At 37.1% G+C, this 72,089-nt stretch overlaps 3 protein-coding genes and 2 long non-coding RNA genes across 8 annotated transcripts; 4 read left to right on the top strand and 1 right to left on the bottom strand.

The window, feature by feature from the left end:
• The first annotated feature begins 14,007 nt into the window (after window positions 1–14,007).
• LOC129758165 (uncharacterized) lies at window positions 14,008–15,118 on the top strand. The gene is made up of 2 exons (XR_008739912.1): window positions 14,008–14,145; window positions 14,561–15,118. It is a non-coding gene; the product is annotated as an uncharacterized LOC129758165 (long non-coding RNA).
• Window positions 15,119–40,896: 25,778 nt separating this feature from the next.
• LOC129750530 (uncharacterized) lies at window positions 40,897–44,267 on the top strand. The gene is made up of 2 exons (XR_008738399.1): window positions 40,897–41,123; window positions 43,813–44,267. It is a non-coding gene; the product is annotated as an uncharacterized LOC129750530 (long non-coding RNA).
• Window positions 44,268–51,553: 7,286 nt separating this feature from the next.
• On the bottom strand, window positions 51,554–54,298 carry LOC129754379 (uncharacterized). Of its 2 annotated transcripts, none has more exons than XM_055750398.1 (2): window positions 54,096–54,298; window positions 51,554–54,034 (listed from the first exon to the last, which is right to left on the bottom strand). In XM_055750398.1, exons 1-2 carry the CDS (start codon window positions 54,281–54,283, stop codon window positions 53,266–53,268), a joined length of 957 nt encoding a protein of 318 aa, XP_055606373.1. In that variant the 5' UTR covers window positions 54,284–54,298; the 3' UTR covers window positions 51,554–53,265. The 2 variants fall into 2 exon arrangements, with proteins under 2 accessions (XP_055606373.1, XP_055606375.1); XM_055750400.1 differs by having other exon boundaries at window positions 54,092–54,194.
• A 2,019-nt stretch (window positions 54,299–56,317) lies between these two features.
• On the top strand, window positions 56,318–71,257 carry LOC129751015 (trafficking protein particle complex subunit 8). Of its 3 annotated transcripts, none has more exons than XM_055746250.1 (8): window positions 56,318–56,448; window positions 66,687–66,882; window positions 66,942–67,395; window positions 67,463–69,964; window positions 70,130–70,347; window positions 70,407–70,821; window positions 70,891–71,031; window positions 71,090–71,257. In XM_055746250.1, exons 2-8 carry the CDS (start codon window positions 66,717–66,719, stop codon window positions 71,154–71,156), a joined length of 3,963 nt encoding a protein of 1,320 aa, XP_055602225.1. In that variant the 5' UTR covers window positions 56,318–56,448; window positions 66,687–66,716; the 3' UTR covers window positions 71,157–71,257. The 3 variants fall into 3 exon arrangements, with proteins under 3 accessions (XP_055602225.1, XP_055602226.1, XP_055602227.1); XM_055746251.1 differs by lacking the exon at window positions 56,318–56,448 and adding an exon at window positions 56,928–57,629; XM_055746252.1 differs by lacking the exon at window positions 56,318–56,448 and adding an exon at window positions 57,440–57,519.
• Window positions 57,623–66,659, top strand: LOC129751016 (triokinase/FMN cyclase-like). The gene is given in 2 exon segments (XM_055746253.1): window positions 57,623–58,298; window positions 65,305–66,659. Coding segments are annotated over 2 exon segments (1,749 nt in total). The 5' UTR covers window positions 57,623–57,682; the 3' UTR covers window positions 66,438–66,659.
• Window positions 71,258–72,089: the final 832 nt, after the last annotated feature.

Below are 72,089 nucleotides of genomic sequence, written 5' to 3'. Positions count from 1 at the left end.
TAACATTATTGGTCAAAACACTAATCTTACTTAATCATATTCTTCATCTGGAACGAATTCGTTTTCTTCAAGAATAATCAGTTTGTCATAATCAGTAACTCAGATACACTTTAACTAACAATATGTAAACACTAAAATTCAAAACACTGAAAAATAAGATTCAGTAACTAAGACTAAGGAACAGAACTTAAAAACCACTTTCCAGAAACAGAATTTAAGTGAATACTTGAAATTCAAGTTCGGAACTCTGAAGGTCATGCTGATTTCATGAAACCACTGAACATCACCAGATCAAAAAATAAATGAAAAAATAGTCTGCCATGCGGCGATTCTGTTTGCTGGGAACAAACGAATAAATGCACCCAAAAGCGGAAACTTGCGAATGAATAGAGGTTTCTAACTCAAATTTTCTGCCATTCCTGTTGTTTACATTGACGAAGACAAGAAATGAACGCATTTGCCAATGGAGCAGACCAGACATTATAAGCAGATATTTTCAAATGTGGTGAGCTTTTTGAATTTTTTTTGCAAAATGAAATTTGAAAAAAAAATATATTTATTAAATTCCTTAAATTTATTTTTATTTATCTTATAATTTAATCATAGAAGGAATATAAAGGTCATAGATAATTCTGTGGAGATTTTTGACTATTTATGTCAAGATGGGGGGCTCTTTAATTAATTACTGGCCATAACCTAGCTTTCATTTAAAACTTTTTTTGATAACTACTCGAGCTGGAATGTGAACCATTATACTCTCCCGAGAATAAACATATTTATTTTTCTTAAAGCAAAGCTGTACTGAACTGTGCTTAAGAATAATATTCAGGATACTTCTAATTGATTGAGAAACAATTCTTTTTTATTTTCACCTACACCTAGAAGATACTTGAAAGCTCCAAAAAGACGAACCTCAAAAAACTGAAAATGAAAGTTTTAGTATATTAAGTTTTAATGTCTAACAACCTAATGAAGATAAGTTTTTCAAGAAGAGGTCTTTCAAGTTTCAAACTACAAATAAACATATCTCACAGTAACAAAATATTGTATAAACTTTGAACTATTCAAAACCGCGCAGAAAAAAACCATTTTAAATCAAGAAATTTGTTAAAGCTAAGGTATAAAAAATAATTACAGAATTGGTATTTTTTGTTTAAATTCAAAAAGTTGTACCAAATGTTCACACAGAAACGAAACCAATTCGAAAAAAACTCTAATGCTCAGCTACAGTAAAGACAGTTGAGTTGCTCCTTGAATCAATCTCCCTTACATAATTCAACCCTTTTTTTATCTGAGAGGAAGTTCTGTTTGAACACCTCCCTGCGGTTTTCGGAAAAATCGAAAAGGGGGAGTTAATAAAAGAAGAATATTTATTCCGGCCTCAACACAGGTTTTCTCATTAACCTGGTATTTTGCTGTGCAAGTTTTTTTTTGTATTAATAACAAAATTAACTTTTTTCTGAACTTTCAAGTTGAAAGGTTTTGCAAAGGGTTAATTATCAAAACCTCAGCGCTCTCAATAACGTTATAGTAAGGTTGTCAGATTGCCTAAATTTTTTTTCGTGCTAACCCGGATATTTAATACAAAATTGGGGAAAAGTCCGTTTCGACCCGGTAGCGCGAATTGCATTAAAAAAGCCCGGAATTTGCCTTGTTTTATTCACTTCATTTGCCAAACCATACAAAAAAAAACTAATTGTGTGGTTATTTTTTAATTCAGCGGCTAAAACGAAATCTGTCGAACAAGTTTTATAGAAATATTCATAAAAGGATTTTTGGAAGCTTAAAATTCGCTTTAAAATCTACTTTTTCGATGAAAAAAAAAATTTAAGTTTTTTATTGTTTTTTTTTTTTTTAATTTTTGTTGAGTAATACTTGGGTTTTGACCCAATTTGTTCGGATATTGCCCAGATTTTTTGTCGATAGTTTCGAAATCAAATGCCCGGATTTTGCCAGGTTTTTAGATGAAATTGCCCGGATAAGTCCGGCCCGGATATGTGTTGAAAAAATCTAACAAACTTACGTTATATCGATCAGCTTGCAAAACGTGTCAAAACTTTCTAAAACCTCAAACAACAAAATCAGACTAGACAAAGATTTCCTAGAACTATGAAATCCTGCAATAAATAAGAAAACCCAAAATTATAATTTACGATGGTGATTTTTTTTAAATCAACTTTTAGATATTGAAATGGTTTGAATTTCAACCATTTATTTTATAACAAAACGATAAGATAGATAGATCAGTGTTTAAAATATTTCAATTCCAGTTTGAAATTTTTCAGTTTTTTTAGACTTCCATTATTATAAGCAACGTTGTTAACCTCTTCTTAGTCAAATTTAAATGAAGTCCTAAAATTTGAAGTGTAATAATTAATTATTTGAAAATTTGTGAATTAAATATACATATGTACATTCAATTTCTTGTGATATTTGTATCCTAATTTTAAATAAAAAGTGCTTAGCTTTATTTATAAGAGTTATTTGTAATTTATGATTTCAAAAAACTATATTTAATCACATTAGAAACATTAAACCGCAAAAGCATAAGGAAAGCAAACAAACACGTTCTGCTGGACACGCTGCTTGTGGTTCTAGAAATTCAGGAATGATTTTACGTTTATAATTTTCATATTTTTGTGAAATCTTACACCGTGAATTGTTGCACCTCACTAGAATGTAGATTAAATATCCTTTCCAATGAAATTTTTTTTTTATTTGTCCAAACAAAGTAAAAGCACTGAAAATCCGGGTGCAATCTGACTGTGGACCTCAAAAACAGATGAGATTTCAATTTGTAAAAAAATTGCGCAAAGAAGACAACTTTGAAAAATTCCAGTAAATTCAATTTTTGTTGCATCAAATATCTAAAGACAACAAAATATTAGAATTAGAATAAATTTTGTAGTCATATTTTTTTTTTTAAACTCTACCATCACTCAAACAGTTTTTACTAGCAATCGAATGAAAAGTGGTTTTACAGACCACTTTTTTTAACTTTTTGTGATCGTTTCATTAAAAAAAATTTTAAAAAAATATTTCTTGGCTTCATGATGTAGACATTAACTTCAGCTTTCATAAGCAAATATTTTTTGGACGTGTAATATATGAACTACAGCAGTTTTCCTGAGGCATGTTTTTTCGGATTTTGTTTTCTTTCATGCTGAATAACGAGAAAACTAGTAGCTTTAGCTATATATAATGTTCTAAACATATTTTACTGACGTTACAAGGTTTGTATTGATCTTAGTCTTATATGAAATTTACTATACTTCAAACGGCTTAGATAGATTTTACTTTTGGAGTGTCAAATTGACACTCTAAGTCGGAGAAGGGAGTTTTTTTTGTCCAGCCTTCCAGGGTTCGTCCATTCGTTTGTTTGGTCACTCTGAAACGAACGTCACAATAGTTTTTGCATAACCAACTGAACTGTTACTATTGTGAATGTTGCTGAATGTTGCCAACTTGTTTGTTTTAGCCCACTAATTTATCATACTTTGCGCGGGAAAAGTTGTAATGTAAAATGACGATGAAATAAAAAGTTCTCTTCAGTACCAGTTTTCATAAAGGAAAGTAGTTTCTTATTTCCCTACCCAAAAGTCAGAATATGGTCTGACGAAACAAAGTAAAAAAAACAATATTCAAGAACTTTTGAAATCATTTGGGGTCTCCGAAGAAATTTTTGTTTTTTGAAGCTTCTGCAAAAAGTTACAAGCCTTCAAACTTGCAATAGTGTCAAAATGACACTCTAATGCGGATGAGGATTAAAGGGCGTTTTCCATTAATGTGCAGCAGTACCTTCACAAATTTAATGTGTTGGTCTACTTATTTCTGAAATGTGTGAAATTTCACACACTGATGTGTCAAATGTTTTGTCAGTGTATGACAGTTTTTTCAAATCAGCCGTTGCTCGCTTCAGATTTTCGAATCACATTTCCAAACGGCACAATCGTTGTTGTTTTTAACGAAAATTGTTATGAAATGCGAATCAAGGTTAGGTTCAGCAACATTGCTCTTGATGTAATAGCTATTAGTTTTAAAAAAGAATATTTTAAAGGTTTCCTAGGAAGTAGGCGTTGACTTGGTTGCAATGCACGCGTTTTTTTTTCGTCCGCAGAAAATTTGTGCGATTTCGTCTGTAGAGTTTTTTATAAAATTTATTTTTTTCATTGAAATTCAAGTCACACTGATTAAAGTCCACCATCCGACGGAACTTGAATAAGAATACAAGGTGCCGGAAAACGTTCGAGGTGAAATTTTCAGGGGTGTTAAAAGTATTATGGTTTTGGAATCTCATCCTCAAGGCAAAATATCTGACAAATCCTCGAATATTTGTGTTTTACCTGTGAAAATTGTGAAAGTGAAAATAGTGTTGGGGAAATTGGGAAATGTTGAAAATACTTCTATCCGGGTTTCTTGTGTCCCCATTACTGTCTCATCCATTCTCCCAATCTGCTTGCTGAACGGAACGGAACAAAAATCAAATGTTAGCCCCAGCGCTCAACCACACCGGAAATAAAGCAAAGTGATATGTTTTTTCATTAATTATCATATTCAAATTTTTTCAAACTATATAACTAAATATTTCAATGACATCAGGAAATACGTTTGAATCCGTGTGCTGAACAAAACATTTGAAGAAAAATTGAAAAAATAGAACAGAATCTGCTGTTGCGCTATGTTAGTATTCTCATTCATTTTTTGCAATCAGACGTGGAGAAGTCAAGGCTTGCTGAACAATAATTTTAATGATGAAAAAAAGGGAAGGATATGAAATTTTCGAAATTAAATGCTTGCTTAACAATTTATTCAATTTTTTTGGTAAGGCAATTGAATCCGATAATTTGTTTCATCTTAGTTAGTTTAATTAATGTCAAAACTGGTTTCTAAGGAGTAAAAAGTAAGTTTATTCAACAAAAGGTATGTATACGAGAATAATGTTTTTTTCAAATTCATAAAATGTTTTGAAAAGATCACTTTTTTTTTCAAAGGATTTTATGGAGATTTTAATAACTTTTTTTTCTGTTTTATCAATGTTTCTTTTCAAGAGCGAGCAAAGGCGCTATATCCAAGGTCAATGACCAGAGATAAGGTACAAAGAAATTCAAAATTTTACATCATAACTTTAATAAGTTTAAGCTTTTGAAACAAACAGATAAAAAATCAAATTCCGCCAAAAATGTTGAATTTCTGTGTGAAATAACCTTATTTCCATCCATTTGAGGAGGAATAACCAAGGACCGGAATCCAGGAGCTAACTTCTTTTAGCAAATAAGCTCCCAACGTAAAAAAAAAAATCTAATTATGGAAACGTATGGTACTGTTGTCCACGTTTCTTCCTCCCTGTGATCCAGTTGTCTCTGCGTCTTATACTGCACAGTGGGCCCGGCCGAGTAAAGATGGGTAGTAAATGTACTTTTACTACTCACCGGGATGCTGACAAGATCTGGCTGTGTATGTATCATAAGCATAAGCAAGCATAAGCATAAGCATAAGCAGAATATTTTAAAGGTTTCCTTGCTACCAAATTTCAATTTTTAAAACCAAATCAATCTTTCATGACTTTTGCATTTAATGATGAATGGTATTAATGAACATTCACGTAATATTTGAAAAATTCTTTTTTTATGTTTCTTAAATCCCAGGAAAACTTTTCAACAGTGGTTCGACAATTTTTCTTATTTTTTCATTTTGCTGACAGCACTTTTGTTTCACTGAACTCAGACAATCGGTTCGGAATCTACGCGATCAAGGTGCATGATTTCGAAGACAGCGGACATGTGGACCACTCACATCAATGCAATGGAAGGTATGCTAACCGAGTCAACTCAGTCAATGCCAGGCTAGGCTCCCCTGCGAAGAAATGTTCGAACACAGATAAATAAAACCACTAATCTTGCACCCAAATAACTTGATGCCGTGACGCGGAAGGGGCGCGAAAAATTTCGTTGGACTACCAACCTTGAAATGTGTCCCACCCATTTTCAAGGGCATCATCATGGGTGTCAGCCACAAAGCTTCGCACGCTTTCGTCGAGCACGTGTTGAATGGTAATGAATTCGTTTTTTTTTTTGGAAATCAAAAAGATAATTGAACTCATTCAGCGTTGCTTTTAATTCACACGATTGGTGATCGACCACTGATACGAATCTAATAATGATATTTTAGAAAACTGGTGATTCGAGGTCATTTTTTTCAATTTCTGATAGATTTTTTTTTGTTTATTACTAAGGAGTGTAGCACGAATTTTGAAAAACAGCTATCAATTGCTTCTCAATTTATCAGGAGGACCTGGTTGAATTTGAAAGAGACAAATATGATGGAAAAAAACAAAGCTGCAATGAGCTAGCTTATAGCCTCTATAAAAAGCAGATGGTACGCTTTATTTATGCACTACCTGACGTCGTAGATCCAGAGGCGAATGCTTGAATGATGAGAATTTCGTGGGATTTTTTGTGTGTTTCGATCGATCAAGTTCCGGGTTCATCCTACGTTGACGATACGGCCCAACGAGAATATTTAAACTTGACGTGGAAAGAACTAACATTGACCAACTCTTGGTAAATATGGTTTCAAAAAAGAAAAAAAATCCTTAAAGATAAACACAATTTGTTTGACCCGTTCAAAATTGCTCGACTGGTTTTTGTGAGCGGGTCAAGTCGTAGAATACGTCACAGAACAATTTTCAAACCATTTGTTACCACTTTACGTGACTACAGAAAAGAGATCAGCTAGACTCTTCTCCAATTGTAAACAGCTCCCGCATGATCTGCATTTGTCAATTAGTTTCAAAGAAGAAGTCTCATAATATTTGCACTGGTGTGCGCTGATGTTACGTCATTTGAAACGGCTCTCGGCCAATGCCCATTTAACCTGAAGCCGCCACAAAACGCCAACGTCCAACAAAGTCAATAGTGGCATGGTGCGGCAAAAATAGAAGAATCTCACGCATAAATCTCACTTTGATGAAATATTTGCATTTATGACATTGCCGCTTGCTATCAACGGATAAGTTTGGGCGAGCTTTGCCTCCCCGTAGCTTAGAGGTGATTCCAATCCAAAACACACTTGGGACCGAACACGTAAATTGTTCATATTGATGGATGTGCTTCTTAATGAGCCAATTCGAACTGGCTGCGTGACAAACGTTTATCTACTATGCACATTTTCAGATCGTCATCGCCGGTCTTCGGTAGAACGCAATCAGAGGTTTAGGTCATGCCTTATCGATGGTTAGACACAATTTCGTTTAATGAGAAAATTAGTCCAGAATTGTTGGAAGTTTCTTTTGAAAAAGAAATCAAGAACACGATACACAATAAAGTTTTTGGGACAGCAACAGTACCTTTTTATTTTGTTTTGAATCATTTTTAATATTGAATGTTTAACTTAGGGGAGATGGGGGCATAATGGCCACCTTAAGGAAAACGCTTATTTAACCATAGAGAACAGCTGTAATATGTGAATTACATCATTGTTTCGTGTTCAGACACTCAAGTCTATAGCCTAATTGCATGAAACTTGAAAAAGTAGATAAAAACGTTTAAAAATGCATTTTAAAAATTCAGTCACTGTAGAGGCATAATGAGAAACCCCCCGAGGCAGTATGAGCACCATTAATGAAGGCATAATGAGCGTTTTCTGCCGGGAATTCTAGCAGCAGATTCGACTCGATGAAGTCAACTGATTAATAGAGCTACAGCTTGACTTGTATCGTCTAACGATTTGGCCTATTGTCGGAGAGGTAATCAGTAGGCTCGAGTTCGATTCCTGGTAGAGGTGATTTTTTTTTTCATTTATCATTCATGATCATGATTGCACTAAACGGTGAGGCGTAGATTCATCAAACAAAGCAATAACAAAATAATCTAGGTCTGTTTGTAGAATTCAAAGAATGAACACATGCTCATACATTATGTTTCTGGTGTTTTGTTTGACGGATGATGCTTTGATGCTATTAGTCGTATAATGTAACAATAAAAAAAATCAATCATGAATGGTATGTGCAAAAAAAAAATCCCCTCGAACAGGAATCGAACTCGAGTCTACTGATTACCTCTCCGACACCTTACCAATAGGCCAAATCGACAGACGAAACAAGCCAATCTGTAGCTCTTTTATTCAGTTGACTTCATCGAATTGAATTCGCTGCTAGATTCCCCGGCAGAAAATTCTCATTATGCCTTCATTGAAAGTGCTCTGTTCGCCTCTAGTGAACAAATTAAGGTAAAAAAGTGTTTTAAAATTGATTAAAATGAAAAATCAAAAATTTTATGATGTTGAAAATTGAGAAACAATGTGTAGATCATGTTGCAGTGCGTACATTTCAGATCAAAATGATTTAAAGGTCATAAAAGCTTATTTGGTGGTGCTCAAAAATTATATTTTTTTCGTCACTTGAGAACCTAGCTGGTTATTATTCAATATTTCTGTAAAGATGAGAAGGATATTTCTTTTTTGGTGAAAAATTAACACTATGGATAGTACGCAACAAATCTTTATGAAAATTTGTTTAAGAAAATACGTACTTTATGTAGAAAAAAAGAGTGCTCATTATGCCCTGGGTGCTCGTTATGCCCTCATCTCCCCTACGTTATATTTACTCAAACTACAATAGTTTACAGCATTTACAGAATCCGAAAATGAAATTCAAAAAAATCTCAGAAGAACCGTTTTGAGTTATGCTCCAAATGTGAAATTTCGGAAAAATAAAAAAAGTTCTTGTACTTAGATTAAAATATCTCGGACGGCAAAACAGTAACTTGAAATCCCTTTTTTGCATTTTGAAGGTGAATAAATTTTCTATCGATCATCTCAACACTGTTTTTGGGTATGATCAACAGTATTGTTGATATTAGTGACTTTATGATAGAAAAAATTATTAAAAAACGCATTTTTTTTCTAAAGAAAATTATGTTTCAGCGAAAGTTTTAGACTCGATGGTAACATTTAAAAAATCTGATTTTCTTCTGCCCTTGAATGTTAATTCAAAACAAAGATTTCAAGTGGTTGTTTATCAAAATCGGTTGAAAATTGAAGAAGTTATGGCTACTTTTTTGTAGTTTTTAATAATTTAACGAACCGCAGTACACTTATCATAGTATAGGAGGAATGAAACATGATAAATCTCACTCGCTCCAAGTCAAAATTATTTATTAGCTTACCAGAAGGTCACATGCCAAATTTCAGGAAGATCTGAGCGTAGGGAAGGGTTGCTTGAGTCTCAAACGTGAATAAAATTTTAAGGTATTTTGCCCGGGAGGAACGAAAAATACTGGTTTTTCAATAACTTTTTTCGTCACAAGTCGATTGTTTTTTATGGTTAATTTTCTAAAAGCCTAAGTTGAGACAAATATTTCACAAAAAAAAATAAAGAAAAAAAAAATTACTCCATCTACTCCAAACCTAAGACAACTGTAGTCTGGATTGAAATAATCTGTTGAATCTTTTGAATATAGTATTGCCAATTGCATGAATTTTAACATTATTGCGAGAATCTTGTTTGACAGATAAAAATTCCGCACTCACTTATACCATCACATTGTTTATATAACTAATCATGTGCCAACAGTTTGAAAAAGAGTATAAAACAAAAAGACCAACAATCAGCTGCTTCAAATTATTTCTACTAAAAAATCAACATTCATACGCACCAACAAAGTGCGCTGATTGCACCTATTTAAACCGCCGTCCAAATAATTTGCGCGCAGTAAAATCTGCTCACTGACTCATACATAGACAATGACATATGTATATCGATATGCTTTACATCTTAAGATGAAATTGAATTTAAAATAACTGCGACTTGCGTTTCTAATGTAAAAAGTAGACGATTTCTTAATTTTAGCTATTTTTTTTTATTAATTCTAAAAACGGCCGAATAATGTATGATTTGTTTGTTCCACTAACTATTCTAGTACCAGAATGTACAGAATACATTCTGTTTTCTATTCGTTTCTTTTCATACACCGATCAATTTCCTTACTAAACTCCTGAGGTAGCAAAGGTTTTTCTGGTTACAAAACCTCTAAGGGACCATTCAAATATTATGTAACGCTTTTAGCGGGGGGGGAGGTGGTGTAGCAGGTTGTTACGCTGTGTGGATTTTGCTTAGAAATATTTGGATGAATGTGTTACGTAGGGGGGAGGGGGTTGAAAATGCTCGAAAATTGTGTTACGTAATATTTGAACGGCCCTTAACTCACTATTTATAGTGTCGAAGAACATCCTGCCCTAGAAGATTGTCAAAAAAATTCTACACTGAAAGAACTCTTCACATGAACGCTACGTGAAAATGTACATGGATTTTTGCCACCATGAAAATCACGTGGAACCTACGTGAATTACAGGTAGCAAACAACTTTCATATGAGTTGTATGTGAAAAAAACGTAGATAGAATGTGAAAAGGGATTCGTTCTGCTACGTGCGATTCACGTAGATTTCATTAAAATATGAACGTTATGAGTTCTTTTCGGATCTTATAAATAAAAAATATCTTGATGTTGCAGGACATTTATTATTTCCAATAGTAAATACACTTTTCATGTTCACTTAAAATTCGCACTTCAATTATTATTTTTAACAATACTTGCACTTCACTTATTATTGAACTTCACTTACCTATATAAAAAAAGTAAAAGTTGTCTGGCTGTCCTCCGAATTCCTAATTCTGTAAAAAATAGCAGGATATTTAAATGACGAATACAAAAACAAATGTTCACTACTTACGTTAATTCAGCATCTCCATCACGTACAATTTCTCTGTTTGCTAGCACCAACCGTTGGATCCGCGCCATATTGGATACTGAATTCTTTCACATAGATTATACGTGAATAAGTTATTCAGAGCTACGTGAACATCATATAGAATGCACCAAATCCCTTTGTGAATTTCACGTACGGACCAAGTGATTTTGTAATAGTGTTTAAGTGATTCATGTAAATCAAGCAAAAATTCACGGAATAAGCGCCTACGTGAAAATCCAGGTGCCGCCGCCCGTGGCGTAGAGGACAGCCTTCAAATCTTCTAAGCCAGGGGGTGTGAGATCGAATCCCGGTCACGGCATACATAGTACACTTTCGGTGGGTTGGTGGTTTTAGCATTTGTAAGATGCTAGCCATCATATCCTCGAAAGATGTACGCTTAGAGTTAAGAAAAAAGGAATCTCTTCAAGGAAACATCATGTTTCATTGAGATCCTGTATATGTTTGTGTTCGTTTTTATAAAAAAAAAAAAAAAAAAAAAAAAAAAAAAAAAAAAAAAAAAAAAAAAAAAAAAAAAAAATTAACGTTTTCTTTTCGGCTGAGTGTACAAAAGCTTCCCGTGTTTAGTTATACACGTAAAATAATTTTCACTTAAAAAGTAAGTGACTTATGTAGTAAATTCTCGCCATACGTAATTTCATTTGAATTTTAAGTGATGGGTCAAGTGAATTCACTTAAGTGACCGGTCAAGTGAATTACACTATGACGTTCGAGTGAAATTTATCTGATTTTCTAGTAAGTTTCAAGTTAATTATCTCTCGCGTTTTTAAATAAAAGAACATTTATAGAAAACCACTTCGATTTCAAATACTTACATTACGCTTTTGCCATAAATTTATTGATTGGAAAATGCCATCGTAATCCCAAGGCAGATCGGTTACTGCGGATAGTGCGACTTCTAAATCATCCCTGCTGCAAACCAGAAAATCTGTCCAGTCCAACCCACAAGCTGAAACATGATAACACCTTTAAATAACTTTTTCTTTCATCACGTTGAACACAAACTACCGCCAAAATCGCGTAGTAAAGAATTGGGAAAATCCAAATCCAGCATAAGCTTTAAACGCTGCTCTTTAGAATTTACCATTTTGAACTCTGAAAATAAACACAATTACAACCCGACATTCACTTGAAATTCAAGTGATGGGGAAGTGAATATTTTTTCTCACTTCAAATTCAAGTGACGACTGAAGTGAATGTTGATGAATGCACTTGAAATTTAAGTGACTGCCAAGTGAAATGTATATGTCGCACTTGAATGGAAGAAAATCACTGGATCCTTGTTTTTAAGTGAAAAATCATGTGTATTTTAAGAGTGAATTGGAGTTGGACATCAGAAAAACAATAGGGAAAAATGGGGATACTTGATCCCCTTTTCTTACTTTTATCATATCTTTTTGGAAAAATTTAGCAATTCGCCGTCTTTTGCCTTTTCTGACAGCGTGTAATTTCAGGTTTCTATGCTCTTAAACTTGGAACTTGAAACTTGAACCCGTAGATGAACTAGAAGCATTTTCGTGGGAGTAAGAGGAGAATTGATCCTTTATTCCGGGGGCCCTAATCCTTGGAAATTGTAAAACAAAATTTCAAAATAGAATGTCAATTGACTATTCTGGTCATGGTTTTACTCATTTCACAATTTATAATGTTAGAAGATGTTAGAAAATTCCAAAACTATGTCTAAACTCTAGCGGCATTGCATACTTAAAGGCGCGATTTTCTAAATTTAAAAAAAAAATCAATGTTCTTAGCCCTTTTCGCCAGTCAATTATTGGATAAATATTAGCAATCTCGCAATCAGCAAATAAAACTATCTATTTAGAAGTTAAAAAACCTTTTTGAACTCTAGGGATCAGTTGAACCCATAATGAACATTTAAAAAAACTTTATCTGAAAACTGTTGAGAGTTTACCAATGTTTTAATCAGGCTGGAACAAATATCAATTTCTTTTGTAATTTTTTCATTTCATGTCATGGGTTTGATAAGGAAAATGATAAAAAAGATCTTCAATCCGCATTTTGTGAAATTCTTCAATAACTCAAAAAAATATTTTGTTTAAATTTGTTGAGCTTATAGCATAATTGTTTTGCTCCGTTTGGCACATTTTTCTAGAACATCATTTATCCTTGTAAGGCATTTCAATTTCCCCAGGGATCAACTATCCTCATTCTCATCCTCATTCAGTATTAGTTTAAAAGGGATTTAAAAACACGTAAACCCTAAATGTATGAATTTCTTGCAAGTTCGCTTGATGTGGAAGAGGTTGCTCTAGATGAAATGAAGAAGGACCAATGTCAAGGACATAAGAACATCTGAATTGTTGATTCCATTTACAATCATGGTTTTTTTTTCAAGTTTTCTCGCATAAATTTAAAAGTTATGTGACCTATATTTGCATCTTTAAAATATACAAAAAGCTAATCTACTATACAGACAAGCTTTCTAATGAGTGGGAAGAAAATGCTTGAAGTGTGTAATCGTATGCAAAAAAAAACTAGAACCTAATGTAAACAACCTTCGAACGCAAGCTTAAACTTCCGCGCGACACTTTTTGCGGAACCAGCCTACGGAAGAAACGTGGTCGATCCGGAAGACCTTCTACCTACGAGATGAGCCCTCGATTGATTGTTTTACAACATGCGTAAATCGGAGAAGCTCAGTCGCATCAGACTAATCCGAAGATAGATCACCAGATAATGGCCAATTTGAAACTATCATGTTTTTGAATATATTTTTGGCGTGGTATGGGATGGTTGCCGATTCGTTTCTACCAAAAGGGCATCGTCATCATCGCATGGGCTCTTGCTGATGATTTTGGTAATTTTTCACGACGTCAATTGGCAGCGCGAGGCGCATTGATTTGCATACCATCATCACACATGCGGCCGGCAGCAGCAGCTGTCCGAATCATGTTGCATATTTTATGCTGACATTTTTTTTACACTTTTCTCAGGAAAGTGTTGGCGTTGATAATAATGCGATCGATCGATCGATTCAACTTTAGGAAGGCGACGATGATGACGCATTCTCGATATTGATGCTGGAGCATCAGCAACAACGGCAGCATCATTATGAAGTGTTTTGCTCTTGCCTGGGCTCGGAGAGGAGAAATTTTGTTTTCACGGCCAACAACATTTTTTGTCCTACGATGTAGTTTGTGTTTTTTTTTTTCGTTGATGGATTCAAGAGATGCATCTATTCCGGTGACTCGTTCTTATGCTGCTGAAGTAGGTAGTGGTTGAACTTTTTCGGTAAGGTATATAAACCCTATCATAAAGTAGGATCTTCATCAGTCGTGGAAATTTCCTCGTTCCAACTAAGCGTTCTTTCGGAAACCAAATAAACAAACAAAACAATCAACATGAAGTTCTTGGCTATGGTAGGTTGAGGGATGGAATACAGAAAAAAAATTTCAACAAAAATGTGTTTTGTGAATCCAAAAACGAACAACAGAAGTTGAAAATTCAAAAATTGGAAACATGTGCTGTGTTCTTGATAAAAGTGAAGAAGAGTTGAAAAAGGACATTTGTTATGATCATACGAAAAACCAATGATCAAAAACAATAGCTCCAGAGAATGAGAGTGTAAAAAATCAGTTGAAATTTCCATAAATTTAAGTGAACCAAAGAGTGATGAAAAATTCGGTTTTGAGTAACAAAAAACACAATTTGACTTTAAAGTTTCACAAATAATGATTCATAATATCAATGGAATCACATATTTGAAAAAAATATTCGGAATTCAGAGTTCAGATTCAGAATTTAATTTTTTGAAACTTTTGTTCGTTTCTCCAGACTTTGTGCATCATCGTGCTGGCTTTCGCCTTGGTGTCTGCTCTTCCGGCCAACCAGGACGAGGGCTTCCTGGGATCGCTGGATGCCGCCCAGGACACCGTCAACCCTCAGGATCCCTCCAGCATCTTGCTGAAGAAGAAATTGCTGCTCAAGAAGCTGCTGCTGTTCGGTTAGACGGTTTACCCTTGTCGAACCAATTACTTTGGACCCCTCTTTTTCTTCCTTCCCTTCACACACTGTATCTGAATTAGTTCAATTAAACTGCCCCGTAGAGAATTAGTAAATAGTCATAAGTCATCGTGCCTTCCCTTGGAATTTAGATCTATCTGTACAACGCACAAAGAGGCTTATTCTGATCGCAAAAAAACGTAATGGTACCTTCCTTATAATGGATGGGTAGGATTAATGAAAAAAACCTTTTCGGAGGAGCCCAACAATTCGTTGAGCCCAGCCGGTAAACTACCCTCTTGATGAACCAAAAAAAGAACCCCCAATTGACGTGTATACCAGTACTCAATAACAGAATAAATCGTATTTGCTTGGATAAATAGGAAATAATGTGTGTATGTTTTTTTTCCTCTCTCTCTCTCTCTCTCATTATACCTGACCATCCCTATCGGAAGTTTTTTTCCCCTACGAGCAAACCGAATTGGATTCTCTCAACCATCATGAGGCGTTTAAATTGAGCCAATTTTTTTTTCTGAAAAACTTACATAAATAAGTCCTTCGGAAATCGACCTTTTGAGAGATGATTCACAAGAAGCAGACTGTAGTTCGAAATAAAATCTGACTAAATATGGACACATTGAACATAACTTAAGAAATTGAATGAGGACGTTCTACAAAAGCTTCGAGCTATCCGATAATTTTCGTTGGGTAAAATAAAAAGAAAGAAGGATTCAGGCACCCTGATTTGAATATTTCCCACTGAAGCGGATGCGAATAATCGTATTCAATTAAACTGTTACAATTAATTATTCCTTATATTTTGATGATACGATAAGAGCGCATTTTGCAAACATTTTTGTTTACCCATTCCCCTCATAAAGATACAAATACGCACTGCAAAAATATCGGAAATTTTCTCGGAGTGTAAAAAGCAAAAACACTGAAACAAGATACGGCGAAGAAAAACGCATTATTTGAGTGGACTTCGTTTAGCGTGTGAAGAACCGTCAATCAAAAATAACACGAGGAAATTCGGAGACTTGGCAACATTGCTTGACCATTCGTGTTTCCGGTGAAAAAGAAAAAACACGCGACTCGAAGGTGCGCCATCGGTAGGGAAAAGCCGTCGTCGATTATACCCATTCTGGTCCCCGGAAAAGCAGGCATCGACAGGCTCGCTCCACCGATTGGCCGCCATCGGATTCTTCCGAGCAGAACGACTGCCGGAACGGGCGAAAAAACGTGGGCTACAAATTAGCCATCACTGCCTTTCTACTCATCATCATAATCCGTAAACATCCGGAGGCACATCCGGAAGCACGAGGGTGGCTCAGCGGATAGAAATCCGAGCAAACCGGAAAGGCTTGCTAAAGCTATCGGCCAACAAAGAAAATAGCCACAGACGCCCGGAAAATTGCCAGCCAAAAAGGAAACAACCATCAAAAGGGGTCGAGAGCGTGAGTACTTGCACTTTATCACCACACGTCTCATCCGGCGATTGACTTCCGGCGGAGAGAACCTCCGAAGGAAAAGAACGGCAAAAGGGCCAAGGTGGTGGCCAAAACTGGCTAGAAACGACGGTGGAATCGTTCACAGGGCGAGTTGTCAGCTTCATCAGCAGGCAGTTGGCTGTACCAGTGGCAGCACAAGGGTGGCCACCAGCCACATATCATCTCCAGTTTCGTCCCCACTGCACCGGCAGTTGCATCATCGGTAAGCGGTCCTATTGGTGATCGTTCCGCTGCTTTAGCAGTGCAATTTAAGGCGGTTTCGCCAGCTTCACGTTTTCGAACCCATCGTCGATCGAATCAATTGGGACATCGGTCCCCGAGGTGCTCGCAATCCGTTGCGTCCGCAGCAGCATCAGTCGAGGTGATTGGTGTATCGAAGCAGCTCCAGCAGGAATTTTCTCACCACATCAGCATCAACGGTGGTTCTTCGGTTCGACCAACATCTTCGGGGCCCAGGTGCTACCGATCGGTTACCACGTCAACAGGATTTCTCATGCCGCACTGTCAACTGTGGCAACCGTGGCCTGTTCGGCCGCACAACATCAACGGAAGCGTAAACCGCGCTCAATCAAGTGGACAGCTAGCAACAACGACGGTGGTGCCCCGACGCATCAGCTCCAGCAGTAGAATCTGCTTTCCAGTTTGCACCATAGCATCAGCATTTGCGTTGGCCAGCGAACGTCATCAGCATCGCAGGCTGCTATCCATCAGTGGCATTGGCCACTTGGACAAAACGAAGACGACAGCAGATCCGAAACCAACACCGAAGGCGGCGAAGAAAAGTTTGCTCACATCAGGGCAGAGGATGAAGCCGAACCGTGGCCACACAGTGCGCTGCAGCGCCTTCACGGAGGATGCCGTAAGTGGACATTAAAATCTGATCGCAATATGTAATAGGGGAATGTGGGGTAAAATGTTGCAAAATTTATAAAGCAAACTAAAATTTAAAGTTTTTTGAGAATCATTTATTCGTAGCTTTGTCTACGGTCAGCCTTCATAATAAAACAAAATAAAAAATTTTGTTTACTTTACAGGAGACTTGATTCTTCACTAAAAAAGACTTGATCCTTAATTCAGGGTGCCTGACCCTAGGCAAAAATCAAGCTAAATCCAAAGATTAAAGGTCCGTTGACTATTTCTTGCCATATTAGTTCTCATTTCACAGTTTGTAAGTATCAGACAAAAAGATTTTTAAATATTAGCCAACTATACTATAATAATTGCATGCTTTAAGGCGCAATTGTCTTGTTTTTAGATAATTACAGTATTTGGATAAGTAGTAATTGAACAAATATAAGTAACTTCGTGATAACCAATGATCACGATCCATTCAGAAGAAAAACATATCTTTTTGGACTCTAGGGATCAATTAAACCCGCACTTATGTTTCGAAATAAAATGTCTTTAAAAAAAATTGTTAGTTTTGATAATATGGCATTATGAAGACCATATTACATTTTACGATTGAAATAAATACTTTTATAATAATTTTTCAATTTTAATTTTTCATTCTAAAGTGATAAAAAAAATCTACAAATCACATTTTGTTAATTTTTTTCAAAAAACTTGAACATTTGATATTTGTAAGACATTTCGGTTTCTAGATACAGCGAAGGAATCTATTTAGTATCCCCAGAGATCAAGTTTCCTCATTCTCCTTTACATTACAAGGTGAAAATTGATTTTTTTTTTGGTAAATGGTTTTAAAACACATAAAACGTCGAGATCCGATGTGAATCTAAAAATTCAAAAATTGAAAATTCATTTAAAGCATCCTTAAATAAACGTTTCATTAGAATATTCCATTTAATTTTCTCCAAACTGCTTCCAAAATCTTAAAAAAAATATCATAAAACACAAGATTATTTTTTGCAATTATTTAAAAAAAATAAAAAAATAAAACGAAAGTTACAAAATCCAAGAGAACAAAAATAAACATCATAAAAATGTTGGAAAAAAGCAATACACAAAAACAGAGAGAATGATAAAACGAACGAAATGAACAATGAAAAAAATGAAAAATCGAAAACCAGGGGCAAAAATCACTTAAATGACATAAGATAAATGACGCATACGACATATAAAGAAAAACAAAAGTGACAAAGATAACAGAAATGGCCAAATATTTGTGTTTTTATAAACAATTTTAATTTAGATTTCGTTTCGCCATTTTCATTAAAGATAATTTTTTTTACTTTTGATAAAAACGAATGATTATTATTGAGTTAATTTTATATATTTTTATACTTTTGCCATTTTTATCATTTATGTCATCTTTGTCATTTTCGTCATTTTTGTCATTTTTGTCATTTTTGTCATTTTTGTCATTTTTGTCATTTTTGTCATTTTTGTCATTTTTGTCATTTTTGTCATTTTTGTCATTTTTGTCATTTTTGTCATTTTTGTCATTTTTGTCATTTTTGTCATTTTTGTCATTTTTGTCATTTTTGTCATTTTTGTCATTTTTGTCATTTTTGTCATTTTTGTCATTTTTGTCATTTTTGTCATTTTTGTCATTTTTGTCATTTTTGTCATTTTTGTCATTTTTGTCATTTTTGTCATTTTTGTCATTTTTGTCATTTTTGTCATTTTTGTCATTTTTGTCATTTTTGTCATTTTTGTCATTTTTGTCATTTTTGTCATTTTTGTCATTTTTGTCATTTTTGTCATTTTTGTCATTTTTGTCATTTTTGTCACTTTTGTAATTTTTGTCATTTTTGTCATTTTTGTCATTTTTGTCATTTTTGTCACTTTTGTAATTTTTGTCATTTTTGTCATTTTTGTCATTTTTGTCATTTTTGTCATTTTTGTCATTTTTGTCATTTTTGTCATTTTTGTCATTTTTGTCATTTTTGTCATTTTTGTCATTTTTGTTTATTTTGTCATTTTTGTCATTTTTGTCATTTTTGTCATTTTTGTCATTTTTGTCATTTTTGTCATTTTTGTCACTTTTGTCATTTTTGTCATTTTTGTCATTTTTGTCATTTTTGTCATTTTTGTCATTTTTGTCATTTTTGTCATTTCTGTCATTTTTGTCATTTTTGTCATTTTTGTCATTTTTGTCATTTTTGTCATTTTTGTCATTTTTGTCATTTTTGTCATTTTTGTCATTTTTGTCATTTTTGTCATTTTTGTCATTTTTGTCATTTTTGTCCTTTTTGTCCTTTTTGTCATTTTTGTCATTTTTTTTATTTTTGTCATTTTTGTCATTTTTGTCATTTTTGTCATTTTTGTCATTTTTGTCATTTTTGTCATTTTTGTCATTTTTTGTCGTTCTTCTTTTTTTTTCATTTATGTCAGTTTCGTTATTTTTATCATTTTTGTCAATTTTGTCATTTTATTCAATTTTTTCATTTTATTCAATTTTGTCATTTTTGTTATTTTTGTCATTTTTTGTCTTTTTTTTTGTAATTATTGTAATTTTTGTCATATTTGTTATTTTTGTTAGTTTCTTTTTTTTTCTTAAATTTTATCGTTTTTGTTTATTTTGAGTCATTTTTATCATGTATGTAATTTTTGGTCGTTTTTTTTTTATTTAACATGAGCATCATGGGTGCTATCCCAATGCCAAGACAGCTAACAACTCGAATTTGGGCAATATATAAAGCCTCTTTTAAGCACTCCCTTTTTAAGAATGTTCGAAGCAGTCCTTCCTTAAAATTTTACTTTCACAACCCTCTAAAAAGAACCGTTTTCTCAAATCAAGAGAAAGTAACGCAATTCTATCAGTACGAAAGCTTGATGGACTCAGTAAATGTAGTTTTACCATTTTGAATCGATCATACCCATTGCCGTTAAAGCGGTATTGTCCATACCCAGACGTTCTGAGTCCTATTGAAATGATGAAACTGTCCTAAACGAACGACAATCACTAGCAGAAAGCAAGCACGCATTCGTGCCTCGAAAACTGGGCCAAGTGGCACGCACGCACTCGTGTCACTTTTAGTATGGCACAAGAAAAAAGTGAAGAAACCTAATCTAAGATCGAAAGGCAATGGCAATCGTAAAATGTGGCCACCGGTTTAGTTAGTCCCAATAAAGTGAGAAGGGGGAATCCCGCAGAGAGTTCTGTAAAATTGATCCAAATTTTTGATTCATTCGGTTTTGGTTATTTTTAATTAGGTAGGACCTTAGTTAGCTTGAGATAAAAACATTTTATCAATAACAAGATAATGAAATTTTTTTTAAATAACCAATTGAATGATAAAGGTTGCAATTTTTTTTCAAGAATTGTAAATTAAGATTGTAGTTGTTATTTTCTGCAAAATTAAATATGGATGTCATCATTATTAGATATGTACTGTTAAGAAAAATCTCTGAAAATATGTTAAGAGGATGATGCAAAAAAAAATCAAACTGAACCGTCATTCAAGCTGCGAAAATCATTCTTATGGTACATACCCAACACCACAAGATCTGAGCAAAAACCATTGCGATGACCTAGCCCAACGTAAAATCTCTTTGTGCCCCTTGAAGCATTCCTGCGCGGATGACTGAAATTAATACCTTTCTACTCAGCAAAAGGTTGATGATCATTATTGCCCATTCCCCCACTTGTGTAGGGGCAACGATTCCGAAACTGGTATTCCTCCCAGCCTCCACTTCTCCACATGATGTCAGCTATATGTAAAGCAATTTCTCCTAAAGTCCACACGTTGACCCTGAAATTTGCCGTTCCCCTTTTTGGATTGGCCTCCTCCCCGAACTTCGAGGGGGTTTGGCGGAGGTGTTCGATTCCGTTATGCAATCTTTCTGAAATACTTATGTTGTTTATGTTGTAGCTCGAGCAGCCAACCGGTTCAATGGCTGGTCCAACGTCCATATCGGCGGCATCGGCGATGCTTGAAGCGAACAGCATCCGATCGCGGGGAATAGGGTTGTCAGAATGAAAAAATCCTTTAGTAACAAAACAACTATACGGTACCTACTTGAAACTCCTATTCTAAATACAGACCCCGTTCGTTTTTGGCAACATTCGATTTTGGCAACATTCGATTTTGGCAACATCCGATTTTGGCACATGTGCCAAAATCGAACGGTTTTTAGAAACGACATGACCTTTTAGTTTTCTCTATAACAGGACCAATATAAATTAGATAAAAACCAAAAATACGTTTTTATGTTCAGAAATGGTGATAGAATACAACAACAAAAACAAAAGTTGTTTAAAAAATTTATAAAGTACTCAAAAATTACAAAAAGATGAAAAATTCAAAAAGTTAAAAAACAAATTCAAACAAATGACTGAAAATGATACAAAACAACCGAAAAATGATGAAGAATGATGAAAACTGCAAATAAAACAAATGAAAACAAACATTCTAAACAAAATAAGAAAAGGGCAAAATGCATCAAAAACATGATGAAAAAAATTAGAAATGACTTCAAATGGTCGGAAATTGACTAAAAATATCGTTTTTGATAATAATAACAACTATTTTGTAAAAATAACTGAAAAAAAAGTTGAGAAAAAAAACCGTTCGATTTTGGCAACATTCGATTTTGGCAACACAAAATGTACGGGCGTGTTGCCAAAATCGAACGGGGTCTGTACTCTATGAGTTTTGAATCAATATCTTAATCTTATTTTACTCCAAAGATCAGAGTTACAATTCGAATCTGCAATCAAGACATAAAATCCATACCATAATTCAGGACCAGACATTAATTTTGGAATCCATAAACAGAATTTAAAAAAAAATTAAAATCAGATTTTGAATTCATGATAATGATATGATAATCAGAGTTCAGATTTCAAAATTTTACCTTTTAACGTAGTCTTTAATCAATTTTAAAGCCTACCCACGTTTTCAGTTGTTTTTTGACTGGATCTGCCTGAAAAATGTTGTTCTACCCTCTCCCTTTTCAAAATGATGAGGCAAATTCAAATATTGTCATCCAGTCCAAGCAAGGAACATTCGAAGTTGCTGTCGGCAAAATCCCCACACCACGACATTTTATTAGACATTCTTTTTTATTTCAAATCACCCAATTCTTCTTACGACGGCTGAACAACCATTCATCAACCAACGACCAATGATTTCGTGCTCGACATTCATTGATTGGAATGGATGTTAAATCCTGCTTCTCTAGCTACCTACCGCCCACTTATAATAAACTGCCATTTTGAGCAATCGTCAAAAGTGAATGCTAAATTTGGCTATAGTTTAAGCTCGTGTAAGCTCCAGCAACGGGCGACGTTTTTTTTTTTTTTGTGGTTTCACTTTCGATTGATGCCTCCGCTGACCAAACGCGTCGTACCTACCGTTTGTTTTGATTAATTGGTGATGATTATTCGCATCCGATTGTACCTTCAAACGGTTTTATTTTAGACATTCTTAACAAAAAGTGTTTCATCAATTTGATTTTATCTATCGGGAAATTGAAGCGTTCACTTTTCTACGTTCTGCCGCAAACTCAGGGTCAATGTTTAAATACTTTTTTCAACATGCTTAAAACTACAAATTTTATACAAAGGTCTGAAATTGCAACCGAGGCCTATTGGGGTATAGGTATAACCAAAAACTTCTTTAATATTTTGATGATAATGCTTATCGGTTCTTCATTTTTTAACACATTGTGATTTTCGCTCGCCGCTAGTGTGCCGCACAGAGTGTCTCCAGCTACGGGTGGATGCATATTGAGGAAAAGTAGGCAAGGGGTACCAAAAGTTTCTCATTGGTGGGGGGTGGAGACGGAGCGCTTTTTGACAGCGAATTGTTCGCCTACCATGCCTACGATTACGATTGCCTGTCACAAGATGGACGATTCCGTGCATTGGTATAAGAACACACCTGAAGCTTCACACGCCTTGGTGCCGCACTTCGAACCGTAACTCAAATGTAAGGAATTTGATAGTGAAAATGTACTTTTGGGCATTTAGAACAAGGTTGCCAGAATTTTTTCCGCACATATCCGGGCCGGGCAAATCCGAGCTATTGCATTCAAAAACCTGGCTAAATCCATTGCATTTGGGCAAAACAAGAAAATGGAGAATGGAAAATGGAGAATGGAGAAAAAAAATGGAGAGATAAACACCAGAACTTTTTTTCAGCAGCAGATTAAATCGTATTTTAGCTTGAGCTTGAGCTTGCTATCAACTACGGTCCACATGCGGCCCCTCCTGGCCAATGGCATAATGGTTGCGCCCCATGATTGGTTCGAGATAATCAATATTGCTCAATAAACCAAAAGAAAGTATGCAACCGGGGGGGGGGGAGGGAGGGAAAAGGGGAAGGGCTCACGAAGTATTATAGACACAATTTTAGTTTCTAAATAACGTCACATTTCGTTCCATTTTTCTGATAAGTTTTCGAGATTAAAGGGAGGGTCTCAAACTATACGTACGGTTTGCGTACCTCTCTCGTATTATATGGTCTCTAATGATTGATGAGTTCTCGATTTGTGCCAAAAAAAACTTATATGGAAGCCCTCCTTTTTCCTTCCGATCTGCAACTGCTGCAGAGATACCATTTTTTCGTAATCAAAAATGTTTGATGAAATTTGATGCCATTGCTTAAAAAGTTCTGAAGCAATACAACCCCCTCCGTCCCTCCTTTTCCACACTGCAAGGCAGAAAGGTCTGTAACATTCATAGAAACGTATTCGTATTCCTCCCCATTTCAAATTTGATTCTATGTATTTGCTTTATTATTTCTCCAGTTATACCAACAAAATTTTATTGGGACCCCTCCCTACTTCCTAAAGAAGAGTGATATTTCAAATAATTATAGAACCCTTTCTCGTACCCAAATGGTTTTCCATGTCATATTTCGTTCCATTTGTTAGATAAATTCTTGGTTTACGCAAAACAATTGTATGAGAGCTTCCTTCTTCCCTAACTGTATCCCCGATTGAAGTTAAGGGGGGGGTAGGGTCTAACACTTTAAAAAAACCGATTTTTTTATTTTTTTATTTTCTTATTGTAAAACATTTCAAGAATGTTGTGTCAAATTTTCAAGTCAATTGAAGCAAAACTGTAGAAGTTATAGGCCTTTATCTCCTCCTATCTAATACTGCAAGAAAGCAAGAGCGGAAACTTCAAACGCGTTTTTCTCGAAAGCACATTTTTAAAGTCCGTGGACATCATCATTTGAAAACGACTTATCCGATTCTTTTCAAATTTGGATCATATTTTCTACATATAAAATACCAGACCCCAACGTTTTTCTTTTTTGATTTTTTTACTTTGGGGAAATTTTAGAGGTGAAAAATGGCGGATTTTTAAGTGAAAAATCGTAGTTTTTACTTCAAACAGCCACAAACATTTCATAAAAATATTTTTAAGTTAAATAAAAACGTTGGGGTCCAGAAAAACATCTATTAAAAATATTTTGCTCTGATTTTTTGACTTCTGATGATTCTGTGCTGAGATACAGTGTCCACCGCAAATCCTGTTTTCTAAAAGGCATCCTCGAAAATGCTCCGTCACCGGCTCATTTTTCAAAATTTTTCTACGAAAAAATTACTAAATGTTCTTTTAACAATGCTTTGTATAATGCAAAAAATTTGAGTACATTTGTTTGAACGACAGCTCTAGAAAAAAATCGTGAAAATGGTGGTTTTTTATACCCGTTAGACCCTACCCCCCCCTTAAAAAGGATTCTCAAATGACCTACTTTCGTATCCAAATTCCCTCCCATGCACATTTGGTTCCATGTCCTCGATAAGCTCTAAAGTTATGTGTAAAACTGTAAAGCAGCCCTCCTATCTCCTTTAAATATTCATGAAAACATTCCTCACCCTCAAATACCCTACCAAGCTTGGTTTAATTCCACACGCTGGATAAGTTCTCGAGTAATGTAAAAAATTGTATGAGAGCATCCTCTTCTATAAATTTTTCAAATATAAGAACAGAAGGTTCTCAAAATATCTTATTAATATTTTTTGTAATCAAATATAATCCCATATCAAATTTGGTTCGATTTGCTTGATCAATTTTCCAGCTGAAAACTCTAAAGGAACCCCCTCTCCCCTTTCTATTTTCCCACTGCAAGAAGAGAGGGGCACCAAATATTCATAGAATAATTTCTCTTGCCCAAATACCCTTTCAAGCCAAATTTGGTTCCCTTTGCTCCAATAGTTCTCAAGTTATGCTATTAAAAAGGTGTGAAAGCCCCCCTTCCCCTTTTCTATATTCCCACTGGAAAAAAGGGGTCTCAAATAATCATAGACAATTTCTCGTACCCAAATACCCTTCCATGCCAAATTTGGTTCCATTAGCTTCATCAGTTCTCGAGTTATGTAAAAAATTGTAAGCTAGCCCCATTCCCCCTTTCTTTGCTCCCCACAGGAAGAAGGAAGGGGTACCAAACCTTCATAGAAATATTTTTCGTAGCCGAATATCCTCCCATGCCAAATTTGGTACCATTTGCTTTAATGGTTCCTAAGTTATGCAAACATTTGTCTTCAAGTTGAGAGACCCCCTTCCCTCTTTTCAGTTTGAGGGAGGGGTCTCAAACCATAATATAAACCTTCCCAGGCCTCAAAACCATCCACCTGCCAAGGTTTGAGAAAATCGGTTTAATAGCTTCCTAGTCTATAGGGAACAGCCAGACAGACAGACTGACAGACAGCAGCACATGTGATGATTTGTTTTGCGGAGGCCGGCTGTACGCCATTCCTCCACAAATCTCGAGCTGAGTGTTTGGGGGTGGCAAGGTGGCGTGGAAATCACTTTGCTAAGTGATGTGACCACCAAGGTTGCCGAAATCCTAGAAAAATTTGTAATTTCATAGAATTTTGAGCAAATTTTCATTACAGAATCTGTGTCACAGAACACAGAATTTTGAAAAATTCACAGATTTCACTGAATTTCTGAATGTTGAATGGATTTCCAAAATCAAATTTTTTTTTTGACCAATATGAAATTGAGATTTTTTACTTTGAATTTATAAATTATGATAAAATTGGTAATTTTAATTGATTTTAATTAACTTAAATGTAAAAAAGATCCAATTTATGATTAATTTTCAATGAAATTAAAGGAAAAAGCATCACAGATTTTTTGGGTCAAAGAAATCAGATTTTTTTTCTCAAAAACATTGAATTTTTTACGGCAACTTTTTAGTGACTACTTGAACATATGCTCCTAATACACTAATTTCCTGTTGTAGTATTCAATCAGTTCTAAAGGGGTCTCCATCGAAAATATTATCATATCATAATCAAACAAATTAAATTATTATTTCACTGATTCAGTTTAAAAATAATTTCCATAAGCCGAAATGTTTCGTTTTCAACCATTAAAATTGACGGAACATTCCTGTCAATCAAATCCTTGAAATCTCGCTTTCTCTAAAAGAAGGAGTTTTCGCTTCATCTGACGGAATGTAGCAAAATCGTCAAAATTTATTTATTGAGAATAAATTGGAATAATTATTTTTTAGATATTTTTCCTCAGATTTCATTCAGAAGATTTATCATATTTTTCTAAATACATAAATTAATCAAACCGTAAATTCATTGGCAAGTTTTATCAACATTTCCGCAAGATCTATAGACTGTTCCAGTAGTTATAAGCACACCTAATGTTAATGGTCATTTTGAATCGATTTTTTTTCGAATTCTACTGGCTGCGTCCTTTTGTTTACACATTTCTGTACGTGATAACATAAAAACAAACATTTAGTTTGTGATTACATTTCAAAATGCGTAGTCTTACTCCGGAGAAGAAAAAAAAGTATCGTGCACAAGTGGTGTACTGTGAATGGAATCTCATAGAGAAATCTGGCCAAAGAAGAGGATATAAGCGTCGGAACGGTACGAACAGCTTTTAAAAATTATGGGGAACATTGTACATTTGAAGATAAACCGAAGAGTGGTCGAAAATCTGGTCATGTAAGTCCTGCTATCGACAAAAAGGTCAGGGATGCCTACAACAAACAGAAACCATCGGCTTCCGTTCGGGATGTGGCGAGAAAAGTTGGGACCTCGACGTCTAACGTGATGCGTGCTAAAGAGCGACTTGGGCTCAAGACGTACCGGAAGCAGAAAAAAATCTAAAAGGAACCCAAATTAAGCCGCTTCTGTCAAACCAAGAGCCCGGAAACTGTATGATTCAAAATTTTACTTCACTGTACGCAAGGACAAGGACATCCCCGAAACGGAGAAGGTTATTTTCACCGAAAAAATTGGCAAGAAAGTGATGGTGTGGCAGGTTATTTGCGATTGCGGAAAAATAGCTAGCCCGTAAGTCACATCGGAAACAATGGACACCCAGAACTAAATATATCAAGGAATGCCTCCTGAAGCGTTTATTGCCGATGATCAAGCAGCATGATAGATCCGTCATATTTTGTCCTAATTTGGCATCATGTCATTGCGCCCAAGACACACTAGAGTGGTACAAAAGCCAAAACGTCTGTTTTGTGCCAAAAAAACACGAATCCGTCAAATTTCGCCGAAGCACGGCCTATCGAGACTTTTTAGGCTTTGGCCAAAGCAAAGCTACGAAAATACATACAACCAGCTGATGAGATCGGAAAATATAAATAGGATTGGCCAAAAGTGGTGAAAATGGTCGGTAATGCTCTGTGCAGAAACTTATGAGGCATGTGCGAAGTTTAGTTTATGATTAAAGATTTTCATTAAACAAGAGCAAGTTCACTCGTGTTGGGAAAAAGTGATTGAAATTTTGACACTTTTGAAAATGTTACCATGCAAAAACAACATTGTTTCTATTTGAAGAGGACGAATGACCAAGTTGGTTTTGAACACATGTTTGAAAATTCCTACCACTTTTTCCCAACACGAGTGAACTTGCTCTAAGAGTACAGTGTTGGGTAGGACACAAATAATGTTACAGTGTGATAAAAATAAAATAAAATAAAATAAAATAAATAAAATTTTTATTAAATGTTTTTTTTTATTATTTTCAACAGTCTATAGAGAAATAAAATAAAAATTTGGCTTGTCTGAACATTGTAGAAATTATACAAAACTTTTTTAAATGAAATTTGAACTAAACAAAACTTAAATGGAGCGTTCGCCCAGCCATAGTAAAACTAAAATGCACAGATATGGAAAAGTTAAATAAAGGAACGGGCTCACCACGAATGCCAAACAAAATGCCAATCCTAGATGTAGAGGAGTCCGCGGTCCACCAGAAGAGCTGCTTCAATCTTGGAAGGGAGAGGAGGGTGTTTGCTTTCCGAAGGATCCGTTTCCGTTCCTTGATGGGTTAGTTACAAAAGTTTAGCCAATTTTCTGAACTTTGAAATTTGCTTTTAACATTTTTTCGATGAAAGGAAAAACGCGTCCTCCTCACTGGGCCACAGCCTACCAAGTCTAAATGATGGATAGGAATTGTATCACCTTTTGTATACGATATTTTTGAAATTTTCGACCTAAAATAACTCAATTTTCAATTTTGCGTTACATACGTTGTATGCAAGATTTTGTCCAATTTTTCTCATTTATTAAAAATCTTATTTTCAAAAAAAATATTTTTTTATTCACCCCTCTTGTGATGTTTCTACTCCAAGTGACAAAAGAAAAATTTCAAACGCCTTTCATATGATTGAAATATTAACTCAAAAAAAAAACAAAAGACTTCGACGGAACAACAAGCAACGAACTTCCCCGTACTAAAATGCAAACTTTGTCTCCGGCCTGCGCGGTTTTGTCAAGCCTTGATAAGTTTCTAGTTCAAGTTTATACCTACCACAATATATCTTATCGGTTGCAGCAGTATGTCACCAGGTGTAGGGAGGTATCTTCATTCATCTCTCGAAACCTGATCCGGATGGCCTAGCCTACGAGATCATCCGAGGCGGTCGTGGATGCAAACTGATCAGCGCTGAAGAAGGGTTCAAATGAATACAACAATCTGCATTTCTGCCTATCGTTTTAAAAGGGCCAGAAACTTTTTGTTTTAGACATCGGATCGCTCTACCGGACATTAAAAGCGAGAATGAAATGGAAAAATGTTAACTTAACTTAAAAACTTAATAATTAAAAAACAGTTAATTTTTATTCTGATAATCCCGATAAGCATAGACAAACATAAGCTAATCTTTGAATAAAAATTGTCGTTAAGAATGAAAATGCAAATGAACATGTTTGAATCAAATATGTTTACAAACAGCTGCAGCAGCTGACAATGCGGATGCTTTTTTCCCGATCGCAGGTGAGCCTTTATTTTGTTGGGCTTAGCAAAACCAGCCATTTGGATTTGTAACCGAGGCGATTATCTTGATTGAAAGCTACAGTTCCATCTCCATCGAATGATTGACTGTTATTGTTAATATTAATTAATTGCTCATTCGCCGTGATGAGCAACAGTTTATCACTCAAAACAATGAATTAAAGAAACGTTCAAAACAAATTTATGCACCTTAACTGATCAAACTTGAAGGTTGCGTCGATTAAATTTACAATATACATAACTCGAGTTTATTTAACTTTATGAAATAAAAATAAAAAAAATCAATGAAATGAGGTATTTAAAACCATTTAGATTTCTGAATTTAAATTTACGAAATTATTTTTAAATCACAATAAATTTTGACTTCCAATTCTGATGAGCTGTGGAAAAACTCAAAAATGTCAACCATTAATAAGAGCTTACCTAATGGGAATGAAAATCTATCTATGGCTCCAGAAAGAAGCATATAGAGGAAATCACCGAAAAGTGTTTGGATATTCTATCAGTTTGAAGGTTTTCTTGCTCAGCTGTAATAAAAATGTGTAAATATCACACCATTTTAATGTAAACAGAACAGCATAAATGGGCGGCGTTAACAAGCTCGGTTTTCAAAGTATGTAAACAGAATCTATTTTGAGCATTTTAGTACTTTGTCAAGAAGGATTGCATCATCAGTGAAATATTTAAGGAAATTATGTCATTCACTTCCACAAAATTGTATCAGAAAATCCCAATCTGTGGTTTACCACAGGGAAGGTTTTGGGAAACTCCCGTCGGACCAACCTTCAACAGCTTCTGCTTGAAGAGATGACAACATGTATGTGGACCAGTGACACGATAATGAGGGTACCTAAATACACGGGAGGGTCTTTTTTCTTTCTCTCTGTCGATAAAACCGAATTCGATTCGGTCACGCTGCCGCGGCCACCTTTCGGCGATGCTGCTACGGGCGGGTGATAATGATTTGTTCCATCATCACATGTGGTCCCTCTTCGGTGGAGGCGCGGGAGGAAGAAACTTTGCCGATCGCAGATACACTGTAGCTACACGGTAAATATCGGCAGCCCACACCAGGGGGCGAGCGATAAGCCATAGTGGTGCTTAAGCCAAAAAATCTTCGGGTGAGATGTCAGGAAACTATTTGCTGCTCAATTTACAAACGTTACAGATGTAGAATTTCATCGAATAACACTGTAATTAAAAGTTTAAATCTATAGCTTAGAGATGAGATCTGAACTACAAGATCTCGAAACAGAGCAAAAAAGATTCGTTGTCATGGACCATCATGAAGAATTTGTGAGACAGCAAACGGAAGCCAATCAATGTTCGATATTTTCTCGAGTGGTTTCACAAATATTTCTAGCACCAAAAATAATTTTATACTAGGTTCAAGTCTAACTGGTGCAGAGTTGGGTAAGTGTAGGCTTCAAAAAATGACATAAAACACGGACATGATACACAAACATAGAAGCATCATAGTTATTAGATAAAAAGACAATCAATATGGTAAAGAAAACAACTAAAGAACTAAATTAAGTTATAGGATTATCGGTTTGTAAAACTGGTCAGACGCAACACACATAGACATAATCCTTCAAGCATAAAGGGTGTAGTTTAGCTTAGCTTGGTTGACCTTAAATCATTGAACTGAAAGTGCCGTGCAAATATGTTTACACAACAACAATTTTAAAAAGATTTAAGTTAACAAATTTTATTAGGCTTAGCCCAACTCCAATTCCATGATCGCTGGCGTGGCTAAATAGGCAGAACAAGTTCTACTTCGCTAATGGTTGCTACTCCGGGATTTATCGAGGTCATCAATTTTGTGCAAGGACCAAAAGAATGGTGCTTGGGACTAGCAGTTCATTCACAATGCACAAAACTCATGCTCTCCCTTTGGAAATGATCAATAACGGCGCCGGCCACGTCCTAGTAGTCAATGAGGAATGAAGAAAGAATTGTTGGTAGGATACCTCATAGGATACCGTCAACCGGGGCAACATGCACCACTTTTCAACTTCAATGGCTTCTAAAATCTTAATGCTTACAGATAATCATACCTCTCGTACATCAAAAGTTTTAAGGTTGATGGGACACCAAACTGACGTAGTCAAAAAAAATATTGGTTTCACCAGCCATTTTTAAATTTACAAAAACATGCGATTTTCACCCTACTAAGAAAAAGGGGTCAGTTGCAACAAACTCTGTAATTAATAAAAAATCAAATTAAAACGTTTGGAAATTGAAAGTTCTTGATACATTGGTGATGTCATAACGCATAAAGCACCAATTGCAGTAATTTTTATTTTTGTTCGAAATAAATTTTACATTTTTTCAGCCAAAAATGTTTGAAAATATTCTATTATCTAAAATCATGTAAATAAATCTTAGGATTGATGAAATTTAAATGTTAACAACTGCATAATGCAAAACAATCCGGGCATCCAGCATATGGAAACGCGATTTATGAGACTTAGCTCGGATTTCTTTTTGTTGCATTTAGCCCCAGTCAGTTAACTGAATTATAAAAATATTTATTTAAAAAATAATTGGTGATTGTCCGAAAAATATTTATACACCAACAGTGTTGGTATCTGATAATGAAAGCAATATAAAGTTTGTAGGTGATATCATTAAGCCAATCCGTCATACGAGGTTAAGTTTTTTACGGCATCGAAAAATGTAAAAATTTGAACATCAATTGCACGATTTTTTAAATTTTCATGAGAATCAAAAACTTTAAAAAACTCTTTCTTGATGTTAAAAACTATATCATCATCAATTTGTTATCGTTCAATGATAACTTTATTACAGTATATTGAAATAAAAATTGAATGAGTGTTGTGGTTTACAAATGTTGCATCTAACCCTGCTTTTGCATGATGCCCCGTTTGACGATAGTTTGTAAAACTTTTGACCCTTTATATTCCAAAGATTTAATTTTAAACATTCAGAAACATAGGTAAGTCAATATCACCAACTATGGAAGCCGTCTGTACGTCTAGGAATCTATATTCAAATATCGAGGCAAGGGTTGTGTTAGTAGAGAGAGGTTATCCCAGCAAACATAAAATCGCATTAGAAATGATAGCTCAAATCGTTAACAATGTTAATGCGAATCGTAATTCCCACCAAATATTTAAGTAAACGATCGTAAAAATCGTACTTAAAGACAATATAAATCGGATACGATAAAAAGTCCGCCATGTTTGCAAATTTGTTCTCCCGCGCGGGATTCAAGTGAGAAAACATCCTTGTTATTCTCTCTGCGATAAGCAGTACAACCAGATTTTTAAAAATAAGATTGTTCATTTGTAAAATATTGTCGCTGGCAATGGTTTGCATGCATTTATTGCAAAACTTGCACTTGCACTTTTTTCGAGTTTTGTGCGATTATTCTGTAATGTATATGGATAAAACAAAGTTTGTTGCGAAATATACATAAAAAAATGTTTTCTGGGATCGATCAGGATCCATTTTGGAAAATGGCGCGATCGTTTTTCCTACACCTCCTATGCTTCAGCTGCCGACCCTGGCCTAGAGGAAATCGTTCAAGTCTTCTAAGCCAGAGGTCATGAGATCGAGTATATCCATATTACTCTTTCTGCGGGCTGGTGGTGTTAGCATTAGTAAGATGCTAGCCATTGTATCCTTAACCCATTCGAGACGGCGACTTTTTTCGAACGCGTCCCCCAGGAGCGAAAAAATTTTATTCTTTGATTCGATCAATTTTTATCAGAAAAACATGAATTCAATGAAATTTCCAATATTTTCCAAAATTCACAAAAAATGTCCATTGCACACCGTGTGTGCAGTCCGCTCCTCGAAATAAAATTATTTCGAGGAGCCGCATTGCACACACGGTGAGCAATGGGTAGAAAAATGAAAATACACCATTTTTAACATGTTCATCATTCGTTTTATTTTCGTTTTGTGATAATGGAAAGAATATATTGCAAAAAAAATATGTAATGTGGATCAAACCAACAATAAGTTTTTCTCAACTTTTTCCAAAATGTGTATACTTTTGTGATTCATGACTATGTTTTCAACTTTGTTGGTTTTGACCCATTTTTTGTCTTGTGTCTTCCTGTGTTTTTTTTCTATCTGAAAACTATTTTAGTTGTTCAACTATTCAAGTCCGGCTAACTAACTCTTATAATAATTTCTATATTTTATAAAAATATACATTGAAAAATCTAATGATCGTCACATAATCTTGCGTATATTCTAATGAATAGCACCTTGAAAGGAGGGTGATTTGCCCAACATTTCACGAAGGCACATCGAACGGAACGTTCAAATTTCAAAAATTTCAATACAATATAAAACAAGAATTTACTAGAAAATCATGTTATGATTGTTTGAATAAATTCCATGAATAAAAATCCACGATGATGATATTATTAGCAATTACCATAGAGCTAAAGTTTATTTCATTTGTTTTTTTTAGATAAATTGTTTCAAAGCTACTAATAATTAAAATATTATTTGATCATACTTTTAGTTGAATGGCTACCGTAAATATTAATGTTTTCAACTATACGACACAGATTTCACCTAGGTGAAAGCAGAATCTAGTAGAAAGTAGAAAATTACTCTGCTGGAGAACCCAACAGAACGCTCTAAAGCTTGAGAATTTAAAAATAAGATTTAACAATACGAAGTTCACACAAACGTTATACTCCAAGTCCTGGATACATATGAATTTCAGTTATTTTCCCCTCACAATAACCTTAACAATCATCAACGCACACTTCCACAAAAACAGCACAAATAGCCTGTAAATGACCTACTCTCTGTATCGACGAAACCAAACTCTGTCTGTGCTGCCTAATTTTATAAGTCATTTTCAACCTCAGATATTTTGAAGACATTTTCATACACAGTGAAACCAATGCCAGATTACAATTATCCATGCTTTTAAGATTCTATTGGTTCAAGAACCCTGAAAATTGGTTCCCTAGTTTATTCAAAATTATGAAAAAGTTAAAACTACTACCATTGCACACACGGTGTGCAATCGGTCTTATAGCCTCGGAAAGTCATTGCACACACGGTGTGCAATCCGTCTCGAATGGGTTAAAAGATGTAGGTTTCAGTCTTGAGCAGAATTTAGATCTCTTCAAAGAAACATAAAGTTTCACTGAGATCCTATATGTGTGTGTTCCTAGATATTTCCTAAGAAAACTCCTACTTCTATCTAGGCAGCGGCGAAAGGCAAAAGTATTACCAGAATACAGTTATGATGAATAAAGCATTTTTTTTTTTTGAAAATCTTCTTCAAGTTAATTTTTTTTTCTAGTTACTATTCCTGTTACATTGATGTATTTACAAAAACTATGAAATGATAGATCATACTTCAAAGTATAATTATAATGAAAACTTTGATATTTTTATGCTCTTTTTTTATAAATACTATGAGCCTCGTTGTTTTAGTTAAAAAAATTTAAATGGGATTTCTATTTTGATAACTGATATAGGTCGTTTTTGGAAACTCATCAATTCGACTCTGCTCTTCGCCTCATATTGATTTCGCTTTTACTGGGAAGCTAGAGCATGCTAAGAACTATGAACAAAACGACGAAAAAATAATTCGTCTCAAACGATTCGCTGTTATTCATTCAATATAACTTAATCAGTGATGGAAAATACAATCATTGTTAAATCAAAAATTGATAGATTCAAAAAACTAGATAAACTAATATCACTGACCATACTGACTGGACACTCGGTTTCGTTTTCTGGATAATTTTACCAACAGTACGCAATATCGATTCCGGAGTGCGTATCGATCGATTTGAAAAAATGCTATCCCAGTTGGGAAATGCCACCCAACTTTAAAAAACAAGCTATTTGTACAACAAAATCGGGCTCAACAGATACATTTTTCCTACAAAATCTGGCAAAAAAAAATTAGACAGAAAATGTTTGAATTTTTGTTCTAAGTGTCATGTCAGTGTGATCAGTGCTAATATGGTGGTTTTAAAAATCTTGAAAAAATTATTTCATCTGAACTGTAGTTTTACAATGCTCACAAATCAATGAAGTTGAAAAGAAAAGCAGATACTTGTCTAACAATTGTTTTGTATTTAACTAATGACTTTTTGTTTATTTCTGTATCATTATGTGAACAAAAATCGTTAATGTTAATAGAATTTCAATGTCTAAGGTCCTTGATTAATCAAAAATACACCATATCTTAATATGCGTTCCTTTCTGAATGGGTCTCCATATTACAGAGTACCGTCAACTGGGGCAACACTTTTCAACTGCAATGGCTTCTAAAAACTTAATGTCCACAGATAATAATACCGCTTGTACAGCAAAAGTTTTAAGATTCATTGGACACTTAAATGACGTTGTCAGAAAAACTATTGGGGGTGGATTCCTACAAACAGAAACCATCGGCTTCCGTCAAGAGATACTAAGATAGCTCTTTCAACATACGTACTTCTTAAGTTCAACTAGTCTAAATTACTTTCGCTGTACGATACCATAATGTCAGTGTTCGGGTTGGACCGATAAATTGTACCTCTTCTAATCTAACCTAAACTTATACTTCCTATCCGACATTAACCATTATTACGTACGTCGAGACGGTCAGATCTGGGCTTTCTATTCTGAGGTTCAGCTTTTTTCGTATACCACTGAGTTTCTTCTGTTTACTGAACTGAAGCCCTGGTTTTTTGTACTGAACTATTGTGTTACGCTTGACAAAACCAATATGAAGTACTACTGAAAATTAGCGGAATGTTTAACGGGAGTCTAATGTAGATCTCTTTTTTTTAGTCTCAAAGGCCTTGTAAAAATTTCTACCCCCATTCTGATACCTGATACCTGATACTTTAATTGAAAACTACTGCGGGTCCAGCTGGTATTTTTTATTTTAAGTCCAGGTGGTAAATTCCAAGGAGAAGTTTTACCAATCATCCCCAAGGCACGGAGAGTCCTATGTTTTACCAGTCAATCTGGGTCCATGGGGTCAATGGATCAACTCTTCAATACTAGTGTGAACAAAAACGCCATAAATCAAAGTTTTTAACTTTGATTCAATCCAGTAGCAATCCTGAGACCTAACGACAGATGTGGCCTGATCAACTAGGACGGAGAAGTTCTAATCTTAATTTCGTTGATAAATTCGGACTCATTCCGCCATAAAACTTCACTAAGTCGAAGTTATCACACATCTGTCGCTTTCGTGTCTGGTCCACATGCCACAAATATCTTGGCACGTTTCTTCTCAAATCTTGGACGTGTTCGGATGTCTCGTCCGCGTCGCCGTATATCAGGTAGAACGGTGAGGCCACCTGTCCTAACTTATGATGGTACTTAATGGAATAGCCATGACCAGTGCACCAATGTTTTTTTTTTTTTCAATCCATTTCTTGATTCGGGCACGAATGCCAAAAAGTTGGTAAAATGTCCTTAATTAAATAAACAATAATAATCCATTCCTTGGATTTTAGGATCTAACACCTTCCTCTTTCTGAGCTGTCCCGGCAGCTGGTGCCAGATACTCATGGAGTTCTGCCTGCCGCTTCCCTCTCATGTTGTGCTTGCATAGCTGTACAAAAGAGTTCTCCACCAACAAAATCGAGATGGGCATGAATCCTGCTAAATACTACGCATGCTGCCTTTGACAAAACCGCTTTAGTTGTTACCCTCCAAGTACTGCTTCGGATCCCCATTATCCTCCAAAGTGCCATCGTTGCTGTTGTCACTTTTATCACACTCTCTTGACGTGACTTCTGAAGCTTAGCCGTTCGTCGATCATTACAGCTCGCGCTTTGATTCGTTGGCGCAAAATCCAACTTTTATCCTGCCTGGTTTATTGTCAAGTGCAATTCCGGTTAGCCAGCCGCAAACTTTCGTAGTACATGCATCTCTTCACCGCTTTTATTGCTTCTGAAGCTCATAGCTAGAAGATAACTCTCGAGGAAGCGAAATCAACAAAATTTACTTTCTCTGGAAGGCTCAATAATATTCCAGTAATATTCCACAGAACCGGACCCAGAATCGATTCTAGTGTGTAACCATATGAAGTTTACTAGTCAACATTATTAGGATTAGTCGCGTCAGATTAAATGTCGAAGGATTGCTGTTGGTTTAGTGGAGAGTGAAACGGACCGACCTTTAAACCCCAAAGTAAAGGAAACAACCCGGACGCAGCCAGTCAACATAAGTTAGGATGAATGTTGGCAGAAAACTGGGTTGCTGAAGGGAAAGAAGACGAAAGGGATACAGGGGGAGGAAAGGTCAATGCCCGGGTACGAGAATTGGGAAATTGTTAACGAAACGGCCATTGGATGTTTAGTCGTCAGGCGATTGCTATACGTTGCCACAAAGTCACCGCGCAATTGGGCTAACATCCGTATTCTTTAATACTGAGTAGTATTCCGTACGTAGAACCCGTGATATTACGGTGAATTGCGTCTCAAACAACCGAGTGTGTGTATAGAGAACTACCAGGTAACAAAACACCCTAAATCAAGGCCGAGTACCTGACTAGATATCATATCACCATTTTGTTCGCTTTATTGTCACCAGGACCCCGAGATTTGGTTATGAACTTCCGGTGAGTATCCCTGAAGACAGAAGATTCATGTATGCCCGAATTTCCGTATTTTCAATCCCCTGAATATCCCGATTCGACCAAAATACCGGAGTAGGCATTCTGCCAATCCGCAGCAGCCACGTGTCTACATCGTGCATCCAGCACAAACGAGGTCAGCAGGTACGCAGAGGACTCGAGTTCAGCGTACCGTGCCAACAGCTCAAGGCGAGCTCCGCAGATCCACACATCCACAGGGAAACCGTACCGTACTACGAACCACGCAACCAAACCCACCCACGCAGTGCAAGAACATCTACAAGGTACGGTGAGCAGTTGGTTGCCCGGGGCCGCCAGAGGGCGGATTGTACCAAGGACGAGGGACCCGAAAAGCAGTCGTGTGAGGTAGGAGACATTTGATATTTCGGGGGCAGTTATTTAGTCGACAAGTGCCTAGCCAATTCTGATCCTTTTTAAGGGGAATGAAGTAAGGCGAGCGTAGCTCGAAATTAAGTCAGCCAGCATTCCTTTGTAGTTTTTTCACTCGAAAAGCCGACCCTAAGGCAAGAATTGGGGGAGTCCTAAAAGTGTTGGGCAGTAGCCTTTTCATAGTTACAAGTGGTATTTCAGAAGTAACATCCATTTCTTGGAATTCTTTGCTCGTCATGTACGCTCACTAATGGTTCTGGAAATAGCTTACCACTAGTTTGCCGATTGGTTCTCCGATGGTATTACTGGTTTGGGCTGCAGAACCAGTTTCTGCCGTTTCCAAGCCTCTGGAAACAACCTTCTCTAGATACATTTTTTTCCCAACTAGAGAGATTTTTCGATATCACGCAGTTCCTCCACCGATAAGGAGTGGGAGGTATGTTAGTTATCCACCATGGGTGCACGGATTCACCGACGTTTCTGTCTATGTTCTCACATGCATTCTTTAGATTATTAGAAAGTCTCTCAAATGCAGTGCATACCCGGACCCCGCGACTTCGTATGAACTGTCATGAAGTGAATTAATTGCGTGTGTTGATGTAGGAATGTTTTGGAAGAACGAGTCAATCAGGTGGGCTAGTTTGTTTCAGGTATTCCGGCATCCGTGTATATACCTGTCACATCTTACCTGTCGGCCACTAATGGGATTCGAACCCCCCTGTTCTTTTCCCAATAACATAAAGAAGAAATCCAAATTGTATTCAAAGTTTCATATGGTCAGTAGGTAGCACATTTTTCTTCTGACATAGGCATTGTTATTTGAGCAAAATCGCGGACGACATTGATACTACCTATATCTAGTTTATTACAACGAATAAGGAGTGTATCGAAAATTAACTATAAACATATTTGGACCTTCTACTAACTAACGCGTGAACGCGCACAACTGTGCTCTCCTGTATGTAGCATCTTGACCTGTCAAGAGTGAACCAGCGCTTTGTTTACGTTTGAAACATTCGTTTCTCCCTAAATGTCGCGAATTAAAAAAGAAGTTAAAATTCGTGTGTTGTACACTTGGATGCGAGATAAGGGCTCGATGAATGAAGTGGCGAAACGTTTCGGCATTCATCCGGCAAGCGTAAAATCCATCATCCACAAGTTCGGGGAACACTATACGTTCGATGATTTGCCAGGAAGAGGCAGAAAACCAGGACCATCTGACCCAAATCCGGACAGTTAGGTAATCAACCTCATCAACCGGAATCGATCGATGTACGGGATTCGGCAAAAAAAGCTGGGACATCGATCGGAATGGTACAGCGGATCAAGAAGCGGAACAACCTGAAGACATACAAGAAGCAGAAAGTGTCCAAACAAACTGCTGAACAAAAATCACGAGCCAAAACCAGAGCCCGGAAGCTGTATCATCGGATTTTGCAGAAGCCAGATGCGTGCATTCTCATGGACGATGAAACTTATGTAAAAGTACTCTTCCGGGACCACACTACACTGCAGCTATTGGGGCGGATGTGAGTGACCACGAGAAGTCGATTGCGGTGGAAAAATTTGGCCAGAAAGTGCTTGTGTGACAAGCAATCTGATCCTGCGGATTGAAGTCGGCGAGTTTCTTTACAAAAGGAACAATAAATGCCAATATCTACCAAAAGGAGTGTTTGCAGAAAAGGTTGCTGCCACTATATAAGAAACATACGACTCCACCATTGTTCTGGCCGTTGTTGGATTTGGCGTCAGCCCACTACGCTAAATCCACTCTTAGGGGGTTTGAGGATAACGATGTAGATTTCGTTGAGAAAGATATTAACCCACCAAACTGCCCCCAGTTTCGCCCCATAGAACGATATTGGGCTATCGTCAAGAGAGTTTTCAAGAAGGATGGTAAGGTCAACAGGACCATCGCGGTTTTCAAGAAAAATTGGAATGCTGCGGCCAAGAAGTGTGATCAATCAGCTGTACAAAACCTAATTAAACGCGTCAAGTCTAAAGTCTGAGAATATTACCAATAATTACTTTTTTACTAGTATTTCTTTATAAACTGTAAGAATAAGCTTTTGGGAAAATTTCGAACTGTTTCTTTGTTTGAATCATCAATAAAATCAATACTATAAAAAAAATGTGTTTATAACTTATTTTCGATACCCTCCTTGGGATGGATATGGTAACAATTTCCCAAATCTTGGGAATCACTTTCGAATATTTACTTTTCCTCGTTAAAAGGCCAGTTCCATTTTGATACATGTTGGTAGGTACCGAAATCTTTGGCCTGGTCCGTTCGCACTTTTGGTCGATTGGGCGAGTAACAGTGTATATGACGATCATTTTTTTTTCTCTACATTGATTGATTACATTACAGTAAGTGTGACAATTGACAATAGTGTTTAATGTCGACGAACGAAAAAAACCCGCGCTCTTGCGGTGTGATCTTCGGGAGGATGATGTCGGGGCTTTATGTTGTTGGGTGTGTGCGTCCTCCTCCTTCCTGACACCTTCACCCCGACGGTTTTGTCCCGGGAAACGTCTACACTACGGCTTTTCCCGTGGTGGTCTTCCTCTGGATGAAAGAGACAGGAACGTGTCAGGTTATAAAAACTGTCGAAAACTATCGCCCAATAATCAGTTGATTTGTGAACCCGTGCGGAAAACAGCCTGTGCCAAATCGGAAGTTGTCGTTGCGTTTTTGTGACCACCCCAGTAAATTAATTTCGGAAGAATCTCAAAATGAAATACGTGTTTGTGGTACGTTGCAACAATTTACAAGAACTAAATGGATATTTTTGTGAGATCAGTTGGAATAACAATTCAAAAATTTAAAAATTACTTAAACCCTAAGGACTTTTATTAAAAACAAATGTGTTATCAGCGTCAAAGAATGTAACCAACGCACTTAGTGTAACATTTTAAAATGTGAAATCCTGAAATCGTGGTTTTGTATAAAATTTCACCAAAATGAGAAGTGTTTGTTGTAAAATTAAAGAAAATGACACACATGACACAACTATTACTTTTTAATCACGAATTCATTGAATTTAGATTCAATCAGATCAAAATTCAAAATTGATAGTTCAGATTCAGAATTCAGATTCAGATTCAGAATTCAGATTCAGAATTCAGATTCAGAATTCAGATTCAGAATTCAGATTCAGAATTCAGATTCAGAATTCAGATTCAGAATTCAGATTCAGAATTCAGATTCAGAATTCAGATTCAGAATTCGGATTCAGAATTCAGATTCAGAATTCAGATTCAGAATTCAGATTCAGAATTCAGAATTCAGATTCAGAATTCAGATTCAGAATTCAGAATTCAGATTCAGATTCAGAATTCAGATTCAGAATTCAGATTCAGAATTCAGATTCAGAATTCAGATTCAGAATTCAGATTAAGAACTCACATTCAAAACTCACATTCAAAATTCAGATTCAGAATTCAGATTCAGAGTTTAGATTCAGAATTCAGATGCAGAATTCAGATTCAGAATTCAGATTCAGAATTCAGATTCAGAATTCAGATTCAGAATTCAGATTCAGAATTCAGATTCAGAATTCAGATTCAGAATTCAGATTCAGAATTCAGATTCAGAATTCAGATTCAGAATTCAGATTCAGAATTCAGAATTCAGATTCAGAATTCAGATTCAGAATTCAGATTCAGAATTCAGATTCAGAATTCAGAATTCAGATTCAGAATTCAGATTCAGAATTCAGATTCAGAATTCAGATTCAGAATTCAGATTCAGAATTCAGATTCAGAATTCAGATTCAGAATTCAGATTCAGAATTCAGATTCAGAATTCAGAATTCAGATTCAGAATTCAGATTCAGAATTCAGATTCAGAATTCAAATTCAGAATTCAGATTCAGAATTCAGATTCAGAATTCAGATTCAGAATTCAGATTCAGAATTCAGAATTCAGATTCAGAATTCAGATTCAGAATTCAGATTAAGAATTCAGATTCAAAACTCACATTCAAAATTCAGATTCAGAATTCAGATTCAGAGTTTAGATTCAGAATTCAGATGCAGAATTCAGATTCAAAATTCAGATTCAAAATTCAGATTCAAAATTCTGATTCAAAATTCAGATTCAGAATTCAGAATTCAGAATTCAGGTTCAGAATTCAGATTCAAAAAATCAGATTCAAAAAATCAGATTCAAAAAATCAGATTCAGAATTCAGAAACAGAATTCAGATCCAGAATTCAGAATTCAGATTCAGAACTCAAATTCAGATTCAGAATTAAGATTCAGAATTCAGATTCAGAAATCAGATTCAGAATTCAAATTCAGATTCAGAATTCAGATTCAGAATTCAGATTCAGAATTCAGATTCAGAATTCAGATTCAGAATTCGGATTCAGAATTCAGATTCAGAATTCAGATTCAGAATTCAGATTCAGAATTCAGATTCAGAATTCAGATTCAGAATTCAGATTCAGAATTCAGATTCAGAATTCAGATTCAGAATTCAGATTCAGAATTCAGATTCAGAATTCAGATTCAGAATTCAGATTCAGAATTCAGATTCAGAATTCAGATTCAGAATTCAGATTCAGAATTCAGATTCAGAATTCAGATTCAGAATTCAGATTCAGAATTCAGATTCAGAATTCAGATTCAGAATTCAGATTCAGAATTCAGATTCAGAATTCAGATTCAGAATTCAGATTCAGAATTCAGATTCAGAATTCAGATTCAGAATTCAGATTCAGAATTCAGATTCAGAATTCAGATTCAGAATTCAGATTCAGAATTCAGATTCAGAATTCAGATTCAGAATTCAGATTCAGAATTCAGATTCAGAATTCAGATTCAGAATTCAGATTCAGAATTCAGATTCAGAATTCAGATTCAGAATTCAGATTCAGAATTCAGATTCAGAATTCAGATTCAGAATCAGATTCAGAATTCAGAATTCAGATTCAGAATTGAGATTCAGAATTCAGAATTCAGATTCAGAATTCAGATTCAGAATTCAGATTCAGAATTCAGATTCAGAATTCTGAATCAGAATTCAGATTCAGATTCAGAGTTCAGATTCAGAATTCAGATTCAGAATTCAGATTCAGAATTCAGATTCAGAATTCAGATTCAGAATTCAGATTCAGAATTCAGATTCAGAATTCAGATTCAGAATTCAGATTCAGAATTCAGAATTTAGAATTCAGATTCAGATTCAGTTTCAGAATTCAGATTCAGAATTCAGACCCAGAATTCAGATACAGAATTCTTATCGAGAGTTCAGTTTTTAAATTTAAAATGAAATCCAAATTTTACATTCAGATTCTAGGTTAAGCATTCAAAATTTAAATTTCTTCACATGTTTTTTTCCGAATCCTGGATTGTAAAATTAGAATTTATAAAAAGAGTGTGAAATAAACGCATGAAAATATAAGTAATATCAACATTTTTCACATCCTCCTTGCAGTCCTTTGCTCTCCTGGTGCTCGCCCTGGCCCTGGTTTCTGCTGCTCCTGCCGTCCAAGATGAGTCGATCGTTGTCGCTGCTCCACTTGAGGAGGGAGTACAGACAGCCGAAGCCATCAATCCCCAGGATCCCCAGGCCATTATCGGTGGACAGATCCTGAGACAGCTGATGAGGCTGTTAACTCTGGGCTAAGCCGAGAGCCCTTTTTTCAGCACCTCAACCTCCAAACATCGACACAATTATTATTAATTTATTTTTAATTATTCGCTGGACTATTGTCCTTCCGTTTCCCCATTCCTGCATTTTGTCTCCTCACATATCAATCAAACACACTGCCAAACCGTGGTGTATTTGTAGTTTTTTGTACCTCGTTGATCACCAACAGCCCAACATACCAATAAATAATATTAACATAAATCAATAGTTGGAAAATATAAATCACATTGTACGAAAAATAACATTTGGTTTAATAAAATCTAAAAAAATCTGAAATAATCCCAGCATGTTTTCTGAAAGACAATTTTATGTGCTATCTAATAGATTTTGGATAAAATACTCTCCGGAATATTTCCTTTTAAAAGTGTTATCTTTAACTCATGATTATGTCAAAATTCAAAAGCGACCATACAGTGTCGGACATTAGAATAGGACTGCTCTAATGCAAAATATTCAAATCACCTTTAAACTGCCAATTCAAATATAATAATATACGGCACCTAGCGGCAAGCACTTATTGTAGTATGCCAACTTTGTATAGTGCACGTTTGTTGCAATCAAAGCAACCCGTTTGTTCTACTCGACCAGAAAGCTGTCAGAGGGTGAAAAAAGTCGCGTCATAAAATAAGACCAGCTCATCGGTTCGGCTGTTCTGGCATTTTCAGCGCTCTAGATTTGAAGAAAAGGTGTTGTTTTCGGTCTTGTTTGTCCATTTTCGTGTCCTGGTTAGTGTTTCCCATAAAATTAATCATGTAAATCATGAAAGCAAACGAAAAAATAAAGATTTCCTTCCTCCTACTCTGTTTTCAGCGAAAAAGCGATGGGTCGGGCACAGCACTGCACGGAGGTCCAGCGAGCGATTATCCGGAATCTGTACAAGGCTGGCAAAAGCCAACGCGAGATTTCCGACTACTTAGGAAGGTCGAAAACTTTCGTTTTCAACGCGCTTCACAGCACCGGCAAACGGGAACTGACCGGCCGCCCCCGCAAAACGACGCCGAAGGACGATTCGGCAATCAAGCGGGCCTCGCAAAAGGACCCTTTCAAAGCGTCCAAGCAGATCAGAGACGATGGACGGTTCAGCGACGGTTGGCGGAGAAGGGACTATGAGGAAAAAGTCCCCGGAAGGTGCCGATGCTGACGCCGAAGCGACGGACCTATGGGAAAAAGTTAAACGTAAGGTGTACACCGAAAAATCAAAAAACAAGCAGCAGCTGTGGAAGAGAATCCAGGCGGTGTGGTACGCTATCCCGGTGAGAACGTGCCAAAAGCTGGTGGAGTCGATGCCGAACCGGGTGCGAGAAGTGATGCGTAATAAGGGTTATACCACCAAGTACTAACCCTGCAAATCGATCACGGTATGAATTTCCTTTTTTTTTAAATTTTTTTTACCATGAATTCTAAAGCGGTCCTATTTTATGTTTTTTTTTAACTACGGATGATTTTAATTTCTTTGAAGAATGGAATTTACAATTTGTAAATAGTTTGATGCACTTAAATGGAATTTTTTTTCTCAAAGTTTTGTCACTTTCTGTTTTGGATTGAGCTGTGGTCCTATTCTATTGTCCGACACTGTATATACCTATTCAAATTTTGTTGATTGGCTCAAAAAAGGCTTGTGCAAAATTCTCAATCGAGAGTTCCTGCCAGAAAAGATAAAAATTTGAAAATTGCAAAAAAAAATAAAAAACCTTCAAAAAAATATTACAATGACAAAACTGAAAAACATACAAAATTAAAAACGATCTAGAAAATAACCAAAAACACAAAATAACAGAAATTTAAAAAAATAATCAGCTAAATGAAAAGAATTAGAAAAAATGTTAAACAAAATTAACAGAAATGTGGAATAGAACAAAAATTACAGAAAAGGCAAAAATGACAAGAATTTAAAAAAATATATAAAAGTTTGACAAAAATTACAAAATTACTGAAATGACAAAAACGACAAAAATATAGAAAAAAAAATTAGAAATTTGAATTGAAAAAATTAAAAAAAAAAACAAAATAAAACATTAAAAAATTTGTTTTCAAAAGTGACAGAAATGTAAAAAAGACAAATATGCCAAACTCGGCAAAATGGCAAACATGAAAAAATAAGAAAAGTAATTAAAATGAAAAGATCATTAAATTTTTATTTTAAAATTTAAAAAATTTCAAAAATTACACAAAATAATAAAAATTACAACATTTTCGAAAAAAAATATATCAAAAATGATGGAATGACAAAATTTAAAAAGAAAATACAAAAAGACACAAATACACGCAGCGAAAAGTAGTACCATTGAGATAAAAAAAATACATCTTTGATTCGAAAACCTTGTGAACATTTAAACAAAACCCATTTATTTTGATTCAAGTAAATTATATATTGAACCGAATTTATTTTTATTTAAAACAATGTCCCAAATCTTTGAATCAAAATATTTAATTTTAATTCAAAGAATATTTTTTTCGACTCAGAATCAATGTGATTAATTCTTTGATACAGATTAATTTTCCTTTGACACAAAGTATTTTTTCATTCTCGAGTAGTCAAAGATGTTATTCTTATTCCTTTTCTCATTCGTTTTAAATTGGGTTCAAAAATGATGTTTTGTGGCAAAGTGTTTTAAAATCGGTCTTTTGAAGTGAGTGGTCAGCTGCCGCTGCCACGGTCAACACAAATATGGATTGGATTTTGTTTGGTGAAAGGTGGCCTATCCTCCACGACGGCGGTGGAACAAACATGAGAAAAAACCCGCCAGAACCAAACCACCTATGAACCGTCACACACCACCGGAAGGCTATGATGGGACGATCCGGCGTTGGGAACTTTCGACAGCTTCGAGGGGACAAATGATAGTGGACTCCACACAGAAAAAAATAATGACTTTTACGTGTCATTGAAAATAATAACCTTTAAAATAAAGCAAACTGTATTTTAAATAACATGTGATTTTAAATAAATACATCTGAAAGATTAGAGAAATGCATTTAATATTACAGCAAATGTCCTGTAACAAAAAGGAGCATGACATTTGCCTTATTTTTACAGGTCGGCAAAAGATTACGTTTAGTTGAATTTCGTCTCGTCCAATAATTTTAAATTGCACATTCGAAAATTCAAGTGCGGCTGGCATCCCAGTTAGATTTTAAAAGAAGAAACGTCAAAATGAGCGCGCGTTTTGTTTTGATTCGGTTCGTTAGTGTTGTTTCTGTTCCGCGATCCGTGGCCACTTCGTCAAATCGAGCAAGACCGTTTGAAACAAAAAAAAATGTGCCGCGAAACTTCAACAGTAAAATACCATCCTTCTTGGGAGCATCGAGCAACCCGAAAACATCGTGATTTGGATCTTATTGCTGGTTGCCATCCGTGGCTGACCCGTTTTTTCCGTTTTGTTGTTTTCGGTCGGTGCACTATGCAGCGAACATCTCGTCACCTGGAACGGTCAGACAAGGTCATGCTTCAAGAAGATGTTTGCGGAGATAGGCCGGGACATCAATATGACAATGATGAGTGCGATCAAATATTAATAGTTGCTGGTGCCAACTGATATCAGGTGAGTGTATTAAACAAATTGGTAATGTATGTAAATAATGTGAAACATGAAACTTTTTCAACAGCACGAAACGTTACGACGAGAGTTCAAGAATGACAAGCTCTGCACCGACAGCTGGCAAATGGAAAGTGGAGGGAAAATATTTGGAATTCTTTAGCCTCAGGTAGACACCGAAGATTGAAAACCCCTGGTCCCAGTGCATCCGATAGTCTTCGAATTCATTTAATTTACACCCATGCCACCTAACTTTCTGAGACTGTCAAGGAATGATTTAAGTAAGTTCACTATTGAGTTTCAAAAACAACAAAAATATAACTGCACTTTTTATAGATCCTGCTTAATCCGCTATTCTGCCAGATAGCAGTGGAGGCCCTTCTTCCAGAACACCCATTAATAGCTGCAATAAAAAATCTACCATCCGACAGACGGTTAGTATTTATATGTCATTTAATATTCTGTTAGAGGTGCTTAGTGGATATGTCTCTCGAATCTCAATTTATGCAGTTGATTTTCAACTTAAAATAGTATACACTATTCAAAACTTCTAACAAAATTTAACACAACTTAGAAGCCAAACCACGTTATGCATCTCATTTAATAGTAGCACCTCAATTTTATCACCCCATTAAATATAAATAATAATTAGTCGTATTCCAACTTTTAGCTAATCCAAACACTAATCAAATTCAACGGAAGCGTTTGCGGATTCGCGGGAACTTTCTATCCCGTCTGCTGAGTTCATTTCAAGTGCCTAAAAAGCAAAAAATTATTCTGCTGAGGATTATTGAAGGCCGGATAGATTCTCATAAAAACGGGTTTCCACTGGATCAAGACCGTGACAAGGAAAGAATGCCAGCGAATCTTTTACTTACAAAATAAAGTTCCAGCCTTGTTGAAGTACATAAATAAGTCTCAGCTATCCTGAAACTTCGGACTCGTAGTCGTAACGCCTCACGCGTTAGAATGACCACAGAAAAACCGAGTTGGATTGATAGCTCTTCGTGGCATAAGCCGAAAGAAATCTACCGAGAAATTCATCGGTGCTAGAAACATTTGTTGTATTCAAAAGTTTCGAAGTTTTAAACGGTGAGTTTATCAAAACGTTTATTTCATTTCAAAATGCTAAATTATTTGTTAATTTTCAGGAAAAAAAAACAATATCAATTATGGAGTAAAGTAAAATAGGCAAATTTTGCCACTAATACCTGAAAAAACTGCCAACAATTAGGATCTTTTTTAAATTAATGTTAACTTTTATTCTCATGTGTTCGATCTAAGCATGGTTCCAATGATCGTTGGCTATTTTTTTTTGTTTGTTTAAATCGACATATTGTGTCATTCAAGAATGAAAGGAAATCGGAGTTATGTACAGTCCCCCCACAATCATTAGTCACTTAACGTATCATTTCACCACAAAATGTTCGTTCATTCGGGTGTTAGTGGACCAAACATCAAGCTTTGCATGAATTTCAGTCATTAAATATTCCCTCTTTGATTTCAAACATGATTATGTTTCCAATTTTGTTGAAAAATAAAATTATTTACCGAAACAATCAACGTTTTTCAAAACCACAATTATGGGTCAAAATTGAAGCTTGTAACAATTATTAGTCATATTACCCACAATTATTAGTCACATAGAAGTCCATGGCAACACTCGAATATCAACATGAAAATCAACAAGTTTCTAGCAAACATTCAGGGGCATTCTTTGCTAGTATACGTTCAAGGGGCAATTGGGTTGAGCTAGCAACCAAGAAATGTTTTGTTTCGCTTGCGAAAAAGTGACCCATGATTGTGTGGAACTTGGTTAATTCTGTAACAATTATGGGTCACTTTTATTTAGCTAAATATTATTGAATTTTTGCATTTCATTCGCTCAGTTTTATTTGGAAAATGTAAACTCTTCTTTTGTGCTTATATGGGACCAATTTATTTGGTTGGAATCTTTGAAATACCCTCATAAGGGGCTTAACGGTTTAAGATGTCAACCTTATAACATTGGAATTTAATGCGATAGTTCCACAGCTTACAGTTCACCTTTGATGAAAAGTATTCAAACAGCAATTTTACTGTTATCAAACGCACAAATAATATTTTTAATGCATTTTGATGATATTGTCGATTAACTAAAAATAATAATATGATATAATTTCTTTTGTATTAGTAGATATCAGCAGTTCTAATGATCAGTGACTAATAATTGTGTGTGACCCATGATTGTGGGGGGACTGTACTAGCTTCCAAAATTTGTGCTCTAGTTAATCAGGAATGCAATAGCTATAAACTAACAACTGGCTTAAAAATGCGAAAAACTTATGTACCATGTATGTAATAACTGTATTCATTATTTAGCTTAATAAAATTATTCGATCTTAATTTTTTTTATTTTTATTTGATCAAAAAATCCAATTGGAAACTAGAAACTGGAAAAAAACGATTTTAAATAGCAGGCCTGTAATTTTAAACGAACCTGTATTAGTGCGGCTCACTGAAAAATATCCTGAACGTAATTTTTTTTCAACCTGTAAAATTGCGGCAAATGTCCTGCTCCTTTTTGTTACAGGATACTTGCCGTAATTTTACAGCAAATAATTTTTTCTGTGCAGGTAGGTCTTTCAATATCAATTAAATTTCAATTAAACCGTCAACGTAACAATTTTTTTAGGGCAACCAATTTGAAGAGGTGAAAGCACTGGAAGTCCTGGTGCTCCGGCCAAGCCTTTGCCATTGGTTCCGATCAGGTCAAAGGAGACTCAAGGTCTGGCGCTGAAACCATTCATCATAACGAATGGTCAATGAATTTTAACATTCAAACAGTGATATAAGCGAAGGTAATTGAAATGTAAAACATTTTAACATACATAGTCCAATAAAATGAAAAAGATCAAGAATTTGTTTTAATTTTCTTACGTAAGAAATCTGGAAGTACTAGAGTTTTTAGGACCACGCTAATGGAATCAAAGAAAGAATCCTTTCAAATTAAAATCAAAACGACTTCAAAGTGAAAGAAAATGCCATGAAATGAAACGAAAAACGACTTTGTTTCGAAGAATGTCGTCTTTTGAATCAAAGAAAATGATTCATGTCAAAAAACGCATTTCTTTGAAACAAAGGAAAATGTATTTGAATCAAAGTATTTTTTATTTATCCCAAAATCAAAGGAAAAAATCCTTTGTTTTCGTGGCACTTTCCTTTGAAATAAAAAATCTTTTCGCTGCGTGATAAAAATTACAAAAAATGACAATCATGACAAAATTAACAAAACTGACGAAAATAACAATATTGATAAAATTACTTAAAATGAAAATCTTGATTAGATTGAAAAAGTTGGCAAAATTATCAAAATAATAAACTTGTGCAAATCGTCAAAAATGACAAAAATAAAAAAATATGTATATTATAATCAAAATAAAAAATAGCGGATCCTACAAAAAAGTCGAAAATTATAAAATTACAAAAATGACAAAAATATAGAAAAAAACAAACAATTAAAAAAAATATGACAAATGAAAAAAAAAATTTTAAAAAAAGATGAAATGAACTACATGTTCGAAATATACCTTTTCCTAAAAGCTTTTGATCTTCGTCTATAATTTTTTTATTTTCTTATTTCCCTACCTATTTCCTGTTTTCTTCAAAAAGTGATGATTTGGACTAAGCAAACAATTCTAAACATACAAAACTAGTTTTGCTCCTTAAAGCCGTAAGGTTTGAACCGTTTCAAATAAAGAAATTACAAAAAAAAAAACAAAATGCACCTAACCTATATTTTTGAAATTGAAGAAACCTCATGAAAAGGAAAGAGTTAAGATTTGTTGACATTAATAAAATTACCGAATCAAATTAAAAAAATATTCATCCCGACCAACCCACTGGACACTTACATTTTGAGTACCAAAATTATTCCGTGAAGCTTACAAGGGTGTTCGGAAAATAAGATGCAATAGACGAGAACGTTTTGTATTATTAAAATTTATTTTGTAGGATTTATAAGGACTATATTTCCAATTGAACAGTACAAAATGTCAGTATTACACATATACTGCCGCTGCCGGCAAGTCTGTCCCATATACAAAAACAACGAACCGAGAAAAACGGCTTTAAAGATTTTTATAAACTTTCGTGGATTTCTCGGTTGAAACTTTACCTTTTCTATTTCTTTCTTCACAGATATCAAGATAATTGTTGTAGAATTTCGTTCAATGTTTTTTTGCTTTGGAAGTTGTTGATGCAGAGGAGAAAATAATGATGGGACAGCCTTGCGAGTATATTTCGCATGCGTATTAAATGTACCCGCAAAGCTGTCCCATATTTGGCTTTTCTTTTGTCAGTTGATCATTTGATTCTCTCTATCTGCGCTGTATTATTCACTTTACTGGTTGTTTACTGATGAAAATAAGTTTAAAATGATGTTTATAACATATTATAAGTTTATCGTAAAAATTGAGTAGGTCTAAAATAAAATCAATAACAACGTTCCATGAATAAAACAACCTATACCTTCATCTTTTGGAAAAAATTTCTGTCGATTATCTTTTTAGAAAGATTATAAATACTAACAAATTGCTGAATCAGAAAAGGCGAAGCATCTTGGCTGCAAATATTCATTGAGAAAAATCAATACATTATGACTTACGCGTGTGCTGCCAGGTACGCGTATTTTGGTTCATAGATTTTATGGTAGTCCAAGCAGGAAACAAGAGCATGACAAAAACCTCAAAAAATATGGCTTTGTAGCTGACTATTTTCCATGTTTTACAACGAACAATTCAATAAGCCTAATGCGAGATAAAAAAAAACAGTTTTGTGAAATTTACCCATTAGGCTAATCATAGCTTGTAAAAATTATGGAAACTGTTATTTTCGACTTAACTGTACTGTTTTATCTAGTCTAACTTTCGTAATTTCAATGAATGCTTATTTTGTCGCACACATTGTATGAATATTTGTAAAATTAAAGTAAATTAGAAAAGCAATTTTAAAGCATTCTGTAAAAATAGACATATGGGACAGCTTTGCGGGTATATTTCATATGGGACAGACATGATTTGGTATTTTTTTCATATATGTCGAGAACAAAGTTATGAAAGTTTATAGTCTAAATTGAAGAACTAATTGTATTTGAACGATTTTTGAGATAAACTGAAAAATGACGAAAATGCAAATGGGACAGTCTTGCGAATAGCGGCAGTATAGGTATCATACAATTTATTATATGACTTATTTAATTTTAGGATGAATAATCAAACTCTAAAATACTAAATTAATAGTTCTAAGTTTAAATAGTCAATTGAAAACAGCCGAGTTTCGAATTCGACCATTTCGTGTTGAGCGAAAAAATCTTATTCAGAGGTTCAGTCTTGAGAACGATGAATGAAATTACAATACAATTATTAGTTGACCCTTTCGATTACCAAAACATTGAAAGAAAACATGTTTGTGCTGAATAATAGTTATTTAACATTTAGTAGTATGATTATTCTACTTCCGACTACGGAATCATGCACAATTATACTAAGCATTGTGTCAAAAGTTTGAAATAATATTGTTTCATTGCTCGTCCTATACTTGTGCAACAGCTATTAACACTTAATACTCGATAGACTAGAAACCAGGATCGAAAATGATCACTAAATTCGCCAAAGGATAAACAAATCGACACGAAAAAGTCCGCCAAAAACAACTTTTGTCCTTAAACCATTCCCCTTTTCCTACGGTCATTAGTGAGCGCAAAGTACGTCGTGCTAAGCAAGGTGAACACGTTCATGCCAAAGGCGCCCGCAATGGCTCCGACAACATTCGGCACCGGATACACCTGCCAGGGACGGTCCCAATCCAGCGGAGCCACCACCGATGCTCCCCAAGCTCCGAGGATCACTCCGATGCAGTTGTTCTTCAGCAGGTTCAAGTAACCATTGGCCAAGGACGACCGAAGCTCTAGACTTTCAGAAAACAACAATCGCATCGTCTCGGTATGACCGAGGAACAAAACTATCGGAAAAATGGTTAACGACGTTAGGACACTGGCCAGCGAAACAGTTTCCTCGTATTGATCCAAAGGAGCTCCCAGAATGAGACAAACGAATGCATAAAATACAATCGAACCGAAGATGATGCCGACTATGCCTCCGGAATCGCCAAGAGGAGATGATTTCTTCGTTGTCCCTTTGGCGTTTTTGCTAGATCCGGTGGTGGAAGTAATCCCTGAAGTAAGGGAAGCACGGGCCGCACCATCCAGCATGAAGGCTTTTCTGACGAACAGATCCTTCAGGAGCTCGATGGCTGGAAGCAGCAGAACCACATGGGAGGACCAACACTTACCGGTATCGTACAGGTGACCAGAATTGACCAGATAGGCCACGTAAACCGCATTGAGACCAAGCGACAAGATGCTGATGTTGATGTAGAGTTGGGTCGTGGTCAGCGTCGTCGTTGTCCCACGTCCGGGCGGCATTTCGTAGCTAGAAATTTAAAGTCAAAATCGTTATTAGGGAAAGATTGAACTGTAACGGTATTACCTACCCAAAGATTTCTGGTTGATTATGGAATAAGACAAAGGATTTTTTAGGATTTTTATTTGCGAAAAACTGGAACCTGTTATCAATTTGTTTATTATTCGATCCGAAACACTTACACGCAAAAGTCAATCTAACTACTTTAGGACTCAACAGCCTCAACAACAGTGAATGAAGTCTCCGAATTCGCCACATTTTGAGTTTATATGAGTTTTTTTCATTCGATTTTCTTCAACTGATATTAATAATTTAAAAGTTTTTAGAGAACAACATCAAATATTAATAACCTTCTTCAAAATTTGAAAATAACGACTATTCCAGTCTTATGAAATCCCCGTAAAATTTAATTCCTATATATATTTTTTTCATTTAGAATTTCAATAGAACTTTCAATCAAACTTATTTTAGCATGTCCGGCTGTTTTTTTTTTCCTTTTTTTCGGGAGGGCGGGATTTATAATCCAATAAGAATAAAGTTGACCTAATTGGTCGTCGCTCAAATTTTCTGCACGCTAGAGATTATTAAACCATTTAAGATTCAAAAATAACCATTTTTGACCTTTACCTGGGAAATGCCATTTTATGAGTTCTCAATGAGAAGTCATAAAATGACTTTTTTGGGAGAAGTTCGAATATTGTTATTTTACAACCGAATGAAATTTCTTTGGAGATGTTGAAAAATGGTTGAAATTGAACCTTAATGGAAAGAGCCGTTTGTTGCGATGAACGAATTTAATGGAAATTCTGCAATACTAAAATAAAAGCGCAATGATTCTCAATAGTTTATATCGTATATTTTTTTTTTTTTTTTTTTGTTTTATTTGAGACACTTTACCATCTCTGCGGCATTCGTGTCTTGATTATTTAATTTCTACAGAGTTTTGTAGATATTACATTCTTTAAGGAATTCTAAAAGTGAATGTTCTTGTGATTCTTCGTTTCTTAAGATTTCGTAGACTGTTCCTCTTATACTGTGTTTATCACGTGCTTCTTTGAATCCGTGGCAGTCAGTTAGAATATGTTGAATTGTAGTTTGTACACCACAGAACTGGCAAATCGGTGCAGTAGTTTTCTCGAACAAATATGCGTGTGTCAGTCTAGTGTGCCCAATACGAAGTCTTGAAAGAACACGCTGGTCTGCGGGACTTTTCCGGTCTTTGTACTGCGTAGGTGCGTATTTATTTTGCCTGAGAAAAGATTGATTCGAGTGCCATCGCTGTTCCCATGTCTCCCATATGCTAGTTTTCACGCGTCTCACAGCGTATATATCGTATATTGTGATGTACAATTTGTTGGGAGATTGTGTTCGAGTTCAATTGATGCTGCCATCAGATGCATGTCCGGAATTGATTGTTTGCGGGAAAATTGTTCTTTGATGTGCAACCGAACTGTTTGGAAACCTTTGGGTGCGAGTTGTTCCAATCCAACAGAGCACTAAAAGCAGAATAAGGTGTTCAATTAATCCACATATAACTAAGAAAACTTTTTTTTAAACTTACTTGATGATTTTGGAAATCGACAGGGCAAAAAATGATTCTCTGAACTGAATTTTAATGTTTCCGGAAACATACAACGAACGTAGTTTCTGATCCGCCAAATCAGTGGAGCTAAAAAGGATGCAAATGGTCATGGTTCTACGGTCGATAAAAATAATAGAAAGACTTATTAGCAGATTGCTTCATGATGCCTTGAAAGTTGGTTTAGCCCATTGGGAAAACATAACTCCGGATGCGGGTAATGCTGCTCGGATTTAGGTGTTCGATGTGCACTCACGCGGTATAAATAATTCGGTTTGCTCTTGTCTGCTGGTATTCATCCATCCTGAACAGTTCCATAGGTTAATTCAACGGTTCGGATCCGGGAAATGCTGCTAGGCACCGGCTCGCCAAGTCTCTATTTGCTAGCTAGGCTTGACGGGGATAATTTCCTCCGGCTCCGAACTACTTTTTCTGCTCTGTTCTTCGCGTGATTGGTCATGATTTATTTTACTCTTTCAGAAAACACCACAAAAAAACAAAATGTCGACTATTCAAATATTCGAATGCAAAATAGGTCCGACAAAGTTGAGGTTAAATTTTTAACCATTTTTTGGTTAACGCTCCGAAACTTCGAATATGGTTTAAATTTCAACCACATCTTTTCTTAAAAAATAACCATATTCACAGTTTTACAGCAAAACCCGAAAAATGGTTATTTTCCAACCAAAAATGGTTATAAGAAAATGAGCGTGTGCTTGTAAATTTCTGCTGGTGCGATTTGTCAACATTGTTTAAGCAGCGAAGTTTGTTACGAAAAAATCGAGTAATTTTAAGTGTTAACCGCTAGGAAGTGTTACAACTAACAGCTAGGCGGATTATTCAGGTAAATATTTCATAGTTCTAATTATTAATTTACGAAAAAATTGTCTGGTCAGCTTGGAATGTGCAATTTGAAAATCGACCCGATATGGTTGAATTTTCAAGGGGAAACCTATCCACCTGTCAGGGTGTTTTCGTATGCTCAACGTAGAAAAATATTGAAATAACTTTGGATGTCTGTTTCTTTACCAATACTTCTGAATGAGGCAGAAGGCAGATTCTAAACGGAATAAGAGCACACGCGTATTCATTTATGGCCAGTTTATAGCTTCATTATTTATTTTCTCCTCTAATCATATGAAAAAGTTTTTGTTTTTAGAAACATTATCCAAAATACATGTCAATTAAAAATAAATCTCAAAGGGCCTCATCTCATTTCTCTGTCCCCATTGAAGGATCATCCAAACTAAAATCGTCAGCTGCAACTGCAAAAAACCATCGAATGTCACTGAACTGTCGACTCGACGCCGTCAGTCACAGAGAAGACAGGACACCATGGGATGAATGATCATCCTAAGAGATGAAAATCGCAAAAAAAAATTGAGTCAGGACGTTACTCGACTCCCACAAGCACCATTATTTGTTTCGGTTTCTATTACTATTTTTCGTTAGTAGTACCCGCATAAATCAGTATGATACAATAACGATTTCCATTATCTTTTTCCCAGGACTCACGAAAGATTAGCTTTATAGTTTTGGATTATTAATGTACGATAAGCTAGTCTTTTTTTCATGAAATGGAATCGTTTGGACGCACTTTACGATACAGCGAACGGGTCGTTAAGTAGAGTAACCATTCATTTTTTTTTTGCTTTTTTCTTTTTTCAAAACGGACGTGACCCGAGTAATACGTAATCCTATAGGGAAACCTGTATATATGTTGCTATCAAGTCTATCCCGCATCATAATCAAAACTTCTAGCCACCCTAATCTGACTAGCAACTCTTTTATTTCTTTGTTTTCCATCATCTTCGCACTTGATAGTTGATCTAATGATGATACTTGTGCCGATGATTGTTTTGATTCAGTTTGTCTACTGATAACACGTAATTTTCATTTGCATCACGTATTCACGGTAAAAATACTTTAAATCTCCATTAAAATAGCTAAAACTGATACTATAAATCGTTATTACAAGTCTTCACTACCCGATAGGTGAATATAGCTTACCAATAATTCTCCAGAGTAAGTAGCAGCATCGAAAAACTAAATACGTAATCAACTTGTTGGAATCGAATATGAACTTGTTGACATCAACATCGTCCTCTCTGGAAGGATTGATCCGTGGCCATGATGGGCTCCAATTGCTTATGGACAGCAAATGTGTACTGCGCATTGACAACGATCCATTGGATGAACGCGTCAAACTTATTTCCGGTGGAGGAAGTGGTCATGAACCTGCCCATGCCGGGTATGTCGGTCGCGGAATGCTTAGCGGTGCCGTTTGCGGGGATATCTTCAGTTCACCTTCGGTATCGGCGATTATGTCTTGTTTAAAGGCGGTGGGCTGCTCGAAAGGTGCCGGTTTGATAATGATTGTTAAAAACTATACCGGAGATCGATTGAATTTCGGCATTGCTTTGGAACGGGCGAAATCGATGCTGGGGCTTGAAAACGTGCGAATGTTGCTGGTCGGTGAAGATTGTTCGATTGATGCTGAACATGTGAGGCCCAGCGTTGGAAAGCGAGGTTTGGCAGGAGTGGTTCTGGTTCATAAGATACTTGGAGCTATGGCTGAAGCTGGGTGTAGTCTGGATGAAATCTATGACTTTGGCATAAACCTAATACGATCATGTAATCTGGCCACGATTGGCTTTACATTTAAGCAAAACGGAATCGTCCTGGAAGATATATGTTAGCCGATCAATAATTGTTAGAATTTTCGGATAATATTGATAGGAGCTTTTCTCAGAGTGTTTAGTCTTATAATGATGATTGAGATCGAAAGATGATGATGTAAACAATCTAAAGGGGAGTTGGGTAGAATTCACGAAGTCAACAGGAAGTAAGGAAGCATTAATTTGTCCACGCGATTGAGTTCATTGGAATATCTGAAATAGAAAAGAAATAATATTATTGTAAGTAAAATTAAATTTAAAAACAATGAAATTTCCCTAAATTATACTTACCAGATTGTAGCACGAGTGAGTGTGTTGGATAGTTGTTGGAAGGAGAATTAGGAAGATTGAGGTTACGAAATTTGTAAGTCGGGTAAAATTACTGAATTTCTATATTAATAACGAAATATTAATAGCTTTTAGCTAAAGATACACTACGAAGTGACGGTGTTCGACGCTCAAAAGACGTATCACAATTCTCCCTCAACAAACTAAAAGAAATTTCTTGAAAATGGAAGGAAAACCAATGGACAACGTGCTCCCGGACGGTAAGGTCGGAAGTTGCTCGGCTTGTACTGCACCGGACAACGATGAAATGGTCCAATGTGATCACTGTGACACTTGGTGGCACTATGCGTGCGTAGGCGTTGGAGAAAGCATCAGTGAACGTAGTTTCACGTGCCCGGCGTGCCAAAAGGCTACGGTTATGGATTCGAGACCCGAGCCTGCTACTCCTAGGGGAGAGACGATCGTACCAACAAGAGCTTTGACCCACAATTCGATAACGTCATCTAAAACCAGAGCTCGGTTAACCCTTCAACGACTCGAGGCGGAAAAAACGCTGCGTGAAAAGCAGCTCGATTTCGAACGTCGAGATGATGCAAGGCGACGCGAGCAGGAACGTCTGGAAAAAGAGGCTCAATTCGAACGACGACAACTTCAACTGGAGGAAGAATTTATGAAAAAGAAGCTACAGGCACTGGAGGACGAGGAAGACGCCGTAAGTGAAACCAGGAGTAGGAAATCCGCTCAAAGTGGGATAAATAAGGTAGAAGAGTGGCGCAAGGGACTACCTCCGTTGGGTTTCCAATCCACTTTGCGAGAGCCAAGAAGTCAGGAGCTAGCTAATAAAACTGAACCGAGAGGTAGATTAGCACACACAGCAAACAATAGGGTTTCTGAATTGTCAAAGTTTTTCCAAAGTAAAGTTCCTGTACACGCCAATAGCTGGTCCAATCAAATGGAAATAAACAGATCAGGTCGAAAGATAGGTCCCTCAGAATTGAACAAAGACGAAAGTCAAATTGTAGAGCAATTTAAAAATATTTCCTTTGTTCCGCCAAATGGGCGAGGTTTCAACTATCCATCGGAGTTATCTCCCAATCGCGCGGAAAGCTTTTCCGGTTTGTCAAAAGTGGCATGGGCTAATGCCAGCACTTCAGCGGCTGTGTATGACGGCAACCCGCAATATGGATCAATTGGTGGTGCACCTGCTACCCGTGTTGACGAAGGTGGAAGTGTTAATGGTGCGAATGGACCGATAAGTTTTGAAGTGTGCCCTACGAAGAAGCAGTTATTATCTCGACAAATATTGACGAAAGATTTGCCGATTTTTAGCGGGAATCCCGAAGATTGGCCGCTCTTCATTCGTACTTTCCGTATGACTTCAGAAGCCTGTGGATTCGACGACACAGAAAATCTTATGAGACTACAACGATGTCTAAAAGGTTCCGCCTATGAAGCAGTATGCAGTCGACTCATGATGCCAGACGCAGTACCCTCGATCATCAGTACGCTAGAGACTCTTTATGGTAAACCAGAGATTTTGATCTATAGGTTGCTACAGAAAGCTAAGCAAGTGCCTGCCCCAAGAGCCGATAAACTGGAAACATTAGTCAACTTCGGGTTAGCTGTTCAAAATCTATGCTGTCACCTGGCACTAGCGGATCAACATCTGAACAACCCAACGTTACTGTTTGAATTGGTTGAGAAGCTGCCACCAAATTTTCAAATGGAATGGGGCATGTATATTGAAAAAGTAGGGACAGCCGACTTACCGACTTTCTGCACATATTTGGGCGGCATCGTAAAAGGTATTTCCAATGTGTCGGTAAATCGTGACAATATGAGCTCCAAACCTATTCAGAGAACCGGACGAAAGGATAAAATGAGGGAGCAGAATTTCTTCGGTGCGCATGCTGAGGTGGAATCCGATTCAGAATCAGAAGAAGTCGTTGATATGAGGACATCCGCTGGTGCTGTTATGTCCCACGTCTCGAATAATCGTATCGCTGACCACCAAATGAAGGTTGAGGTTGAACGAGTAAGGAAAAACGTTATTCCAGTTTGCTTTATCTGTCGGGACCCTGAGCATCGAGTCAAAAATTGCCCGAAATTCGTGGAACTGAACGTCGCTGATAGGTGGAGGAAGGTAAGGGAGCTTAATATGTGCAGTAGCTGTCTCAATTGCCACGGAAGGAGACCGTGTAAGGCTGCGAAGCAGTGTGGGATCGATGAGTGTAAACAAAAACACCATCCTTCACTGCACGAAAAACCGAATGACGAATCAGAACCCAAGGCGACTGGAGCAGTTGCAAACCATCATCATGCGGAGCATACGACGTTGTTCCGAATCATACCGGTAACGTTGTTCGGAAATGGACGATCTGTAGAGGTGTTTGCATTTTTGGATGAAGGATCTTCGTTGACGCTGGTAGAAGAGGAAGTCGTTAAGCAGCTAGAGGTAGAAGGAGAAAAAGCACCGCTATGTCTACAATGGACCGCAAATATACGACGGAACGAAAAGAATTCTAAACGAGTCTCATTAGATATATGTGGCAACTCTAATCCAGGACAACATTACAAATTGAAGGAGGTTAGGACGGTGAAGTGTTTAAACCTGCCCAAGCAGACCATCCGGGGACAGGAGTTGATTCAAAAGTACCCACATCTTCAAGGATTACCGATTCAGAGTTACAAGAACGCCATACCGAAGATTCTGATCGGTAATGATAATCTGTACGTAGCGGCAACGCAAAAAATTCGAGAAGGAGCAATAGGGGATCCGATAGCAGCAAAATGTCGCCTGGGATGGACGGTTTATGGAGCATCGGAATTCGGATCGTCCGAAGCTGGATTTTTTCATATGTGCGAATGTGAGCAGAGTAAATCCTTACACGAGTTGGTCGAACAATACCTTAGGATTGATTCCCTGGGAATAACCGCAACAGAACATCTGGAATCACGAGAAAATCAACGAGCGAACCAGATCATGCAACAAACGACGAGAAGAATTGCCGATAGGTTTGAAACAGGATTGATTTTCAAATACGACCATTTTGAATTTCCGGACAGCAGGGTGATGGCCGAACGCAGGCTGCAGTGTCTAGAAAGACGAATGGCCAGCGATCCAGTTGTTGCTGAGAGTGTTCGGCGACAAATGAAAGAATACGTTGACAAGAACTACATACACGAAGCGTCGAACGAAGAGTTACAAAGAGCAGACCCTAGGAAAACGTGGTATTTACCCTTAGGTATAGTAATCAACCCAAAGAAGCCGTCCAAAATCCGTATATTTTGCGATGCCGCTGCTAAGGTGGACGGTATTTCATTGAACTCGGTGTTGATGAAAGGGCCTGACCTTCTGAGCTCCTTGCCTCGAATTCTCTTTGGATTTCGCGAACGAGCGGTAGCCATATGTGCCGACATCAAGGAGATGTTCCACCAAGTGAGGATACGACGAGAGGATCGCGACTGCCAGAGGTTGTTGTGGCGGGAGAATGCGCGGGATCTGCCGAAAGTTTATATAATGGATGTTGCCACATTTGGATCCACGTGCTCGCCCTGCTCGGCTCAATATGTTATGAGCCTCAACGCAACTGAACATGAACGAGAATATCCCGATGCGGCGGAGGCGATCAGGACGCGCCACTATATGGACGATTGGTTAGACAGCGCGGATACGGTGGAACTGGCAGTTAAGCTGGCGCTGGAAGTAAAGTTAGTGCACTCAAAAGGAGGGTTTCAACTACACAATTGGCTGTCAAATTCCACGGAGTTCCTCAAACGGGTCGGCGCTTCCGACGGGAAGGAGGAAAAAATGCTGAGTCTGGACTGCAACTCTATGGAACGTGTCTTGGGGATGTATTGGAAACCTAAACTGGATGTCTTCACTTACCGTACCTCGATGCAATTAGAACCATTACGACCAACAAAACGGGAAGTGCTACGAACTGTTATGTCCTTATTTGACCCTTTAGGATTGTTGTCATTCTTCGTAGTGCATGGAAAAATTATAATCCAAGATATTTGGCGGGCAAAAACTGATTGGGACGAGAAAATCCCGAAAGAAATCAACGAAAAATGGCAGTTGTGGGCCAACTACTTTGCCAGACTGGGTGATGTACGCATTAACAGGAGCTATTTTCCGAATTGCACTACAGATCAGCTGGAGGAAGTACAGCTGCATATTTTCTGCGACGCTAGCGATAGCGCTTACGCATGCGTGGCCTACATGCGCGTCAAAATCGGAGGAAGAGTTCGATGCTCACTCGTTGCAGGTAAAGCCAAAGTGGCTCCCTTGAAAGTTTTATCCATCCCACGTTTAGAGTTGCAAGCAGCCGTTATTGGATCGCGTATGCAAAACTCGATTATAGAATCACATCGTTTAATCATCAGCAAAACTACTTTCTGGAGTGACTCAAAAACGGTGCTCGCATGGCTCAACTCAGATCAGCGAAGGTACACAAAATTTGTAGGTGTCCGGGTCGGCGAAATACTTACTACGACACGTGCAGAGGATTGGAGATGGATACCGTCCAAGCTGAATGTAGCCGATGACGCAACGAAGTGGGGTAAACATCCAAATTTCTCCCCAGAAAGTCGATGGTTCAGAGGTCCGGAATTTCTCTTGGAAAACGAAGATGCGTGGCCGGCGGATGCCGTATCGGAAGTGGATACTACTGAAGAATTGCAGAAATGTTTCGTACACATTGAAGAAAAAGGATTGCGAATGGTTGAATGGGATTGTTTCTCTAAGTGGATGCGGCTTTGGCGTGCCATAGGACAAGTTTATCGTTACTACAATCATCTACGCGTCAAGAGAACTGGAGAGGTACCAAGTGGTCCGCTAACACAAGACGAGCTTATCAAAGCGGAAGCCACTATATTTCGATGGATTCAGCAGGAAGCGTATCCGAGGGAACTTAAAGAGCTTGAGGCAGCGCAGTTAACGAAAACTAGAAGGGTTCAACTGCCAACTAGTAGCCAATTGTTCAGATTATCGCCGTGTCTGGATGCCCATGGAGTAATTCGTTTGGAAAGTCGCATTGTAGCTGCATCGTACGCGTCTTTCGATGTAAGGTATCCCATAATACTTCCGTCCAACCATGCTGGAACAAGACTTCTCGTAGATTGGTATCACCGACGGTTTTTGCACAGCAACGCAGAAACGGTGGTAAACGAGATTAGACAAAGATTTCATATTTCGAATCTGAGGTCAGTAGTGAATAAGGTGGCGAAAACATGTTCTCACTGTCAGGTGAAAAAGGCGAGGCCGGCTATTCCGAGGATGGCACCATTGCCCGAAGCGAGATTACAAGCGTATTCAAGACCTTTCTCCTTTACAGGTCTAGATTACTGTGGTCCGTTTTATATTAAAATTGGACGAGCTCTCGTCAAGAGGTGGATCGCACTATTTACCTGTATGACGATACGGGCAGTACACCTAGAAGTCGTCCATTCTCTCAATACAGAATCATGCAAGATGGCAATAAGACGGTTTATAGTGCAGAAAGGATCGCCAAAAGAAATTTACAGCGATAATGGGACAAATTTTTTGGGCGCTAGCAACGAGCTGTCCCGAGAAATAGACGCAGGAAACTTGGCCGAATGTTTCACAAACACGGACACCAGATGGATCTTCAACCCTCCCTTAGCGCCACATATGGGCGGAGTATGGGAGAGAATGGTGCGCTCCGTCAAAGCAGCACTAAGCGCCATGCAGATGACAAAGAATCCTGACGAAGAAACGTTTCGGACAATAGTTAGAGAAGCCGAAGGAATAGTGAACTCACGTCCTCTTACATTTATTCCGGTAGACCACGAACTCCAGGAAGCTTTGACGCCAAATCACTTCTTGATGTTAAGCTCAAATGGCGTTACTCAGACCCCGAGAAGGTTAATTGACGACAGAACTTCACATCGTAATAACTGGAACCTTCTTAACCACGCCGTGGACCAGTTTTGGAAACGATGGATCCGGGAATATTTGCCAACGCTTACGAGAAGGACGAAGTGGTTCCAGGATTCTAAGGAAATAGCACCGGGAGATCTTGTGATTGTTGTTAATGAGGCAGAACGAAATGGGTGGATCCGAGGAAAAGTAGTGAGCATAACAACGGCAGCAGATGGCAGGAAGAGAAGAGCAGTAGTTCAAACTACTTCAGGATTGATTCGGCGAGCTGTAGCTAAACTTGCACGGTTGGATGTAGAAGGTAAAACTGGTTTAGTAGAACCCCTAACCAGTGTTACGGGTCGGGGAATGTTAGCCGATCAATAATTGTTAGAATTTTCGGATAATATTGATAGGAGCTTTTCTCAGAGTGTTTAGTCTTATAATGATGATTGAGATCGAAAGATGATGATGTAAACAATCTAAAGGGGAGTTGGGTAGAATTCACGAAGTCAACAGGAAGTAAGGAAGCATTAATTTGTCCACGCGATTGAGTTCATTGGAATATCTGAAATAGAAAAGAAATAATATTATTGTAAGTAAAATTAAATTTAAAAACAATGAAATTTCCCTAAATTATACTTACCAGATTGTAGCACGAGTGAGTGTGTTGGATAGTTGTTGGAAGGAGAATTAGGAAGATTGAGGTTACGAAATTTGTAAGTCGGGTAAAATTACTGAATTTCTATATTAATAACGAAATATTAATAGCTTTTAGCTAAAGATACACTACGAAGTGACGGTGTTCGACGCTCAAAAGACGTATCACAATTCTCCCTCAACAATATAGAAATAGGAAAAGGCATACACGGAGAGCCGGGTGTTTATAAAATGAAAAGCTGTTCAGATTTCAAAGACATTCTCGATTTTACTTTAGATAAGTTCATGAAATGCGTTCCTCAGAAATCAGAAATAGTCTTGATGGTCAATAACCTTGGAGGCACATCTGAGTTCTTGATGGGAGTTTTCATGAAACAAGCTCTTGAAAAAATTGGGGAGGCTTATACCATCAAGAGAGTCTATTGTGGAACGTTTTTATCTTCGTTAGATCAAACAGGCATTTCAGTTACGCTACTGAATTTAGCCTGCTCAACCGAACTTCTGAACTATTTAGATGCCCCGGTTAATGTTCCTTCATCTCTGTTTGGGAAAACTTGGAATTCAATGAAAACAAAATCTATCGCGGTTGTACGCAGTGATTCACCACAGGATTATGCCATTGACCAATCACGTGATTACAAGAATGTTAGTCCTCGTGGTGTAAAACTTGCCTCTACTATCCTCACATTCGTTTGTGAAGCTTTGATATCTTGTACGGATATGCTAAATATGATAGATAAAGAGGCCGGTGATGGTGATACTGGAACAACCATAGGCAAAGGAGCAGAAGCTATTTTTGAGGAACTGAAAGCAGGCAGATTGCGTTTGTCTCATCCAGTTCTTCTGCTGGAACAAATAAGCATCATATTGCAGGAAACAATGGGAGGTTCATCAGGAGCTCTGTACAGTTTATTCTTTCAAGGGGCCTCCAACAAATTTCGACTCGAACCGGACCGATTTGGCATTGAAATTTGGAGTACTGCACTAACCGGAGGCATTAATACAATGATCAAATACGCTCTAACGAATGCAGGAGACCGAACGATGGTTGATCCCCTGATCGAAGGTCAAACACGTTTACAGCGATCGATTTCGGAAAACAAGCCGATTCTGGTCTGTTTGGAAGAATTTACCAAGGGTTGTGAGGAAGTTGCTCGTTCCACACAGCACATGGTGCCGAAATCCGGCCGAGCAGCTTACGCAGCTTCGATGGCGGACGAATCAAACCGAGTGGTCTATCAATATCCGGATCCGGGCGCTCATGCTGTTTCGATTTGGGCCCGTGCTATGTTCGAAGCGTGCAAGCAGGTGATCGTTGAATAAGTTGCACAGTCAACTTCGGGAGAGTATCTTATCGCTAGTTGATGTTTGGTTTGTGTTATAATATTTACTTAAAATTATGAATAAAAGTTGGATAATGTACAATATATGTTAGCAGTTCATACTTATCTTCGAATCATCCTTTGCATAACTAATTTCCACATGTGTGGAGTTCTTCGTCTGACCCACAGATGGCGTTCTACATATTTTATATTTCGAAAAGTTTAAAACTGTATTTTATTCTCATTTCAGTTTCTAACGTGATCAACGCGACTGGACAAGATGATACATCTTACCGGGCAGAACCTCACCCCTAAGGAAATTGTCCAGAACATCTTCTCTCCCATCGTTGGAGCAATAATCTCCCCGCAGGCCGAGGAGCTATGTCAGAAAAACAATCTCTCCTTTGTGGAAATGCTTCAGCCCTTTCTGAAGCTTTCTTCCGATGGTAAGATGGGTTGATACTCCCCTAGAACAACTGGAATTGAATTCAACTTTACTTTTTAGCACATTTTCGGGACACCGCTGGCACGAGTGTCTCGATCAAGGGGCTACGAGTGGGGGTGTGTGATGTTAATTGGCGACCGCCGCAAACGATCCTGGCCAAAAAGATGCTGAACGAATCGGTAAATTCGGCGGTTGGTGAAAAAGTACGCGGTGTACAGCTAGAAGACGGAACCTTTGTCGATATTCCGACTGCAGAGCCCTGGTTCGAACAGTGGCGGGAGACCTTTCTCTCGGTTCAGTTTCCTTCGGACCACGAGTTTACGCGCCACTTGCTGTGTTCGCTGATCGTGGTTTCCAGTATTGATGTGAATCCTTTAGAGGTTGCTGGGCAGCTAACTAAGAAGCTACAAATGATGCAGAGCATAACGCCGCCCAGATTGCCCAAGTGGTTCGCCAATGATTCGTTGAATTGCTATGTTATGCTACACGATGGCTGCTCAGGAGATATTGGAAAGTAAGCATTTTTAACGCAAACTTTAATTTCTGATTAATGTAACGAACAATTCATTTTCCCCCATCAGAGCTCAACAAGCGTTCGAAGGACTGAAATCTAACTACGGGGATCACAAATGCTTTCTATTGCAAATCAACTCGCACCAGGGACCACCCATGGAATGTCCCGATCCTTGGCTTCGTTACTTGAAGAAACATCAACGATCGGAAGTGACAGCCGCCGAATTGGATAGCGCCCCAAAAACCCCTCAAGACATGAGCTCAGTGACATCAATGCCCAACACCATTCAGACGATTTCGGTTACCCCGGGAGGTAGCAGTAGCACTTCGGATTCATTGTCCACGTCAGGCATTGTGATTTTGGAATCTATTGCACATCCGCTGAGTCCTGTTCAGGACACCGGCATTGAAATACAGGAAACAGCTAGTTTGACGTCAAGCATTGATAGCTTGTCTCAACAGACGATCAACCCTAATGTTTGGACGGTCGAAAGCGATGTAGACATTGCCCACGGGACGTTTTTGACTGCTGGGGATTTGGACAATCTTAAGCACTTTGTTCAGGACTTTACAGTTCGAGCGTTAATACCGTATGTTGAGAAGTTGGTCGGAGTGCTGAATGATTCAATTTCCAACAAAAAGGGCGTTAGTAGATCTTTGCTCAGTGCAACTAAGCGATGGTTTGTTACCAATAAACCGGGTACGAACACCAATCAAAATGCAGTCGTTTACACAAATGAGTCTACGGAACTACAAACGAGGAAACTGGGTGATCTTTACTTTATGTTTGGACACTATTCTTTGGCTTTCCAGGCATATCATCAAGCCAAGCGAGACTTCAACGCCGACTCCGCTTGGCAGTATTACGCTGGAGCACTGGAGATGGCAGCATTGGCGGCATTCATGCAAGGAACACCCAATCGCAAAACTTATGACTACATGGAAGAAGCAATCGTCACCTATTTGAACATTTGCAAAATGCCTCAATTTGCGACACGTGCTACCCTACTTTCGATGGAATGCCTCAAGTCAGCAAAAATGTTCAACGAAGCTGCCAAGCAACTTATTCGAATGACCAGCGAAGATTCCGACCTTCGATCGGCACTGCTTCTTGAACAAGCTGCCTACTGCTACCTCTTGGCAACGCCACCTCAGTACAGAAAATATGCATTCCATTCCGTTTTGGCCGGCCATCGATTCTCGAAATCAGGTCAGCGGAAACATTCGTTCCGAACGTACAAACAAGCCTATCAAGTATTCGAAAACCGTGGATGGAATTTAGCCGAGGACCACATCCAATACACCATCGGAAGACAGGCAATCAATTTGAAGAAACTTGACGAAGCCAGCAACTGTCTGGCACATCTTTTAAGACCTTCCAGTCTTCAAAGTTCCAACCAGCAAGCCTTCTTCCTCAAAGATTTCCTTGCTACCCAAAAAGCCATCCTGGCCAGAGGTGAAATTTCCGATATCCTCACGATCTCGCTTCCGAAGATTCTCCAAATCGCAACAAGAGTACTCGTTATTTCTCCTCCCCCGGTAGCAAATCCTCTTTACATACCGGCCAGCAACATAACCATATCGTCCACTCAAATAGAAGAGAGTGTTTGGAACAAAATGGAGGAAATGCTTGTGCAAAGTGCTTCCAGAAAATCGATAATGATTTTCAAACCCACTCGATCGCTCTACACCCACGAATCACCGGCGTTGGATAATCCCAAAAGCGTTCACGGAGAAGCAGTAGAAATAGCTTTCAATTTAGAGAACGCCATCAAACCTCCAATCGCCTTTGAGAACATTAACGTACTGTGGGAATTCCGCAAGGAATCCCAGGAAATCTACTCCAACAAACCCTTGTTTATGACTGAGATCGATGCCACCAATCGCAAAGAAATCGAGAACGTCGTTACAAGCACTTCTATTCCCTCGGTTCATTTTGGAGAGTACGAGGTCAAAACGATGTCTCTAAAACTGATTCCCAGATGTACTGGGCAGCTTCGAATCCTTGGCATAGTAGGAAAAATTTCCTCTTCCGCTACCGGCACAACTGAAGCCCCGAACTTGTGGGGTAAGCAACTTTTCGAAGCCCTCCCAATCCGCACCAATGCCAAGGACAACAAACAGCTCCAGTTCGATAAGAAGCTGGAAATCGAAGTGCTTCCCCCGGCTCCAGCTCTTCACGTGAGCTTTTCTCAATGCCCAACCGAACTGCTGGCCGGTGAAGTGGTACCGATTAAAATCCACATGACCAACGCCGGGGTCAGTGCACTCAATGATATCTACATTTGCATCGACGCTCCCCGGTACGTACTTGTAAACCCCAAAGAGTCGGAAATTCCTCTCTCGATCCGAAGGGATCTGAAGAACTTGGTTAACGATAATTTGAGCAAAGAGAAGGAAGCACGGAAGCAGTACGTCTTCAAGGCATTTGCCGAATCGGAAGGCGATTGCATCGAACCCAGTGAGACCAAAGTTAGCACCGTATGGTTACAGGCACCGTATCTGAAAGGACAGAAGCAGCTGAAAATGCTCATCTACTATGGCATGCCGGCAGACTACCCTAAGATGAAGTAAGTATGAATTACACGATTACACTTAGAAAGTTGTTATCGAGGTTATCCTTAACGATGAGATATCTCAAGTAATCAGATGGGTCAGATGGGTGTAACTTTAGTTAAGCTAAAAGTTTGAGTTAAGTTATTATTCAGAAACACATTTTGCAACTCTACCCACAGACATCGTTTGGTTCGGCACACCTGGAGTTTCAACGTCAACGAATCGCTCCTGTTAGACGCGAACTGTAACATCAGCAATCCGGCTACCAATGAGCTGGGGGTCGATATCAACCTAAAAAATCTGAACCAAGTGCACCATCCTCTGATGACGGAAATTACAATTAACGAAATCGTACTTTTCTGCGGAACCTACCAGCTGAACCCTCGGAAGATCGTTTGTAGGTTCTCCAACTTCTTGGAAGTTCATATTTTCTCTAAACTTATTTCCTCATTTTAGACATAAAAAATCCCGGTTATCGGAAGCACCTAATCGAAAATGGTGGTCTCAAAACGAACGAAACGCTCAGCTTGAGATGCAATCTGCAAAAGCGTGCAGAAGATGTCAAGTTCGGGACCGACTTTCGGGAATACATAAGCGACAAACTGTCCACGGTATCGATCCGTGCGCCGGGCGAGGCCATGGTCAAGTGTCTACCGAGTGTTCATTCGACCGGTAGCTTTCTGATGAAAACCGAAACCAAATACATTCGGGTTTACGAGAGCACCAACAACGAGGAGTTCAATCAGATCATCTCGCAACTGGACCGGCACATGACGGTTTGTGTTAACTGGAGTGCCCAGATCAACGATAACGGATCTACCCGCGTGGCTTATGGGCAGCATTTTGTGCAGTTGCGGAAATTATACGATTCGTAAGTTAGGCCTTTGAAACCTTGATGTAAAATTTATGGAGTTCTGAAAGTTTGTTTTTCTTTTGAAAGGGTGTTTTGTCCTCCATCGGAACGACATCAGCAGGTAATCTTTACCCAAAACGAAGTTGTATATGGTATTTTTGAAGATTTGGATGCGGTGATCCCAAAGGCTAGCGATGAGATCGATGACGGCTGGGGAGAAAATAATAGGTATTTTGGTTTATTTGCATTAGATGTAAAACCACATTTATTGGTTTATTCTTTACAGTTTCGTTGCACAACGCTGTTTTTTGGAGGAACAAATGCAACCTGTTGAACTTACGGCGAATGCATAAAAATTGACGAAAGTTTGAAAAACAGATAATTATGTCCTCTGCAATAGTGTGTATTTATTATAAATCTATTCGTTTATGTTATAAATTATTTTAATCGCCAATTGACTGTTTTTATTTAAATCGCGATAACAGCGGCCTTGCAGTTTCTTAGAACCCAAAATGCTGAAGTAAATTACAACGCAGATATCAGTGGTGCCGCCGCGACTATTACGGCCCCCTCCCCTACTAACCTATATAATTAAATGTTAAATTTATAGATACACTCGGCACATTTAAACTTTGTCAAAGTAAAAGGGATAATAAAAATAGTTGTAAAAAAAAAAATATCAGTGATGCAATAGAGTTATCGTTTTTTTTTGTCGTCAATCCATGTTTTGACCTCCATCAATGCCTTTAATGCAGTTCCGTACTATACCCATATTTCCCACCAAATTTACAAAAATCAGGCTGATTTTCAAAAACCAGAGGCTTATCAGATTGGGCCTTCAAAATCAGGCAAATCATGGAACATTGGCAACCCTAGGTGAATGCAATAATTTAATCCCGTCTGTTGACCTCTTTTCCAAGACGCGAACCTTCTAATTCATCTTTGGCCAGGGCTGGCAAACAGGGGTGTCAGGTGTCCTGATTTTTCAGGATTTGTCCTGATTTTTGAGAGGCCGTCCTGATTTTTCAAAAACGCTTGAATTGTCCTGATTTTTGAAAAATGACGTTTAAAATGTCCTGATTTGTCCTGATTTTTGAAAAATATCTAAACTTTAACTAAATTTATTGTTAAATGGTGAGAAAATCAAACAAATCTTCTACAAAATAGTTAAACTAGTTTAGTCGATGATAATCTTTGGTTCAAATGATATTTAAATAGTGTTTTTCGATGTTATCTTCAGGTTGTCCAAGGTTTTTCTCGCTGTAGTTGCATAACTTTAGGCGTCT

The sequence above is a fragment of the Uranotaenia lowii genome, chromosome 3 (assembly GCF_029784155.1).
Source record: "Uranotaenia lowii strain MFRU-FL chromosome 3, ASM2978415v1, whole genome shotgun sequence".
Lineage (NCBI taxonomy): Eukaryota > Metazoa > Arthropoda > Insecta > Diptera > Culicidae > Uranotaenia > Uranotaenia lowii.
This window is presented reverse-complemented; position numbering and strand designations above follow the sequence as displayed.

Excerpts from the sequence above, each read along its gene's own strand:
- LOC129751015 (XM_055746250.1), top strand. The coding sequence starts at position 66,717 with ATGATACATCTTACCGGGCAGAACCTCACCCCTAAGGAAATTGTCCAG. Across the intron at positions 67,396-67,462 it reads TGCTCAGGAGATATTGGAAA|AGCTCAACAAGCGTTCGAAG; the intron begins GTAAGCATTTTT and ends TTCCCCCATCAG. Across the intron at positions 70,822-70,890 it reads TTGCGGAAATTATACGATTC|GGTGTTTTGTCCTCCATCGG; the intron begins GTAAGTTAGGCC and ends TTCTTTTGAAAG.
- LOC129754379 (XM_055750398.1), bottom strand. The coding sequence starts at position 54,283 with ATGTGGCGAATTCGGAGACTTCATTCACTGTTGTTGAGGCTGTTGAGT. Across the intron at positions 54,035-54,095 it reads AATCAACCAGAAATCTTTGG|CTACGAAATGCCGCCCGGAC; the intron begins GTAGGTAATACC and ends TTAAATTTCTAG.